The 72,089-nt window shown below is 41.0% G+C and overlaps 1 protein-coding gene across 1 annotated transcript; it reads right to left on the minus strand.

The window, feature by feature from the left end:
* Positions 1-18,923: 18,923 nt before the first annotated feature.
* Positions 18,924-56,687, minus strand: AQP9 (aquaporin 9). The gene is made up of 6 exons (XM_060095281.1): positions 56,589-56,687; positions 33,154-33,280; positions 27,750-27,887; positions 26,238-26,356; positions 24,252-24,469; positions 18,924-19,098 (listed from the first exon to the last, which is right to left on the minus strand). The coding sequence occupies exons 1-6, from the start codon at positions 56,685-56,687 to the stop codon at positions 18,924-18,926; spliced, it is 876 nt and encodes a 291-aa protein (XP_059951264.1).
* Positions 56,688-72,089: the final 15,402 nt, after the last annotated feature.

The raw sequence follows: 72,089 nt of genomic DNA on the forward strand, positions 1-72,089 counted from the left end.
GAGTGAATTGCTTGCTCTTACGGTAAATTCACTTAATTATTGAGGACTGTTCCAAAGCAGCTGCACCATTCCATGTTTCTACCAGCAGTATATGAAGGATCTAACTGCTGCACTTCCTCACCAATACTTGTTATTATCAATCTTTTTTATTACAGCCAACAAAGTATGTGGCTTCGCATTGTGGTTTTGATTTGCATCTCCTAATGACTATTTTGAGCATCTTTCTATGTGCTTATTGGGCATTTATGTATCTTAATTGGAAGGAATGTCTATTTAAATCCTTTGCCCATTTAAAATTGGCTTATTTGTCCATTTATTTAATTGTAATGGTTTTTAAAAAAATACTATGGATAAAAAGTTCCTTATCAGAAATGCTCCCAATTACCATTGCAACAAAAAGAATAAAATACCTAGGAGTAAACCTACCTAAGGAGACAAAAGATTTGTATGCAGAAAACTATAAGACACTGATGAAAGAAATTAAAGATGATACAAACAGATGGAGAGACATACCATGTTCTTGGATTGGAAGAATCAACATGGTGAAAATGACTATACTACACAAAGCAGTCTACAGATTCAATGCAATCCCTATCAAACTACCACTGGCATTTTTCACAGAACTAGAACAAAAAGTTTCACAATTTGTATGGCAACACAAAAGACCCCGAATAGCCAAAGCAAGCTTGAGAATGAAAAACAGAGATGGAGGAATCAGGCTCCCTGACTTCACACTATACTACAAAGTTACAGTAATCAAGACAGTATGGTACTGGCACAAAAACAGAAATATAGATCAATGGAACAGGATAGAAAGCCCAGAGATAAACCCAGGCACTTATGGTCACCTTATCTTTGATAAAGGAGGCAAGAATATACAATGGAGAAAAGACAGCCTCTTCAATAAGTGGTGCTGGGAAAACTGGACAGCTACATGTTAAAGAATGAAATTAGAACACTCCCTAACACCATACACAAAAATAGACTCCAAATGGATTAAAGACCTAAATGGAAGGCCAGACACTATAAAACTCTTAGAGGAAAACATAGGAAGAACACTCTATGACATAAGTCAGCAAGATCCTTTTTGACCCATCTCCTAGAGAAAGGGAAATAAAAACAAAAATAAACAAATAGGGCCTAATGAAACTTCAAAGCTTTTGCACAGCAAAGGAAACCATAAACAAGATGAAAAGACAACCCTCAGAATGGGAGTAAATATTTGCAAACAAAGCAGCTGACAAAGGATTAATCTCCAAAATATACAAGCAGCTCATGCAGCTCAATATCAAAACAAAGAACCCAATCCAAAAATGGGCAAAAGACCGAAATCAACATTTCTCCAAAGAAGATATACAGTTTGCCAACAAACACATGAAAGGATGCTCAACATCACTAATTATTAGAGAAATGCAAATCAAAACTACAATGGGGTATCACCTCACACCAGTCAGAAAAGCCATCATCAAAAAGTCTACAAACAATAAATGCTGGAGAGGGTGTAGACAAAAGGGAACCCTCTTGCACTGTTGGTTGGAATGTAAATTGATACAGCCACTATGGAGAACAGTATGGAGGATCCTTAAAAAACTAAAAATAGAACTACCATACTACCCAGCAGTCCCACCACTGGGCATATACCCTGAGAAAACCATAATTCAAAAAGAGTCATGTACGATGTTCACTGCAGCTCTGTTTACAATAGCCAGGACATGGAAGCAACCTAAGTGTCAACTGACAGATGAATGGGTAAAGAAGATGTAGCACATATATACAATGAATATTACTCAGCCATAAAAAAGAAATGAAATTGAATTATTTGTAGTGAGGTGGATGGACCTAGAGTATGTCATACAGAGTGAAGTAAGACAGAAAGAGAAAAACAAATACTGTATGCTAGCACATATATATGGAATCTAAAAAAAAAAAAAAAGGTTCTGAAGAACCTGGGGGTAGGACAGGAATAAAGTCGCAGACATAGAGAATGGACTTGAGGCCTTGGGGAGGGCAAAGGGTAAGCTGGGATGAAGTGAGAGAGTGGCATGGACATATATACACTACCAAATGTAAAATAGCTAGTTTGAAGCAGCCTCATTGCACAGGGAGATCAGCTGGGTGCTTTGTGACCACCTAGAGGGGTGGGATGGGGGGCTGGGATAGGGAAGGTAGAAGGGAGACTCAAGAGGAAGGGGATATGGGGATATATGTATATGTATAGCTGATTCACTTTGTTATACAGCAGAAACTAACACACCATTGTAAAGCAATTATACTCCAATAAAGATGTTAAAAACAAAAAAAGTTCCTTATCAGATATATGATTGCAAATATTTTTATCCATTCTGTAGATTGTGTCCTTGAAGCACAAAAGTTAAAGTCCGATTTATCTATTATTTTTTGTTGTTGATTATGCTTTTGGTATAAACCACTGTCTAATCCAAAGTCATAAAATTTTATGCCTTTGTTTTCTTCTAAGAGTTTTATAGTTTTAGCTCTTACATTTAGAGACTTTGATCCATTGTGAATTAATTTTTGTACATCTTACAAAGTATTGATCCACATTCATCTTTTGCATGTGGATATACAGATATCCAGTTGTTCCAGCACCATTTGTTGAAAAGACCATTCTTTTCTCCATTGAATTGTCTACGTACCCTTGTTGAAAATCAGTTGACTATGAATGTGAAGATTTATTTCTGGACTCTCAATTCGATTCCATTTTTATACGTCTATCCTTATCCACACTGTCTTGGGTACTGCAGCTTTGTATACTACGTTGTAAAATTGGGAATCATGAGTCCTCCAACTTTGTTCTTTTTCAAGATTGTTTTGGGAGTGTTTGGGCGTGTTAACCATCTGTATTAATTTTCTATGGCTCCTGTTATAAATTAGCACCAACCTAGTGGCTTAAAACAACAGAATTTTGTTATATTACAGTTCCACATGGATTCACCAAAATCACAAATTTCACATGGATTCATCAAAATCAAGGTGTTGGCAGGTTTGTGTTCCTCCCTAGTGGCTCCAGGGGAGAATCTATTTTCTTGTCTTTTCTAGCTTCTAGAGGCCACCCTCGTTCCTTGGCTCCACGATATGCTTTTTGACCTTCAAAGCCAGCGGTGGCAGGCCTAGTCCTTCTCACGCTGCTCTCTCACACATTCTCTCTTTTGAGGGAGGCACACCTCCCTCCCAAAATAATGTTTTGTAGTTTTCAGTATACAAGACTTGCACATCTTTCATTAAATTTATTTGTAAATGTTATTCTTTTTGGTACTATTACAAATGGAATTGTTTCTGTAATTTTGTTTTCAGATGGTTTGTTGCTAGTGTATAGAAATAAAATCTATTTTTGTTTTTTTGATCTACCCTGCAAACTTGCTAAACTCATTTATTATATCCAGTGATTTTTTTGTGTGTGAAATCTTGAGGATTTCCTACAAGGAATGTCATATCATCTCAAAATAGAAGTAGTTTTACTTTGTGTTTTCCAATCTAGCTGTCTTTTGCTTCTTTTTCTTGCCTTATTGCTATGACCTCCAATAAAATGTTGAATAGATGTACCAGAGTGGACAACCTTGTCTTGTTCCTGATCTTTGGGGGAAAGATTTCAGTTTTTCACCATTAAGTTTGATGTTGCTTTGTGTTTTTATGTAGATTCCCTTTATCCCATTAAAGAAGTTCCCTTCTATTACTAATTTTTTATAATAAAAGTGTTTTGAATTTTTGTCAAATGATTTTTCTACATCTGTTAAGATGACAATATATCCTCCCATGTTTTTCTCTAAAAGCTTAATAGTTTTAGCTTTTATTCTGAAGTCTATGATCCATCTTGAATTATTTTTTGTGCATTGGGTTATCCTGAAGTAGGAATCAAGGTTTCCTTTTTTCTAGTTGTTCAGTACCATTTGCTGAAAACAGTTTCCTTTCTCTATAGGATTGCATGGGCTCCTTTACTGAAAATCAATTTACTGCATAAGCATGGGTCAAAGTCTGAATTCTCTGTTCTGTTCCATTTATCTGTTTGTCCCTCCTTATGCCAATAGCATACTGTCTTGATTACCATGGCTTTATAGAAAGTCTTAATATTATATAGTATAAGTCCTCTAACTTTGTTCCTCTTCTTGAAGGTTGTTTTGGCGCTTCTAGCTCCTTTATATTTACACATACATTTTATTTTTTTTAAACATCTTTATTGGGGTATAATTGCTTTACAATGGTGTGTTAGTTTCTGCTGTATAACAAAGTGAATCAGCTATACATATACATATATCCCATATCTCCTCCCTCTTGCATCTCCCTCCCACCCTCCCTATCCCACCCCTCTAGGTGGACACAAAACACCGAGCTGATCTCCCTGTGCTTTGCAACTGCTTCCCACTAGCTATCTATTTTACATTTGGTAGTGTATATAGGTCCACGCCACTCTCTCACTTCGTCCCAGCTTACCCTTCCACCTCCCCATGTCTCAAGTCTATTCCCTATGTCTGTGTCTTTATTCCTGTCCTGCTCCTATGTTCTTCAGAACCATTTTTATTTTTTTTAGATTCCATATATATGTGTTAGCATACGGTATTTGTTTTTCTCTTTTTGACTTACTTCACTATGTATGAGTCTGTGTCCATCCACCTCACTACAAATAACTCAATTTCGTTTCTTTTTTTTTTTTTTTTCTTTTTGCGGTATGCGGGCCTCTCACTGTTGTGGCCTCTCCCGTTGCGGAGCACAGGCTCCGGATGCGCAGGCCCAGCGGCCATGGCTCACGGGCCCAGCCGCTCCGCGGCATATGGGATCCTCCCAGACCGGGGCACGAACCCGTATCCCCTGCATCGGCAGGCGGACTCTTAACCACTGCGCCACCAGGGAGGCCCTCAATTTCGTTTCTTTTTATGGCTGAGCAATATTCCATTGTATATATGTGCCACATCTTCTTTATCCATTCATCTGTCGATGGACACTTAGGTTGCTTCATGTCCTGGCTATTATAAATAGAGCTACAGTGAGCATCGTGGTACATGACTCTTTTTGAATTATGGTTTTCTCAGGATATACCCCCAGTAGTGGGATTGCTGGGTAGTATGGTAGTTCTATTTTTAGTTTTTTGAGGAACCTCTATAGTGGCTGTATCAGTTTACATTCCCACCAACAGTTCAAGAGGGTTCCCTTTTCTCCACACCCTCTCCAGCATTTATTGTTTGTAGACTTTTTGATGATGGCTTTTCTGACTGGTGTGAGGTGATACCCCATTGTAGTTTTGATTTGCATTTCTCTAATAATTAGTGATGTTGAGCATCCTTTCATGTGTTTGTTGGCAAACTGTATATCTTCTTTGGAGAAATGTTGATTTCGGTCTTTTGCCCATTTTTGGATTGGGTTCTTTGTTTTGATATTGAGCTGCATGAGCTGCTTGTATATTTTGGAGATTAATCCTTTGTCAGCTGCTTTGTTTGCAAATATTTACTCCCATTCTGAGGGTTGTCTTTTCATCTTGTTTATGGTTTCCTTTGCTGTGCAAAAGCTTTGAAGTTTCATTAGGCCCTATTTGTTTATTTTTGTTTTTATTTCCCTTTCTCTAGGAGATGGGTCAAAAAGGATCTTGCTGTGATTTATGTCATAGAGTGTTCTGCCTATGTTTTCCTCTAAGAGTTTTATAGTGTCTGGCCTTCCATTTAGGTCTTTAATCCATTTGGAGTCTATTTTTGTGTATGGTGTTAGGGAGTGTTCTAATTTCATTCTTTAACATGTAGCTGTCCAGTTTTCCCAGCACCACTTATTGAAGAGGCTGTCTTTTCTCCATTGTATATTCTTGCCTCCTTTATCAAAGATAAGGTGACCATAAGTGCCTGGGTTTATCTCTGGGCTTTCTATCCTGTTCCATTGATCTATATTTCTGTTTTTGTGCCAGTACCATACTGTCTTGATTACTGTAACTTTGTAGTATAGTGTGAAGTCAGGGAGCCTGATTCCTCCATCTCTGTTTTTCATTCTCAAGCTTGCTTTGGCTATTCGGGGTCTTTTGTGTTGCCATACAAATTGTGAAACTTTTTGTTCTAGTTCTGTGAAAAATGCCAGTGGTAGTTTGATAGGGATTGCATTGAATCTGTAGACTGCTTTGTGTAGTATAGTCATTTTCACCATGTTGATTCTTCCAATCCAAGAACATGGTATGTCTCTCCATCTGTTTGTATCATCTTTAATTTCTTTCATCAGTGTCTTATAGTTTTCTGCATACAAATCTTTTGTCTCCTTAGGTAGGTTTATTCCTAGGTATTTTATTCTTCTCGTTGCAGTGGTAAATGGGACTGTTTCCTTAATTTCCCTTTCAGATTTTTCATCATTAGTGTATAGGAATGCAAGAGATTTCTGTGCATTAATTTTGTATCCTGCTACTTTACCCAATTCATTGATTAGCTCTAGTAGTTTTCTGGTAGCATCTTTAGGATTCTCCGTGTATAGTATCATGTCATCTGCAAACAGTGACAGTTTTACTTCTTTTCTGATTTGGATTCCTTTTGTTTTTGTCTTCTCTGATTGCTGTGGCTAAAACTTCCAAAACTCTGTTGAATAATAGTGGTGAGAGTGGGCAACCTTGTCTTGTTCCTGATCTTAGTGGAAATGATGTCAGTTTTTCACCATTGAGGATGATGTTGGCTGTGGGTTTGTCATATATGGCCTTTATTATGTTGAGGTAAGTTCCCTCTATGCCTACTTTCTGGAGGGTTTTTTATTATAAACGGTGTTGAATTTTATCAAAAGCTTTTTCTGCATCTATTGAGATGATCCTATGGTTTTTCCTCTTCAGTTTGTTAGTATGATGTATCACATTGATTGATTTGCGTATATTGAGGAATCCTTGCATTCCTGGGATAAACCCCACTTGATCATGGTGTATGATCCTTTGAATGTGCTGTTGGATTCTGTTTGCTGGTATTTTGTTGAGGATTTTTGCATCTATGTTCATCTGTGATATTGGCCTGTAGTTTTCTTTTTTGTGGCATTTTGTCTGGTTTTGGTATCAGGGTGATGGTGGCCTTATAGAATGAGTTTGGGAGTGTTCCTCCTTCTGTTATATTTTGGAAGAGTTTGAGAAGGATAGGAGTTAGCTCTTCTCTAGATGTTTGATAGAATTTGCCAGTGAAGCCATCTTGTCCTGGGCTTTTGTTTGTTGGAAGATTTTTAATCACCGTCTCAATTTCAGTGCTTGTGATTGGTCTGTTTATATTTTCTGTTTCTTCTTGGTTCAGTCTTGGAAGGTTGTGCTTTTCTAAGAACTTGTCCATTTCTTTCAGGTTGTCCATTTTATTGGCATATAGTTGCTTGTAGTAATCTCTCATGATCCTTTGTATTTCTGCAGTGTCAGTTTTTACTTCTCCTTTTTCATTTCTAATTTTATTGATTTGAGTCCTCTCCCTTTTTTTCTTGATGAGTCTGGCTAATGCTTAATCAATTTTTTTTATCTTCTCAAAGAACCAGCTTTTAGGGCTTCCCTGGTGGCGCAGTGGTTGAGAGTACGCCTGCCGATGCAGGGGATGTGGGTTCGTGCCCCGTTCTGGGAGGATCCCGCGTGCCATGGAGCGCCTGGGCCCGTGAGCCATGGCTGCTGGGCCTGCGCGTTTGGAGCCTGTGCTCCACAATGGGAGAGACCACAACGGTGAGAGCCCTGTGTACTGCAAAAAAAAAAAAAAAAAAAAAGAACCACCTTTTAGTTTTTTTGATTTGCAATTGTTTCCTTCATTTCTTTTTCATTTATTTCTGATCTGATGTTGATGATTTCTTTCCTTCTGCTAACTTTGGGGGTTTTTTTGTTCTTCTTTCTCTAATTCCCGTAGGTGTAAGGTTAGGTTGTTTACTTGAGGTGTTTCTTGTTTTTTGAGGAAGGATTGTCTTGCTATAAACTTCCTTCTTAGAACTGCTTTTGCTGCATCCCATACGTTTTGGGTCATCGTGTTTTCATTGTCAATTGTTTCTAGGTATTTTTTGATTTCCTCTTTGATTTCTTCAGTGATCTCTTTGTTATTTAGTAGTGTATTGTTTAGCCTCTATGTGTTTGCATTTTTTACAGTTTTTTCCCTCTAATTGATATCTAGTCTCATAGCATTGTGGTTGGAAGACATACTTGATACGATTTCAGTTTTCTTAAATTTGCCAAGGCTTGATTTGTGACCCTAGATATAATCTATCCTGGAGAATGTTCTATGAGCACTTGAGAATAAAGTGTAATCTGCTGTTTTTTGGATGGAATGTCCTATAAATATCAATGAAGTCCTTCTTGTTTAATGTATCATTTAAAGCTTGTGTTTCCTTATTTATTTTCATTATGGAAGACCTGTCCATTGGTGAAAGTGGGGTGTTAAAGTCCCCTACTATGATTGTGTTGCTGTTGATTTCCCCTTTTATGGCTGTTAACATTTACCTTATGTACTGAGGTGCTCCTGTGTTGGGTGCATAAATATTTACAATTGTTATATCTTCTTCTTGGATTGATCCCTTTGCCATTATGTAGTGTCCTTCTTTGTCTCTTGTAATATTCTTTATTATTTTTAATTAATTAATTAATTAATTTTTGCGGTACGCGGGCCTCTCACCGCTGCGGCCTCTCCCGCTATGGAGCACAGGCTCCGGACGTGCAGGCCCAGCAGCCATGGCTCACGGGCCTAGCCGCTCTGCGGCATGCGGGATCCCCCCGGACCGGGGCACGAACCCGCGCCCCCTGCATCGGCAGGCAGACTCCCAACTACCGCGCCACCAGGGAAGCCCCAATAGTCTTTCTTTTAAAGTCTGTCTTGTCTGATATGAGAATTGCTAATCCAGATTTCTTTTGATTTCAATTTACGTGGAATATCTTTTTCCATCTCCTCACTTTCAGTCTGTATGTGTCCCTAGGTCTGAAGTGGTTCTCTTGTAGACGGCATATGAACGGGTCTTGTTTTTGTATCCATTCAGCCAGTTTATGTCTTTTGGTTGGAGGATTTAATTTATTTACATTTAAGGTAGTTATCAGTATGTATGTTTCTATTACCATTTTCTTAATTGTTTTGGGTTTCTTATTTTAAGCCTTTTCCTTCTCTTGTGTTTCCTGCCTAGAGAAGTTCCTTTAGCATTTGTTGTAAAGCTGGTTTGGTGGTGCTGAATTCTCTTAGCTTTTGCTTGTCTGTAAAGGTTTTAATTTATCTGACGAATCTGAATGAGATCCTTGCTGGGTAGAGTAATCTTGGTTGTAGTTTTCTCCCTTTCATCACTTTAAATATGTCCTGCCACTCCCTTCTGGCTTGCAGAGTTTCTGCTGAAAGATTAGCTGTTAACCTTTTGGGGGTTCCCTTGTATGTTAATTGCTGCTTTTCCCTTGCTGCTTTTAACATTTTGTCTTTGTATTTAATTTTTAATACTTTGGTTAATATGTGTCTTGGTGTGTTTCTCCTTGGATTTATCCTGTATGAGACTCTCTGCGCTTCCTGGACTTGGTTGACTATGTCCTTACCCATATTAGGGAAGTTTTCAAGCATAATGTCTTCAGATATTTTCTCGGTTCCTTTTTTATTTCTCTTCTTCTTCTGGGTCCCCTATAATTCAAATGTTGGTGCATTTAATGTTGTCCCAGAGGTCTCTGAGATTGTCCTCAATTCTTTTCTTTCTTTTTTCTTTATTGTGCTCTGTGGTAGTTGTTTCCATTATTCTATCTTCCAGGTCACTTATCCGTTCTTCTGCCTCAGTTTTTCTGCTATTGATTCCTTCTAGAGAATTTTAAATTTCATTTATTGTGTTGTTCATCATTGTTTGTTTGCTCTCTAGTTCTTCCAGATCCTTGTTACACGTTTCTTGTATTTTCTCCATTCTATTTCTGAGATTTTGGAGCATCTTATAAATCTTTTTTTTTTTTCTTTTTGCGGTAAGTGGGCCTCTCACTGTTGTGGCCTCTCCCGTTGTGGAGCACAGGCTCCGGACGCGCAGGCCCAGCGGCCATGGCTCACGGGCCCAGCCGCTCCGCGGCATGTGGGATCTTCCCAGACTGGGGCACGAACCCGTTTCCCCTGCATCGGCAGGCGGACTCTCAACCACTGCGCCACCAGGGAAGCCCTGGAGCATCTTTACTATCATTACTCTGAATTCTTTTTCAGGTAGACTGCCTAGTTCCTCTTCATTTGTTAGGTCTGGTGGGTTTTTACCTTGCTCCTTCATCTGCTGTGTATTTCTCTGTCTTCTCATTTTGCTTAACTTACTGTGTTTGAGGTTTACAGGCTGCAGGTTCGTAGTTCCCGTTGGTTTTGGTGTCTGCTCCCAGTGGATAAAGTTGGTTCAGTGGGTTGTGTAGGCTTCCTGTTGGAAGGGGCTGCTGCCTGTGTTCTGGTGGATAAGGCTGGATCTTGTCTTTCTGGTGGGCAGGACCATGTCTGGTGGTGTGTTTTGGGGTGTCTGTGAACTTATGATTTTATGCAGCCTCTATGCTAATGAGTGAGTTTGTGCTCCTGTCTTGCTAGTTGTTTGTCATAGGGTGTCCAACACTGTAGCTTGCTGGTTGTTGAGTGGAGCTGGGTCTTAGCGTTGAGATGGAGATATCTGGGAGAGCTTTTGCTGTTTGATGTTACATGGGGCCAAGAGGTGGCTGGTGGACCAATGTTCTGAACTTGGCTCTGCCACCTCAGAGGCTCAGGCCTGACACCTGGCCATAGTACCAAGACACTGTCAGCCACAAGGCTCAGAAGAAAAGGGAGGGGGGAAAAAAAAGAAGGAAGGAAGGAAGGAAGGCAGAAAGGAAGGAAAAGAAAGTTATTGAAATAGAAAAAAAAATGTTAAAAATAAAAAAGTAATAAAAAAAAAAAGAAAGAAGAGAGCAACCAAACCAAAAAACAAATCCACCAAAATAACAAGCACTAAAAACTATACTAAAAAAAAAAAAAATGTACAGTCAGAACCCTAGGACAAATGGCAAAAACAAAACTATACAGGCAAAATCACACAAAGAAGCATACACACACAAAAAAAAAGAGTAAAAGAAAAAAGAAACATATATATATATATATATATATATATATATGTATATATATATATATATAAATTAAAAAAGGAAGCGAGCAACCAAATCAATAAACAAATCTACCAGTGATAATAAGCTCTCAATACTAAACTAAGATAAACATAAAACCAGAAACAAATTAGGTGCAGAAAGCAAACCCCAAGTCCACAGTTGCTCCCAGTGTCCACTGCCTCAATTTTGGATGATTCGTTGTCTATTCAGGTATTCCATAGATGCGGGGTACATCAAGTTGATTGTGGAGATTTAATCCACTGCTCCTGAGGCTGCTGGGAGAGATTTCCCTTTCTCTTCTTTATTCGCACAGCTCCTGGGGTTCAGCTTTGGATTTGGCCCCACCTCTGCGCGTAGGTCACCTGAGCACATCTGTTCTTCGCTCACACCAGCCTGGGTTAAAGGAGCAGGTGATTAGGGGGCTCTGGCTCACTCAGGCCGGGGGGAGGGAGGGGTACAGAATGCAGGGTGAGCCTGTGGCGACAGAGGCTGGCATGACGTTGCACCAGCCTGAGGCGTGCCTTGTGTTCTCCTGGGAAAGTTGTCCCTGGATCATTGGACCCTGGCAGTGGTAGGCTGCACGGGCTCCCGGGAGGGGAGGTGTAGATAGTGACCTGTGCTTGCACACAGGCTTCTTGCTGGCTGCAGCAGCAGCCTTAGCGTCTCATGCCCGTCTCTGGGGTCCGCGCTGATAGCCGCGGCTCGCATCCGTCTCTGGAGCTCGTTTAGGCGGTGCTCTGAATCCCCTCTCCTTGTGCTCCCTGAAACAATCGTCACTTGCCTCTTAGGCAGCTCCAGACTTTTCTCGGACTCCCTCCCGGCTAGCCATGGTGCACTAGCCCCCTTCAGGCTGTGTTCACGCAGCCAACCCCAGTCCTCTCCCTGGGATCTGACCTCCGAAGCCCGAGCCTCAGCTCCCAGCCTCCACCCGCCTCAGTGGGTGAGCCTCTCATGCTGGTGAGTGATGATTGGCACTGATCCTCTGTGCGGGAATCTCTCCGCTTTGCCCTCTGCATCCCTGTTGCTGCGCAGTCCTCCATGCGCCGAAGCTTCTCCGCCACTATCCCCCATCTCTGCCAGTGAAGGGGCTTCCTAGTGTGTGGAAACTTTTCCTCCTTCACGGCTCCCTCCCAGAGATGCAGGTCCCGTCCCTATTCTTTTGTCCCTGTTTTTTCTTTTTCCTTTTGCCCTACCCAGGTACATGGGGAGTTTCTTGCCTTTTGGGAAGTCTGAGGTCTTCTGCCAGCGTTCAGTAGGTGTCCTGTAGGAGTTGTTCCACATGTAGATGTATTTCTGATATATTTGTAGGGAGGAAGGTGATCTCTATGTCTTATTCCTCCACCATCTTGAAGGTGCCCCCTTGCACATACATTTTAGAACGAGCTTGTAAATTTCTACAAAAAAAGCATGCTGAAACTTTGATGGGAATTGCATTAAATATGTAAATCATTTTTATTTTTGATAGATTTTTGGATAAATTTGGTAGCTCTATTAGGCAATTAAGTAGTTTGGTTAGCTTCTTTATTGAAGCTAGACTCTGTAATTCATGAACTAAGCATGGCCCTGTGCAAGTTCTTTGCACCTGAGTATATGAAGAAAACTGTCAAATCTAAGTCAGTCACATGACTTGGATTATTTAAGTGTCAGCAAATTTACTCTCCTGGAGATTTTTCTTCAGCGTTTTTTTATGTTAGCAAAGCAGATATACAGCTGAATTTGTAAATGTGAAATACTAATAGAATCAGCTGACACTTATGAAGAGGAAAGTAAATTCCAGGCTCTGTGTTAAATGTTTCACAGGCATTTTCTAAATACTTTCAACGACACATAGAAAGCAAGTGCTAGTATCATTCCCATTTTATGGATAAAGAGGGTGAGGTTTAGAGGGTCACACAGCTATTCAGCGGTGGATCAGAATTCAGTCTGGTTGTCTGTAACGCCTGACCTCTTGAGGACTAGCCACTCAGCCACCAGCCTGTGATTGCACAGACTCCTTCCATGGTCTTGTTCCAGAGGTCTGTGATTCAGTAACAAAACATCTATTCCCTGCCCTTGGCCCCAGGCTAAGAGCAGGCTCCTGCATCATCCTCTTCCGTGCATGGTCCTCTTTGCTCCTTGATCCACAGAGGTCTTTCTGGCTATAAATATATCATCTATTGAATTAGAATCTAATTCTCTGTATATCAGCAGATGAGATCTGCCAGCTGAGGACCATCAGAACCTCCTTTGGTAGAGGTAATTTCTTTCATGCAAAAGTTGGGAAGTATTGTGCCACTTTTTATTAGCTTTTATTTCTATAGGTCTGAAGTCATTGGGAAAAAAGTGTAAACAAAAACAAACAATAAACAGGAAGTATCAAATAAATACCACAACTCCAGGTAGAGAAGCTTAGGAATTTTTAGGTTTTCACTTCCCTTAATCAGTCACTGTGACTCTCTTGCATAGGACTGCATGGATGTTAAATATTTGGATTTCTTTCCACAGTTCGTTTTACCTTTTAAAGTATAAGCATTTTATGGAGTGTGCATTTTTTGGTGTCACAAAAGTCACTAAAGACCTTTTCTGCAATTCAGGTAAATTCAAGACTTCCTCTCTTTCTAAAAATAATTTCTTTCACTCCTGGCAGATGGCTACTTTTAGTAATAGTAGACAAACACATTTTCCTTTTGGTATAAAAATGAAAATATTTTGCAAAAATCTTACAGAAGACTCTGATACAAGGGTACAGAACTGAGGTAAACTTGTGCCCCATGTTCTCCTGAACAATTAGACATCAGAGTAAATCCCCTGTTTTCAGTTTTCACAGATTCCACGTTATTAACTGGGGTTGAAGGACAGTCTCACTAGAAATGTGAACTGTGACTAGATATTTGATGATATTAAGAAATTATTGATAATTATTTTTATGTATGATAATGGTATTTTGTTTTTGTTTCTGTTTTTAAAAAGAATCCTTATCTTTTAGATATACATATTAAATATCCATGAATACAATTATATCATGTCTGGGATTTGCTTCAAAAAATAATCCTAGGGAGAGTAGTGAGAAACAGAGAGGGGGTATTGATGAAAGCATGTTGACTATGTGTTGGCAACTGTTGAAGCTGGTGGGGAGTCTGTTATACTATTGTACTAGCATGATACTATTTCCTACTATATTTAAAAAATCTTCCATAATAAAAAAAAATGAAGGCAATCCCACTGACTTCTGTTAAAGAGTGGAAAATAAAACTGGATCGTTAAGTATTTGAAAGACAGTTTCTGGAAGATACATGTAACTGAGAATTATTAAACTATGGAGAGTAAGAGAAGAGCTTGTGACCAAATTCTGATTTCCTCACTCTATGTCATCAAACTACAGCACATTAGAATGCCATTAATAATAGTAACAATAGCTGCTGCTACAGCAGCAACAGTTCATATTCATTGAATACATACCTTGAACCTGGGAACTGTTTTGAGAACTTGGCATTGATTATCTCACTATTTTTAGCCCCACTTAATAGATGACTAAACTGAGGCTAAGTAACTCGGCTACTGTCCTAGTAGTAAAATCCTGAGAAACCGGTATTTGAACCCAAAGAATCTCACTCTACAATCCATTCTTTCATTCATTCTCCAAACACCTATTGAGCAGCTACCATGTTCCAGGCACTGGAGCAGCAGTGGTGAATAAAAGAGCACAAATTCCTGCAAGCATGGAGCTTCTATTCCAGTGGAAAGAGCAGACAAAACCCAACATGCTTAATAAGGAATATGTGTGTTTTACTTATTTATTTATGTTTTTTAAATATATATTTTTAAATTATTTATTTATTTATTTTTGGGCTGTGTTGGGTCTTTGTTGCTGTGTGCAGGCTTTCTTTAGTTGTGACGAGCGGGGGCTACTCTTCATTGTGGTGTGCGGGCTTCTCATTGCAGTGGCTTCTCTTGTTGTGGAGTGTGGGCTCTAGGTGCACAGGCTTCAGCAGTTGTGGCACGTGGGCTCAGTAGTTGTGGCTCACCGGCTTAGTTGCTCCGCAGCATGTGAGATCTTCCCAGACCAGGGATCGAACCCATGTCCCCTGCATTGGCAGGTGGATTCTTAACCACTGCTCCACCAGGGAAGTCCAGGAATATGTGTGTTTTAGAGATGGTAGTAAGTGCTGTGGAAAAAGATTAGGAAGGGAAGAGGATAGGGAGTGACAGGTTGTCAGAAAGACCTGAAAAATGTGGTGACATTTGAGAAGACCTGAACAACTGGTAAAGGGAATTTCAGGCAAGAGAAACATCAAGTGCAAAGGTCCTGTGGCAGGAGCTTGTGTGGTGGGTTCAAGGATCAGCACAGAGGCTTGTATGGCTGCAGCTGAGGATAGACAAGGAGTACAATAAAGGCAAGACAAGGGAGACCCACATATTACAGGGTCTCTGGAGCTTATGGCGCCCCAGGACCTCCCTGGTTCCTTCTCAGAAGGTCAAGAAGGCCCTTTCCTGCACAGTGCTTGAGAAGGAGAGAGAAGGGCCAAGATGTGGATGGTCCCCATGGTCTCAGGCCTCAGACCTGGCCTCCAGAGTATCCTCACAACTTCTAGGACTTTCAAGGCTCTCCTCTGTTTCCATCTTTCCTCTGCCCTTGGCCGTGTTTCCTGAGACCCCACAGGCAGGGTGTTGAGGGCCACAAGGAGGAAGAGGCTGCAGTATGACTGAGCTGTGGGACACCAGGGGGCGCGCTAGAGCCCAAGATGTTTTTAGCAGACCAGGAAAATGTTTTAGTGTCTTCTGACATGATATAAAACATAATAATATAGTCTAGCTTGCCACCAGTGCAGTCATAAAACATAATTTAAGCAATAAAATTTTCTATGAGGAAAGGGGCCCATGAGGGCAAACATGCCTAAAGTCTACAAAAGACATAATGTAGTCCTGGAGAGAAGATAGAGTCAAACTATGCTTGGACAATATGTCCATCCTCACATAGTTCCGTGGATTCTCTCAGCTAACTCAGTTCACTTATTCATGTTCAGTTTTATGAGGGCCTTCCTTTATTAATCTTGAGACTACGTTTCTTGATAGAGCTACTCCATTTCCAGCAAGAAAAAAGAAGTTGGGGCTTGGTGGATCAGTCTATCTACCTGTCTATCTATCTATCTATCTATCTATCTATCTAAATAATCATTTATATATCTATATTTATCTATCATCAACTATGTACCTATTTATTTTTACAGAGACTTAGAGAGTCAGTAAACCTGACCAGGTCTATCACTGTTTCACTCCATATACTGTGATAAGTAAACATGTTGTCTCAGAGAACTTAAATTCTCAGTTTGAGAATTGATAAACAACTTGATATAAAAAATTTCTTTGTGGGTGATATTTGGTAGGTTGAGTAATTCTGTTTAACTTATCTAAATACACTTAACGAAGAAGTCTTTGACAAATTACCTGAGATTGAACTAACATCGCTTTTTGTAGGTTCTACACTTGAAACTTTTATAAAAATTTTTAGCAACAACTTGTCCCAAATTCTTTATCAATGGTTTTCAATTGGTGTCCCCCACCACACACACAGAGCTTCTCTTCAGAGACCCTTCAGTGGCTGCATTGGGGGTGGTGTGTGAGATGATATCACAGGCAGGATGAAACTCACATCCTCTTCCCTGCCCTCTTTCTATTTATAGCAGCTCTGGTTTACTTGTGGATACCATATAAGATTTTATTTGAACAATAGGTTCTGTGGCTAAACAAAACTTGTAAACCATTCTCTATAACTGGAAGTTGTAATTCTTTTTCCATGATGACATTTTTGAACACTGACATACCTTTAAATAAGGCAAGTGTGTGTGTGTGTGTGTGTGTGTGTGTAAGCAATTTAAAGGAAATAATAATTTATATCTTAAGGACTGGATTTTTAAATGTGACATTTTTACCCCACATGTTCTGGTCAACAGTTGAGTGTTAACTTTGGCTCTTAAAGGTTAGAAAAGTCCTACAACCTTTGGCATGCTCTGAGATCTCAACTTCTTGGGGAATCATAGAGAAATTCCATCTTTGGCATTAAAATAAATGCTTCTATTACGTTTTGTGATTGACAAGGAAGAGAGGAGGGAAGATGTCGCAATTCTACCTCCTAAAGAATCTGTTTTTTAAAGGTAGGTATTTGGCTCTAACTGACTTCTGACACATGTCATTCAACCCTATAGAAATTCTCTTGGATAAGAAGCTGACCCAGGCAAACCCACTTGTAAACTGGGAAAGGGGGAGGATTTGAGTGTAAGCACCTTGAACCAGAGGACATTTTTTTTCCATTTAGAAAAACCTTCCTGAGGCTGATTTCCATAAGTGTACTTTTCCTCTTCATAATTATAGTCATTAATCACCAAGTAGTGTTTAAGAGCACCTGTGTGGATCACAGATTCCACAATCCAACCTGAAAACTCGAACTTGGGATTACTTCTTGCTCTGAGAAGTATAATCCATTCCCAGGGTCTGCCCCTGACGCATCTGGCATCTCTGTTTTTGAAAGAACTTGGATCAGGGCACAGGATTTCATTGTCTTCTCTTACTCCTCTTTCCTTGAATCCAGGGTCTCTTAACCTCCGCACTATAGACATTTGGGGATGGATACTTCTTTACTGCAGGGGAGGGCTGTCCTGTGCATGGTAGGATGGTTAGCAGCATCTCTGACTTCTACCCCACTAGGTGCTAGAAATGCTCCTACCCCAGTTGTGACAACCAAAAATGTCCCCAGACATAGCCAAATGTCCCCTTGCAGAGGTAGTAGGTAGGACTGTGAAGGAGCAAACTGTTCCCTACTGAGAACCACTGCTCTCTAATCCCTGAGGATCCCCAAACTGAGAATCCTACCAGGAGTTACCCGGTCACCACTAGACATGGTTCTCAAGGATACCCATGTACTTTAACCAAGTCAGTGTTCTCAACACTGGCTGCACATTAGAATCACCTGAGATGTTTACCAATGACCAACTGAGCATTAGTGTTTTTTTAAAAGCTCCCTAGAGATCTCAATTTGTAGACAGGCCAGACAACCTCTGAACTAAGTGTACTTAACAATCGTAATACTTATTAAAACTCCAAAAAAAAACCTCACCCCAAATTTATTTCAAATAGGAAATGCCAAGTAGTTTCAGAGAAATAAAAAATTCCATGTATCAATCTGTTACAGTCTATTATAGGCCCCTGGAGATACTCACATGTGCTTTTTGTTGTTTTGTTATCATCACAAAGCAGTTGAGAAACTGGATAACTCTGGGAATTCTGAGCTTTATAACAGTTTGACTGAAGGTGCATCACTTGATGTAGAGCAGTTTCTCTGGTGCTTGTAATTCACAGACTTTTTTGACCAAAGTGACAGGGAGGAGCCTGACCAAGAGGAAATTCCTGGAATGTACAATGTTGGAATTGGCAGGGAAGGAAGATCAAGACTTAGCAAGACTAAGTATGGCCTAGAAAGGGAGGCCTCTGATAATGTTCTTCAGCAGATGAAAAATATGATCTAATGGCTGCCTCTTTCCTTTGTTAGTGCTTCAGTAACAGTGGGAATAAAACCAGACAATGGCGGTCTTCGTAACTTAGGATCCAAAAGAATGATGCCCAGAAGGTGTATATGTTCTGGCAGCTGCCAGTCCCACTTCTGGCCGGCCAGGAGGGGCTGGCCAAGGTTTTCATCCAGTTATTAATCTTCTGAAAGGTATAGGATGCATTCAGTGATGTTCAACTTTCCATGTGACCTTAGGCAACTCAACTTCCCTGAGATTTTGTTTCCTTATTTGAAAGATGAGCAGCGTGATATTTACCCCAGACAGTGACTCTAAGGATTAAGTTAGATAATATGTGTGAAAGTGCTTTGTGAAGTGTAAAGCCCAGTAGGTAGCCAATTGTAAACCCAGAGCTGAGTGTGCTATTACATTAGCACATTAAGTTCATGTTTCTCTGGTTTGTCCTCTGGCTGTTCTTCCTCACAGTCTGGGTTAGGATCCGGGTGGTGGATTTCAATGACAAGAACATAGATGAGGCCTCCAGCCATAGCACCAACAAAAGGGCCCACTACAGGAATCCACCAGAAGTTATTTCCAGCTCTGAAATCAAACAAAGAAGTTAGTGATACACCACTTGGCCTTCTTCCTGGTATTACTGCTAGTTATTCACTAACCAGCTAGTCATTTCTCATGCTCATGACTCCCTTTTAAATCAGCAAGAGCTAAGTATAAGGGCACTCACTGTAGCTTGGCAACCATCATCCTAGATTTTGCAGTATACCTGATTTCAGATGATCTACTCCATTGTCCTGTTAGTACTTGTGAGAGAAAGTCCCATTTATTTTCCTTTCAGAAAATATAGTCCCCGAACCCATGGCTACAATTGAGGGTATTTAGGGAAAGTTCAGGTTGATTATTCAGGAGTTGCCTTCCCCTCATCCTGAAATAATGAGTCCTGGGGATTACGAATGGTTGGGAGATGTGGAGAGATTCCTGGACATGATTGGTGTATGAGGGCAATTACAGAATAAACAATCAGGAAACATTTGCCAATAAGTGAATTAAAAAAAATCAAAGGTAGAGATTTGAATTACCTACTAAATATAATTTAATTCAGTACTTATATTTTGAGGTCACAGCTTACTTAAACTTACTCTCTGATAAGGACTTTCTGCCATGTTTCCCTCTCCCCTCCAGAAATCCTCAATGTCAGCACATTGTATTGGAGGTGTAGTTCTGAGAGAAAGCAGGTGCCTTTGTGAATTGTCACCATCTCTTTTGGAGATAGAAAATCCATTTAAGTAATTCCGTAGAAATTCTGACCACCATGAGTGGTCAGAAGCAAGTAAAACTATGCAATATGTTGTATAAGGATATGTACATCTGAGATAAAACTTTTTAAAATCAGGATAATTATGAACAAAAAATTCAGAGTAATGCAGAGGGGGCAGAGGAAACGAGGAACACAACTATGCATGGGAACTTCACAGTGTTCTATCTGGGGAAGGGTTCATGGCTGCTGTGTTTATTTTTATTCCTAACAACTATACATATTTCCATGGGACCTTCTGTTTGTATCAGTTTTTTATTAGAAAGGATAATAAAAGAAATAAGCACAAAACAGGGGGCCTGTCCTAGAATTCATGAGATTTAGTTCTAATCTCAGGAGGGTCCAGAAGGTCTTTGGGCAAAGTCTCCTCATCTCTGAGCTTCATTCTTCCATCTGAACAGTGGTCCCTTCCACCTGTATCATCCAAGCACTCTCTTAGATCCTGAATCTCAGATCATCAGTGCAGGCTCACAATAAGATAAGTCTTAGACCATAAACGCAGGCTCCGGGGAAGAGCACCGTGATTAAGCACGGTGGCCAGCAGATGTCACTCTTACCGCACTGGAAAGAGGTCACTGCATTCAGCTGTTCTCATAGCGCCCTTTCCCACACCTCCAAATCCAGGCGGAATTTTCTATGAGAGGCACCTGGGCTTTAAAGAACTAGGAGGCTTCTCTTCAGGTAAGCACATGAAGCAAGTTTAAGCCACCTTATTTGGTCCATCACTTCCTTTCTTCCATCATGTGCCTGTGGCACATCTTTTACTGTCATTTAACAGATTAGGGTCCAAGATATCTGCCAGCACACATGTCCTCCTTTCACTGGCTGGACCCTCTTGAGCTGGATGTGTTGCACCAGGGTCACAGGGCTTAAATGGAGGAACTCTGATGCGGTTCCCTGCCTGGCCTCACAGGTAAACACTGTGATTTGGGAGATGCCAGCAATATGTCTGTGTTAATTGCTTACGGTACCGTCATGAGGGATTCATTCCTTTGGTTAAACTATTTTTAAAATTAACAATGCCCCTGAGATCCTTCATCCACTGAGTTATCAACACTTTAAAGTGAATTAGTGAAGACCACTTGCTTACATCCTAATACTTAAGGGAAAAGCAAGGGTCAGCCAGGGTCTGTCTTGCCCTTATCAGACCTGCTGGAGCCCCACTCCCACTGTCATCCTCACTCCGTGCCGTACAGGGGCAAGTGAGGATCCAAGGCAGTCTCGGTTTTATCTGAGACCTTGGGTGTGGATCCAAACTAGAAAGTCCCCTGAGATGCTTAGCTTGGATGTAGAACCCTGAAAGGATGGGACACTTTAGGGACACTTTGGAGTCCTGTTATCCCTCAGCGGTTTCCTTGGGAACTTTTTGGTTGAGGATTATCAGTCCGTCTAGCTATTTCCTAACTGGTTTCTGCCCCCTCTACTCATTTTTAATCTGTTCTATATAATAATGTCGGATCAATTTTGCTAAATTGAAGTTCTAAACATGTCAAACTTCTGCCCTAAATCCTTTGTTGCTGCCTATAACCTACAGAAGAGGGAGCAGCAAAAACCCCAAAGTCTCATTCTGGGAATCTAGGTCCTCTAATGGTCTGAAACAATTGCCCTTCCAAGCTTCTTCACGCACCCTTCCAACTAAACTAGATCATGTGTTATTTTAACATTCTGTCTTGGGATACAGAATCCTCTCTGCCTGAAATATCCTCTCTGTCCCCTGTTTAAGCCTGTCCAAATACTACAAAATGCCCCTACTTCCACCCCCGTAATTCTCAAATTTGGAGCTACAAACCTTCTCTCAACTCTTGGAGTTAATTAGTCGAATCTCTTTAATGGCACTTGACAGCTTCAACCTGTGTAAGGGCCTATGCTCACTACTCTGAAATAGAACGTAAATAAAGCAGTGACGGGCAACAACGGTGAAGGGCATCTTTAGCACAGGGCCTTGAATAAGAAATCAGGTAGCTGCATGGATGAATGAATGCATGAATGAGGGGAAAAGACCCTGACGCTAACAAGGGACATGGTGCTCAGAGTTCGGCATTATGATTTCAACATTCTCCCACAGACATGGTCTCCTGCCATATACTCAACAAAGCAAAGAAAACAGGCAAGATCTCTACCTCTTTAGAACCACCATCACTCTTAGAACTTTGGGTGAATCACCAAGCAGGGCTCAAATAGAGGTCACATCACTGTGGGGCACCTTTGTGCTTGGGGTCTGTGTGAAACTCACAGAGGTGTCTTGCTGGTGGGGGCAGTGGTCTCCTGGAGTCAACCTCAGGAAATTGGGATTAAAGGAAACTCATGGGCCAATTCTGGGCTTCGGAAATAAGGAGATCTTTAACGTATGCTTTTGACAGTCCATTGGAAGAATACAAATGATCCTTCCTAGTTGGCATTTTGTTCAACCTTTTCACGTTCTAGTATGATCATTCTGGAAGAGAGCTCCTCAACTGTGGCACTCTTAACATTTTTGGCTGAATAATTCTTAGTTGTGGCGATCTGTCCTGGATACTGTAAGATGCTTAGCAGTATCCCTCTACTGGCCTCTACCCACTAGGTGCTGGTGACAACATCTGCCCCCACCCTCCCCAGTTATGACAACCCAAAGTGTCTCTAGGCATTGCCAGATGTCCCTGAGGGCAGTATCACCTCTGGCTGAGAACCACTGCTCTATAAATTCACTGCATTGTTTGTTTCTTAAAGATAGGGAATGTGGGGCTTCCCTGGTGGCGCAGTGGTTGAGAGTCCGCCTGCCGATGCAGGGGACGCGGGTTCGTGCCCCGGTCCGGGAGGATCCCACATGCTGTGGAGCGGCTGGGCCCGTGAGCCATGGCCGCTGAGCCTGCACGTCCGGAGCCTGTGCTCCGCAAAGGGAGAGGCCACAACAGTGAGAGGCCCGCGTACCGCAAAAAAAAAAAAAAAAAAAAGGAATGTTTCTTGAATCTTTTTTATCCCTCATCTCCTAGGACATGTGTGTCACATAGCATTTATCCATACTGTTATTCAATAGCTTTTATTGAGGCTTTCTATGCGCCAGGCCACATCCTATTCACAGCGGACACAGCAGTGAAAACATGGTCAAGGTCTCTGTCTTCATGATGCTTATGCTATAGCAGCTCTAATGCTGTCTGTGGTGGTGGTCAGAATGGTGTCAGTGATTTCAGTAGCTTGTGTTTCATGATGGTGAAGGCAACCCAAACTCTTAAATAAATTCATCACTGTGTACAGCTATATACAGGTCAGCCTTAGGGACACTCAAGTGTATTGTTCTCACAGCAGACATTAAACTAAAATTTGCTCACACGTGTTTTCCCTGCTTCTCTTTCTCCATGTTAGAGCCCTGTTTCCTGGGGAACAAAGGTGGGTGCCTTTCCCAGAGAGAGATGTGATGAGTGGTTGGGGACTGGCCACCATGAGTTTAGGTGGGGGGACAGTGGGAAGGAATTAACGGGCAAAGTTTGTCCTGGGAGCTTGGTACCAACAGTTGGCATATTTCATCGGCACATTCTGAGATGTAAGGCATGGGGTCTTGCCACTTCCTGTGCACAGGCTCTCTTTGATGCCTGTTCCGCTAGGAATTTCTTATGCTTCAAGAATTCAAGAACCAGTGATTAGGACTCCGTGCTTTCACTGCCGAGGGCAAGGGTTCGATCTCTGATTGGGGAACTAAGACCCCGCAAGCCACATGGCATAGCCAAAAAAAAGAAAAAAGAATAAGCTCAGCACTCACTTCTTCTGTGGTGCCTCCCCCAACTTCCCCGGGTAGAGCTCGTCACTCCCTCATCTGTGTTCCCTTAGCACTTTGTTTCAGGGGTTACCAGAGCACTTCTTACATTGCTCAAGGCCAGTGTCTTATCTGATTTTGAAATTTCCTTGCCTAGCACAGTGACCACAGCATAGGTGGTGATTAAGGTAGATCTGTTGAATGAATGAATGAAGCGAAGCTAACTTGGTCTTCTAGAAAGAGCCCTATATTAGTATTAGAAGATAGAAATTCTACCCCTTTGTCACAAAGTGAATACATAGACAAGTTCTACATCTAAAATAGTCACATAAAGCCATATACCAATTGAGAAATCATTATCATTATTATATAGGACAAACCTATCTCTTTGAATCTATCTAGAGCCTCTCTATCTTTCTCTGTCTCTTTGTCTCTCTCTCTGTCTCTTATTATGTCTCTGTGTCTATCTCTTTGTTTCCCTCCCCCTTCTCTCCCTCTCTCTCCCTCTCTTTCCTACACACACACACACACACCCCGTATCATAAATCACCAGTGATACGTTTCACACTTATGATGAGGATGCACTTAACCTCATCCTCCCATTTGCACTCTCTTGGATCTCCAGGTCAAAGCACAGCCCTCCCCATTGAGGCACATGTGAACCTTCCTCCTTCCTCCCTGACTGTTGTTACTTACGTGAAGACCTCAAACCCCCAACCTGCCAAGGCAGTGAAAAGTCTGGGACTCAGGTCTCGAGCTGGGTTCATGGCACAGCCACTGTTCATTCCCAGAGAGGAAGAAATGACAACAATCAGGAAGCCAATGACAATGGGCTGTAGGCCTTTGGAGACTCCCAAGTTTCTTGAGTCAAAAACGGCAAAGATGACAATGAGGAGGAGCATGGTGGCCACTACCTGGGGAGGGAGAAAATATACAAGGGATTTAGCTTATATTCTTCCCCCTTGCCCACCTCAAAATTCACCCACTCTCATTAAAAACAAACCTAGTAATAAGTAACATACGCTGGGTGAGCACTCTGTGCCAGACCCTTATTGCAGCAATCCTAGACATGGGTGCTGATATCATTCTCCTTTACAGATTAGTTACCTGCCCAAGGTGACACAGTTAGTGACAGTCAGGTGTGGATACAGAGAGTTAGCTCTAGAGACCGTTATCTTTCCTACACTATCCTGCTGAGCTGCTACCAGCTAAATGGAGAGCAAGCTACAGGCTGGAAAAATGAACAAAGGGGCTCAAATTGGTGAGAAAAACAATGTGAGACATCAATAGATGAATGGGCAAAGGAAATGAAAAGAAAATTCATAAAAGAAAAATAGATTTAAGAAACAAGAGGGAAAAACTGATTCACAATAAAAAAAGTACAAACAATACCAAGTGTTAGGGAACTGATACCACTTCTCTCAGGCTTTCCTAATTAAATTAAGCGCATACTACACTTTTGAAAGGCAATTCATTAGTACTTTAGCAACATGCATTAAAAAAAATCCATAAGATTATGTACTGAATTTGACCCAGTTGGATATGTTGAGAACCACATCATGGAAGTAATCTAAAATACGGAAACATCATAAAGCAAATATGCAAATAAATAATTAAACATCATTTATAGTATTGAAAAACTGGAGTCCACATCAATAGGGAAAGGGCTAACTATATTATGAAGTGTCCATTCTATAGTCTATCATACAGCCATTAAAAACAAATATAAGAGCTATCTGGTAACATTTTAAAATGCTTATGATATTAAGAAAAATATATGCATTATATTTTATACTTGAAAACAGCATAAAAACAAGTGGTAAGAGATTATACAAACAATGACAGCAGGTATTCTGAAGTGGTGTGGTGCAGTGGGTATTTTCCCCACTCTCTAGTTTCTAAAACTTCCAAACTATTATTTTACTTTAACAGCTAAACGATAGCTTCTATTTACCAGACACTTATTATGTGCCAGGTACTTCATATGCTTTTTCTCATTAGAACGTCACACCAATCGGTGAGATAAATCCTATTTTTTCACAGTTTACAGATGAGGAAATGTAGATAGAAGGAGGTTAAGAAACTTGCCCAAGGGCACACAGCTCATAAGCAGAAGAATCAGGATGAGAACCAGACAAGTGATTTTAGACCAGAATAGTTGTGCTATTGGCTACACAACAGATGCTTGGATGCAGCTAGTTTAAATGTCATTAAGGCAGAGACACTTCTGGTTGCCTAGAGAGTCTGGATAAACCTATGCACGTGGGGAGACACAGAAGACCTGTGATACTCTAAGCCCAACTACTACACTTCACAGTCCTTGAACTGAGATCACAATGTCTTTTCTTGAGGCCTCTACGTTTAGATCATGTGCACAAAAGAGTTAGGTGGAACAAACCCCATTTGCCCCTACAGGGGTTGAAATGTCCAGTCATGCACTTTTCTCTGAAACTTGACTGATGTGGAACAAGTGTATGTATTAAAGAGGAGGCGGGAAACCCTTAGTGGTATGAACTTCGGCAAGGGCAGAAATTTGTCAACAAAGCTTGGGTTATGTGTAGGGACCTCTGACTTTGGAAACACAGCCTTTCCTTTCTGATTGGCCTATAATGTTCCTATGCACCCCCCTTATTAGATTATGTCTTTTCACCAAAGTTAGGTCTTTGTTGAATGTACACTTACTTGGTCTGCAAGTGCGTTCACCAGAGACAGATATGGAGCTGGGTATGTTGCGAAAATGTGTGCTGTTGCGTTTTCTCCCACGACGAGCAGTTTTCCACCAGCAAAAGACAGAAATGCATCTATGGAAGACAGAGCTCTGGCATGTTAGTGTCCTCTGGGCAGGGGGGAGGTAGGCCTATGCCAGGTCTTGTGCTGAACAAGTACAGGCGAACCCTCAGGTTTAGCTAGGCAGATCCGTATCATTTGCCTCTTTTCACTTCACAGTATGGTAGCTTTAGAGGTACCCAGAGAACTCCCAGGATAGCACGTCAGAGAGAGAAAGCCCTGGCTGCCCTTGATGGTTCACTCCACGTTTGTGCCAAATCCTTATCCAGTGGGTCATGGGAACCATTTTTCTTTGAGGGGAATTCTTAGAATTTTCAAGATTGACTAAAAGGGAAAGTGAAGCTTGGACTTGCTCTGTGTAGAGCTCATGATTCCCAGAGGGTTCTCAGTAACCCCTAATAGCAGTCCAGAATTTGAGGGCATCAAGGTACAGCGAAGATGCCCTTAGAACAAGAAACACAGAAGTCCCGGACACAGCCAGCACCACCCACAGGCCTCCCTGGCCACGGCAGCTGGTTCTCTAGGTTTCCGGTCTGGTCTTGAGTAATTCTTTAGTCTTCTTACACTCTAATTCTTAGGATACTCTGTGGGAAGAGGTCCCTTTCCACAGTGTACCTCTCAGGCTTGGCTCATAATTCTAGTTCCTAAGGGCTTCAGTTTGAGAGTCATAAAGTATTAAGACTTACCTTGGGTTAGATAGAAGGAACTACTTTAACACTTGATTTTATGGAACCCCAAGGTTTTTTAGTTTGAAGGGCCTAAGAAGTCACCTACTAGTTCAATTCCTTTATTTTCCAGCAGAGGAAACTGAGACCAATAAGGTCAGATGACTTACTGAAGTCACACAGCTACGTACTTAGTTCACATGGAACTAAAGTCTGGGTCTTTGATCGTCAGTACTGTGGTTCCCCCAGGACTGTTGCAGAATGGATGCCCTGGCTATTGGATGGAAGGGAGAAGAGGTTCCCCATCCAGCCCATTTCTATGCTATGCCTCTTCCTTCAAAGACTTTGTTCCAGATTCCTTCTTTAAGTACTTACTCATCATTCTCCTTGCCACAAGTCAACGGCTCCCTTCCCAGCCAAATCAGAGAAAGCCATGGAGAAGCCAGTGGCCTATTGCTTACTTTGGCATTGTTCACAGTGTAGTGCTGGTTGGGTCTAAAAATATACTTCCTTTAAGTTCTGCCCTCTGTTTAAGTTGTGACCATTTTCATTAAGAGGCTTCCTGAACGTGCCCTGATGATAATGTTGGCCCCATTGTTTAGAACTTAAGACTCTTAGAACTACGTGTCAAGTGGAGAACGTTTCCTGTTCTTACCTCATCTCACCTCTTCCTACCAAGTAATTCTGACTTTCAACTTATAGACAGCTCTCCCTAATCTCTGGACTCAGGGGCCCTACTCACCATAATAAATGCCGAAGAGGGTTGCAGCCCCTACAAAGGCTCCCAAGAGCTGGGCCCCCACATAAAAGGGGAATTTGAACCACTTCGTCCGTCCAAAAAGACACATTGCAAAAGTCACAGCTGGGTTGATGTGGCCACCTGCAAGGAAGATTAGGAAAGTCAGAGGGCAGACCAGGGAGAATTATTGTGAAGGAAACCTTATCTAGGGACTGCAGGCAGAATTCAGTCTTCTAGGTGAGGAACTGTATGTGAGGAGACAGAGGGGTGTGTGTGTTTGTGTGTGTGTGTGTGTGTGTGTGTGTGTGTGAGTGGAGAGGAAAAGAGGACTAATAATCCTCATGGCATCATTAGAGACTGTTTAGGAAGTTTAGCTTTCTCAAAAGAAAGTCAAATATATAAAGAAACTTGTACTCAAGTGGCTCATTTTCTCTCTCTCTCTCTCTCATCTCTCTCTCTCTCTCTCTCTCTCTCTCTCTCTCTCTCTCTCTCTCTCTCTCTATCTATCTATCTATCTATATCATCTATCTACTGGGTTTTGCCTAACTATAAAGCAATAACCCCAAAGAGATTGATATAAACTGTTAACTTCAGTATATTTGTAAGTCAATATACTTATATACTTGTAAGATTTAAATCTATATCTAGTCATTTCTAAGTCCATGTCCAGAGGATATAGAAACAATCTTAGGACTGAAAAGAGATATCTCTTTAAGGGGAAATGGCCCTTCCTTTGTGGGCTGTGCCTCTCACTGAGGTAAGGGGCTCAGTTTATTTTGAGGTGGTCACAGTGTCTGAGTGGATTTTCTGTAGTTTCTCTGCATAAACGATGTATATCTCACACACACAAGTGGAGCAACACTTCCTCCACTCCAGCCTAAACTCTGACTAGAGAAATCAGCCTCTTTGATTCTAACCCAGTTGCAAGGTCAGGTAGAGGGCTTGCTCTGGGGTAGGTTACTGATATCCCCAGCTGGCTTTGCTAGTAACAACAGTAACAACAATGCATATTGAACACTTGCCAGATGCTGTCATAGGGGTATTACATGCACTTGATCCTCCTAAGAACCCAGTGAGGTGGGTACTAGTCCAGTTAACTGCTGAGGAAACTGAGGCACAGAAGTAAAGTAACATTTTAAGGTCACATGGCTAATAAGTGGTAGGTCTAGGATTCAAATTCAGGTTTATTTGAACTCTTGGGCCTATGTTCTTTTCTAGACCTTCTTTACCAAGTTTATAAAGGTTTCTCTGCCTTAGAAGGCAGGGAAGAATTTTTCAAAGATCATCTTTGAGCATATGGGCTTGATTCCTAGGGATGAAGGACACTCATATGAAGAGTGCCAATGACATTTAGTGTGGAGGGGGAATTAGAGTAACTGTCAATGTGACCACACTGAAATGTGGACCTCTGGGTTGTGGAAATAGTTGTAAACAAAGGAGTGATTATGATAATGATGATGATGATGACGACACTTTGCCATTTGGCCCCCCACAGAACATATTGGTGAGCTTGTTTTGGGAAGCCTTCCCCCCTCTCCCCAGTCGGTGAAGAAAGCTATGCTTTTCCTGAGTCTCTAAGTCAAAGTGGGCTTGCAGTGGGGAGGGGTTCTGACTGCTGACTACACCGTGAGGGTCCTTTCTTCACCTGCCTCTGCCACTCCGGGGCTAATATGAACAAGAAAATGCCAATATATCAAAGCACAGGTGACTTCCTGAAGACTTACACACACATCACCTGTTTTGTTTTACTTTTAAATCTAAGAGAGTCATAATTCTGGAGGCTAGCAGGAGTACAGCTTCCTAGGGAAGCTGGAAACAGGGGTTAGAAGAGGGGAGCGCCCAGGGCAGTGGAAAGTTCCTGGAGCCAGCCCTGTTCCTCTTCTCCCAGAGCTGGTTGGAGGGTAGCCGCCACCCAGCCAGCCTGGAGGAACCCATTGTGAAAGGACAAGGGGATGTAAGAAATCACCTCCAATCAAAAATGTCTCCCCTCAGATGAGTCCACCAATGGGAGAGTTACTGTTTAGCAAGCTCCTCTTCCAAAACAAGACTTGCTGTAGGTAGGTTTATGCTTTTAACCCCTCAAAAACACCCTGAGGCAGGAACTATTGTTCACCTTGACCTTGACACGCTGCAAGGCACTTAGTAGGTTTTCAAGATATGAAAGTTGATATATGTGGGATCTAAAATATGGCACAAATGAACCTATCTACAAAGCAGAAACAGACTCATAGACACAGAGAACAGACTGGTGGTTTCCAAGGGGGAGGTGGGGAGGGAGAGGGAAGGACTGGGAGTTTGGGGTTGGTAGATGCAAACAATTACATTTAGAATGGCTAAACAACAAATCCTAATGTATAGCACGGGGAACTATATCCAATCTCCTGAGATAAACCATAATGGAAAAGAATATAAAAAAAGAATGTCTCTATGTGTATAACTGAGTCACTTTGCTGTGCAGCAGAGACTGGCACAACATTGTAAATCGACTCTACTTCAATTTAAAAAATTGAAGAAAAAAAAGATACGAAAGTTGAAGAAATAGTCAGAGGTCTTTATTCAGATAGCTCAGACTACAAAGATCTACAGAGGGAAAGTTGTTTGGGAGTCAGAGAGGGTGTGCCCAGGAGGGTGCTTTGCAAAGCAACGAGGAGAGTTTCTCCTTGCAGAGATGCGTGATCACTTGGCTTACCCGAAGGACAAAGCAGAGCAGTGTAGTGGAAAGAACATGAGTGCTAGAGTCAGAGAACGCCACACTCACATCTTGGCCCTGCCAAGGTGGTTGTGATGATCAGATTATTCACATAAAGAGCCCAGGGGGATAGCTGGATTCCCCGAGGCCTGAGATGAAAGTCTTACATGAGCAAGGTGAACTCTTTCAAGGTTCTGTCCTAGACGAGTCTCCTCCCCACCACCCACAGACAACTCTGTGATAGAGATCATCTTAATATTTTATTTGTCATTAAGCAAAGCTATTTTGATTTTTCAGTGAATTTTTATTGCTTATAAAAAAAACTACATCAAAAACAACCGCCATAGTCTAGGTACAAGCTGGCAGTGTAAACACTTCGTGGGGGGTGGTGCATAATTAGGGCATTATGAGTTCTGATTGGCCAGATTGGATTGCCAGACTACTGGCAAGTTCACAAGGGAGAGGGCGCGGTAACTGCCATGCAGTAAGGAAATGCTTTATGTTCCACAACCAGATGTCAGCTGCCCTTACCAGTCTGGACCACAGAGTGGGATCCCATTTATGTTTATGCCTCATATACATTGGTTATTTTTGGAATTCCCAGAGAGGACCTCACATATGCCCACAAACCAGCATGTTAGCTGCAGCCACTGTGAGAAAGTCACCTCCCCTACATAGTCTTCCTCTCCTATTCCTGGGCTGCTGAAGCCAATACTGAGTCTGCAGTGATGTCATCAGTGAGCCAGTGTGTTGTCTGTGCATGTTCCCCCCAGTTCTCAGGGAGCCTGAATATCATTTCCAAACAGAGATGGGGAGATAAGCTCCTTTTCCAACTCAGTGCTACCTTATATCAGCCGGGCTCAGAAACTGCTCGCCTTGCATTTTGAGATCTCACAGTCTCTCATAAACAATTTGGACAGCTCCCAAGCCTCAGACCCAGAAGCAGCCTCTAGTGAAAGCAGTCCCATCAGTTCTGGCCCTTACTCTGAGCGCAGGGGCTTAGTCCCAGTCTAAAGGCCAGATGGGAAGACTCTACACCATCCTTTACCCCCTCTTCCCCTTCCTGTTGGTCCCTGTCCCTTCTCCTCCTCTCGTGACTCCAAGTATATCAGTGGATGCAAACAGACATTGACAGCGCTGGTGGTAAAGGGTGTTAGCTACATTAGTAGGGTCTGGGACCAACTTATCCTAAGTAAATATTTGATGAAGTTTAATTCAGGGTGTTATGCAGGTGAAATACTGCAAAACCACATCTCCACCTTAAAAAAAATCGCTGAAAATATGCCTACATTTATATTGCATGGTTTGTGGAAACAACATCTGTGTGAATGTAGTTGGGAGCGTGAGGGGAGGCAGTGGAGCATCCTGCATGCTTATTTGAAGCCAGGAGTGTGTTCTGTGTCTGGTGTCAAGGCCTACAACTGTAATTAAGCCTTGGCACGTTCAGGGTGTTCCCCTGGTTATTCTTGTGTCTTAGGTAGGTAGTACAGTGCTGGGATCGCAGCAAAGGCTCGGCAAGAGTTTGAACAGAAACACTGCTCATGCCAAACAAACCACATGTATGGGAATCTGTAACCTGGTCTGCCCCAGGATCTGAGTCCGCCTGTGATATGGAAAGGCTGACAGCTAGCAAATGCCTGTTCCAAGTGCCCAGCCCATGGATGCCCTGTGGGGGTCTGGGCAATCATTCTTTGGCGCTCCAGTGGCAGCACTTGTCACCAGTCCAGCCAGCTCAACTGCAGGATCCTCCAGCTGGATCATACTGCCCATAGGCCCTGCCTGTACTGTCCTTCCCATAGTAGACCACTGGAAATGTTGTATAATAATGGGGACCTGTGCTTTGCTGTCGTATAGACCTGGGTCAAATCTTTGATCTGTCTCTTTGCCAGCTGTGGGACTTCTGGCAATTTACTCAATCCCTTGGAGCTCCAGTTTTCTCTGTAGAATGGACAATAATACCGGCCTCAGAGTGCTGCTATAGAAGTGAGAGGAGATAAAGTATGTACAGTACCCAGTACAGTGCCCAGCAGGCAGGGGGTCCCTTCTTCCGTTATCACCAACAGTCTTGCCTTAGTCCTCTGAGCCCCCAGACGAGGCTGCTGAGGATTCTGCAAGCGTTTGGGAAGTGGATCATTTCCACAGTTCCTTCCTGAGGTCCCAGGCTGTATTAAATATCATATCATTTTGCTTCTCAGAACCTTGAGAACGGCTTCTAATTAGCCTACCACTCAGGACAGAATTGGACCAAGACCTTCTGACTAGCCCTGCACCTCCATGAACACACTAGCTATTTTGCAAATGACCTAGACTCTCTCTGATTGCTGTGGATAAAGGTCCACGGAATTGCCTCTGTTGGAGTGATATTCACTGGGCTATTCACAGCATACCTGGGAAGTGGTTTCCAAGCGTGGGGTAGAGTTAGTAAAAGATTCTATTGATAGGTGAAGAATACTATTCAGTAGCCAGATTTAGGAATCAGTCAGTTCTGAGTTCCAACCCTCATCTCTGTCTTTTGCTAAATGTTGCCTTTGTGCCAGTCACTTACCATTTGCTGGCCATTTAAATTTTGTCATCTATAAAAATAGAATCAAATACATATTCTTGCAGGACTGTTGAGGTCTAAAAAAATTAAGGTCTGTAAAGTACCCAGACCTGCGCTAGTACATTGGAATGGTTGAGTTAATAGCAGCTGTTATTATTATTATTTCTATTACTTACCAGAGACACCTCCAGCAACATAAATGGCCATTACTATTGCCAATGAAAATCCAGTATGGATAGTGATGATTCCTCCATGACGTCCTCGACTGAGGACAACTTGGGCGACAGAGCCACATCCAAGGACCTGGAATGAAAGGGATCTCAACAAGTAAGTGAAGATGGCCACTGTCAAAGACAATGGAAAGTCAGAGTAACAAGAAGAATTATTCAAGCACACTCATGGCTTGGACTGCCATAGGCCTCGTGCAAATCAAATTATAATCTTCCAGCTGTGCACAGGTAGCAAACGATGGTCCCAAGGCTGCATCTGGCTTATGGATGAGTTTTGTTAAGACTGCACAGTGTTAAAATTTTGTATGAATTTATAAACCAAGTAATTTGGTAATCATTTCATAATATATATAAAAATCAAATCATTATGTTGTAAAACTGAAACTAATATAATGGTGTATGTCAATTATACCTCAAAAGGAAGGAAGGAAGGAAGGAAGGAAGGAAGGGGGGAAGAAAGGAACATTTGGTGAGGGAGGGTTATTGGGAAAGATGAAACAGTCATACAGGTTTGGTAGGAAAACAACAGGACAACGAATGACCATCAGCCTTTGTCACTCTGGTTTAAAGAGCCAGTGTGGTCCTGGAGGAATAAGTTCTGGGCTGCAGGATCATTAGATCATTGCTCTTAGATGTCAAGTAGCCACAACTTTTTGTAGAATACAGGTTCTGTTTTGGGTTTTATAACTAAAGAAGAGCAACCAACTGGAGGGAGGGCTCAGCATCAAGTAATGGATATTATTTAAGGGCATATGAAGAAAGGTTTCAGAAACAAACGTATTTAAGGAACAAGAGATTAAGAATGTGAAGACTTCTTATCAGGGACATAATAACCAGCTCTTGTGTCCCTTCACAAAAGAATGAGAAAGGAAGTCTGAACCTGGAATATGAGAAGTTGCACATAAACCATTTCCTGATAGTGATGAATTAATTCTAAATAGCTCCCTTGGGACCCATTTGTGGAGTCCTTCAGATAAATACAATTTACAAACAATGGATATTTAATACAAATAGAATGATTTTGGTTTACTCCTCCCTGAAGGCAGAGAAATTACCTAGATGATCTTTTAATATCCACTCCAGTCCCTGATTCTAAGATATATTGATTTAGCTCTACCTGCTAGACAGTAGGGAGAAGTAGGACTTGACATCTCAAGGGGAGCACAGGGGCTGCATATCACACGCACAGGGCTGTCTTTGACGTTAATCACAGACTCCAGACCCTGTACTGAGAGCTAAATAAAGTTGCAGCAGGAACATGTTCCCTTTTCCCTTTCCAAAAAGAAAAAAATCCCCTGGGTTCATTTCACAGCCTACCAATTTCACCTAGGCTTGACATTATTTTTTTCTAGGGTCCCTGTCTGTTACAATAACTGTCAGAATTAAAACTACACTGCTGTCTTCCTTTTTAATTTATAGCCAATTAAATGCACCTGGCACAACTTCCAAGCTAACTGGCATTTTGGTAGCATCTTCTGAAAAAAGGAAAAAAACATTCCTGACAGCTGAGATGACCTGATTTAGACAGCCGGGGGTAAGAAGAGACACATCCAGACACTGGCCAGTCCTGAGCTATTACTACTTTCCACATAATCTTCTTCCCTCTTTTATGGTCTGATGTTCACGCACTTGTGGTAGTCTACAGGGGGCATAAGAGCTTTAAATGGCGTGAGTGGACCTGGGGAGGCTTCTGTCCTGTCAAACTTCGTTGTGATTAATACTCTCCTCTTCTACCCTAGATGTTGAAATTGCTTTTTTGTTCTTTTCTAGAGAGGATAACTGATGCTGTGCACGGCAAGAAAGGAGCAGAAGGAGAAATGAACAAGGTAAGGACTTAAGTTACCCTAGTCAGAAATTGTTACTCAGAAGATTTCAGCCCAACTTGACATCACTGCTTCTTAATTTTTAAACACATTCATACAGCCTGAAAATCAATGAGGAAGACAGGTAATTGCCTGCTAGTATCTTTCCTTGCCTGCTTCATCCCACCTGCATTCACAGCACCAGGGAAGCAGATCTGGGATATTCTAATGTTATCATGGTCTGATTGCTAGGGAATTGGTCACCCACTCTGGTTTCCTTCTTCTGTGTGCCCACTGTAATTTTTTTTCCTTAAAAAAAATGAGAGAGCTGTTGTTTATGGTATTATGATAGATTTCCAGCATGATTCCGTGCTCTAACCTTTAAGAACTGCCATACTTTCCCCCTTCTTAGACACAGAAAGAACCAACCTATCTCAATTTTTCTGGTCTCCCTATCTAGAAATCTTTTTTTGGACCCATCACCCTTTCATATTCTTCTCACTAAACCTAACCTCTTTTCTCTGAAATTCACTTGTACTGTCTGTACTGAACAATTAATACTTAGTTGTTTTCCAGATGCCTGATCTTGATTTCCTTATCTAGAAAACAATCTCTAAGATTCCTTTACATACCAACAGGCAACAATATGCTAGTCTATCCTGTTTCCTTGGGTGTTGTGTTTCCCAAGTCCACCACCCATATGCATGCCATCCACAGACCTCCAAGGTCTCTTCCACCTTCTTGTCAGGATCCAGCACCTACCTTCTCCAGGTAGGTAAAAAAAATCACAAAACCATGTAGGGGAGGGAGGGTATTACAAAGCCATGGATCTAGTCTTCACTGTGCCCTGAAAAGTCTTCGTTCATTTCTCATTCATATTCTCCCAGTAGTTTCATCAAGCCTTCTCTTCTCTCATTAGCCCAAGGCACCTGAGCCCCTTTCTGCAAATAATATCTCCTTCTACTTGACTCAGTACCTGTAGGTGGCTTTGAAGATCAATGGGAATTCAGAAGATCACATAAACATTGTGTTCTGATTATTCAGTGCTACGAAACTAACTACTCCCAAACTTAGTGGTTTAAAATGGTAACATTTATTTTGCTTGTGAATCTATCATTTGGGTAAGGTTTGGTAGAGCATCTTACGTCTGCTCCATTTGGTATCAAATGTGATGGTTCAAAACTTGAAAGACTGGAATTATCTGAAGGCTCACACAGTCACATGTCTAGTGGTTGATGTCAGCTGTCAGCTGATGCCTCAGCTGGTGGGTTGGCCAACACACCTACAAATGGTCTCTGTGTGGGTTGGCTGAGTTCCAGGGGTGAGCACTGTACAGCCTTCAGAGCCTGCGTTCTTAAACCCTGCATCATGCTACCTCTCAGCCATAGCACTACTTTGGTTCTGAACTCAATAGCACACAAATTACAACATCCTTAATAGGCATTAACTTGGCCCATGTTGGTTACCTTTAGGAACAGGGAGCTCATTACCACATCAGGTAGCTTGTTCTAAATATTTTTGGTGTTCCAGTAGTTGGGGAGTCCTTCCTTATATGAAGTTGGAGTCCTTTTTTCCTGTAACTTCTGTTCATGAGCTCCTGGCTTACTCTTGGGACCTCAGAGAAGAAGCCTCTTTTATACACCAGGCACTCCATTAAGTAGAGGGAGCAAAAAGTCCTCCCTGAGTTCTTTTCTGCTGGATGTTTGTCCCTTCACCTTTGATCCCTAGGGCTCCTCGGATTCCCAGGGAGTCTCACCTGGATAAGCTCTAGGTTGTTAGCACCCCTTTTAAGCACGGAGCCCAGGAATGGACACAATCCTCCCTTATTTTTTTTAAGCTTTTAAAAATGTTTATTATTTAAGACGAAAAATCCTGTGCAGGCTCCTTATAGAGAATATGAGGAATATATAAAAATATAAAGGAAAAAACCCAATCACAATGCCTTTACCTATGAACAGACATTATAAACATTTTGGCTTATTTCTCCCCAGTAATTTTTTAAATATTTATTTATTTATTAAAGTATAATTGACCTAAAACACGATTCACTGTTTTCATACATTACAAAATGATCACCACAAGTCTAGCTACCATCTGTCACCATACAAACTTATTACAGTATTACTATGTTCCCCATGCTGTACTTTTCATTCCTGTGACTCATTTTGTAACTGGAAGTTTGTACCTCTTAATTTCCCTCACCTATTTCACTCATCCCACCACCGCCCTCCCCTTTGGCAACCACCTGTTTGTTCTCTATATCTATGAGTCTGTTTCTGTTTGTTATATTTGTTTATGTATTTTGATTTTAGATTCTCTGACTTATTTTACCTAGCATAGTACCCTCGAGGTCCATCCATATTGTCACAAATGGCAAGATTTCATTCTTTTTATGGTTGAGTAGTATTCCATTGTATATACATACCACATCTTCTTTATCCATTACTCTATTGATGGACTCTTAGGTTGCTTCCATATCTTGGCTATTGTAAATAATGCCGCAGTGAACATAGGGATACATGTAACTTTTCAAATTAGTGTTTTTATTTTCTTCGGCTAAATACCCAGGAATGGAATTGCTGGATCATGTGGTAGTTTTATTTTTAATTTTGGGGGAAACCTCCATCCTGTTTTCTATAGTGGCTGCACCAATTTACATTCCCACCAACAGTGCATGAAAGTTCCCTTTTCTCCACATCCTTGCCAACACTTGTTATTTGTTGTCTTTTTGATGATAGCCATTCTAACAGGTGTGCAGTGACACCTCATTGTGGTTTTGATTTGCATTTCTTTGATGATTAGTGTTGTTGAGCATCTTTTCATGTGCCTGCTGACCATCTGTATGTCTTCTTTGGAAAAATGTCTGTTCAGGTCCTATACACATTTGTTTCTTTGATGTTGAGTTATATGAGTTCTTTGCATATTTGGGATATTAACCCCTTATCAGATATATCGTTTGCAAATGTCTTCTATTTTGTAGGCAGTCCTCCCTTATTTGTGCATCACATTATGACATGGTAATTAATCATGTACCTTCTGCTCCTTGCTTCTATTGCTATCTAGTGGAGCACTTAACCACAGGATGTAATTCAACTGTTCACATATTAATGCCTGGTTTTCCCAATTTTGTAAGATGCTTAAGATTGTGTAATAAACTTCTTTGCCTTTTAACAGCATCTAGTATATTGGACATAATTAAATAACCAGATCCTACATGTTATTTCCAGTTATGACACTTGGTGTCTGTGTCAATGAACATGTTACTTCTCAGCCTCAGCTTGCTCATTTATTAAAAAATAATACCGGCCAGACTTGTTTCATAGGATTGTTCAGTAAAGGTTCAAATGGGATAACCTTAATGAAGGCACTATTTAAACAACAAAGGACAATAATAGGTGCAGGATATTATTGCCTTTGGTATAAACTCAAAAGGAAAACCCCAATTCAGGGTGAATAAATTAAAACAAAGGGACTCATGAACTTAACCACTAATGCACTGCCTGGCAATAAAAATGGGGTGAAAACACATCTATGACAGATATTAGAAATAGCTACTATTTCATTCCAAACATGAGATCAAAATTTTGGGGGAGAGGGGAAGTGAGAAACTGACAAGAACTTCAAGGTGTTTTGCGTATTTGTGATTACTCTTGAAAGATAGGTCTTTGCATAGATGGCAAGATTTTAGTGCTTTTGGTAGTAAAGCAACACTAGAAAAGAGGAGGGGGTAAATACCGTTGTTATCAGGTTCCTTGCATGGCAGGAGTGGGAGAAAGAATTTCAGTGCAAAAGGAAGAAAGCCATTTGAAAGGCAGAACTCCTATAAAAGATTGATTGGTGAGTGAGGTACCCCCAGTCATTCCCAGTCACCCAGGCCATACATTCTGGAATCTTTTGGTATTCCTTCCTCTTCTCTCTCTTGGCTACCCATAGTCAATCATTCCCAAATCTTCGGAGTCTTCTTCTGTGGCCTCTGACCAGTGTCCCCACTTCCAGTGTCTCCCTACTCAGTGACCATGCCAGATGAAGCACAACATACATACTCTCCCACCCCTGTTGCTCAGGAATTGCCAGCATAACGAATTGCCTCTTAACCTGGTACTCAGGGCCTTGCCTCACAATCCCCAGCTACTTTCTGCCCAGGGTTCTTCAGCATAAGTCTGCATCAGCCAGTCACTTTGAGTCCTTTGAGCTCATGACACTCATTTCCACCTCTGCACACCTGCTCATGCTATACCTTCCAGCAGAATATCTTTTCTGCACTTTTCCCCATCAAAACCGATCTATTCTTAACACTGAGCTAAAATGCTACCTTTTCCCTAGGGCTTCCTCTGGCAACTGAAGCCCTCAAAGTTCTCTTCTGCTTATTTTGCCATGTCTTTACAATGTCATTTCATTTTATTTCACCTTGCCTTGTGGCACCCCACCAAGGCTGTAATGTTCAGGGCACTCATGCTTCTTTGTATTCCATGCTCAAACAATACTTATGAAAAAAATTAAAATACCTAAACAAGCAGGAAAAAATCCTGCGTAAAATGCCTTTTCAAGAGAAGAAGTTAATTTGAGGGTAAGATGTAAAAAGTGGCAGGTGTAATTTCTAAGACGTACCACTTGAGACTGCTGGGAAGTTCCCAACTGAGCCGTGAACCCTATGACAGGCTGATTAATGGACACAATGAAATGCTGGAGATGAGGAGAGAGGATAATGAGTCCACAGATATTATTTCATTTGAGCCTTCTCAAATCCCCTTTGCATATACTACCTCCTTTAAAGTGAAAGCCAAGATGTTCTGAGCACAGAACAGAGTGCAAAACAAGCACTCAAAACATTTGTTCAGTGAGTATGTAAAAACTGAGCCCTTTCAGAAAAGCAGTTAGCGAAGGTTAGGGATTACTTAGCAAAATGTTGGCAAATGCATGCACCCTGGAGCCAGGGATCACCTGGGAACCTTCTAATTATCGCAAGAGGTCTGTGATTCCCTGTGCACATCAGCGTTATCCAAAGAAGGAAAAAATTAACATGTCTTGTATCTACCTTTCTGTTTCAGTATTTTCAGAATTAATGGATACTAAAAGAACAGTTTCTATCCTATAAAGCTCCTGAAAAAATTTTAAAGTTGAAAAGAGCTCCTTGGGAAATGTTGTCATAGACTTTGGAATAAAGGCTGTATGAAATGTTAACTATCTTTACTCATCTGTTTAGGGTAATGTGAGTAAAGGTATACAAATACCAGCTACCATCTATTTGGTGTGTGCTTTGTGCCAACTTCCATGCTAAGTGCTTTACCTGTATTACTTCATCATTATCCCATTAACTTATGATCACCCTGAAGGGGAAGTATTATTATCTCCATTTTATGGATGAGGATATTGAGGCTGGGAAAGGCCAAGCCATTTTCCCAATGTTACATAGTAAAAATAAAGGAGACAGAACCAGGATTTGATCCCAGGTCTTAGTCAGAGGACCGTGCTCCTAACCATGACATATTGGACAGAACAAGAGGTCATCAGAACCAACCAATGCCCCCAAGAATTCATGGAAGTTTTCAGGGAGGACACTGGGTTTTCCACAGGAAGTGAGATGGGGCACCATTTTTCCTATCTGCGTACTGAGAGTAAAGGCTGTCTGGGAATGTTGAAGGATTTGGAGAGCCCAGGCAGCAACCATCTGTTACCATCCACCCAGTATAAAAGCCCTCCCTGCAGACCAGATAAAGTCTGAGGGAAAAAGGCTGAGGTTAAAGCTCATTTGGAAGCTTCCTTGTAGACCCTGCTCTTTGTGCCAGGACAAGTGGCTTTTCTGCTGACAACATATGTGATCACTCTAGCTCAGAAAAGTACCCAACACTTGTACTTTTTCTCTAAAGCTTCCCATGACCTAGAGAAAAATTCTTTTCAGCCCCGTTTCCCTTCCTTTCTCAGAGATCAAAGAGACATGTTGGTGATGAAGTGCAGCTTTTTAGTTTATGCAAAACTTTTTTTATGGATTTCTGTTTGCTTGATTTCTAGCTCCCTTTGCAGAGACAACATCCACTAGATGACCAAGTGCTCACCAGGGAAAACTAGACCTGAAGGCAGAGTTAAACCTTTTCCTCTCTTGTTCTCTTTTGCTCGTTTTCTTTCCTCATAGTGTCTCCCAATTTTGTAGTCATCAGCAGAAATCACACTCCTCACCCTACTGCTGACAAAACCTGCCGACTCCTGGGAGTCAGTGGGCTGAGAGAATGGTGGGGTAGGCCTTTTCTACACTTAGAAACCACACCCATGAGCCATGTGGATTTCTTGTGGAGCTGGCCCAAATTTAGGGCACTTATTTAGCATTCAACCTATTCACAACACCAAGACTCAAGAAGTCAACCAATTCCACCTCTCCCTCTCTGCCCCAAATGCCCCGTTAGTACATTTTACTGAAAAAGAGCCAAAGAACTAACCCAGGTGGCCATTCTAAACTGCTCCAGTGTCTCCAAAGCACACCTGGCTAGTGTTTATTTACTATTGTTCTTTTAAAAATGTATCTAGGAAGCCAATATCCTCCTTTAATCCAGTAATGTCAGTTTGGGTCATGTTTGCTATGTGCCATGTGGGCAGCAACAATGTGACCCAAGACATGAACCATGTATGACTATTTACCTTATGTTGCTGCAGGTCTTCTTGGAAATAGGTAAGGAATATATTTTGAATGAAAAGTATTCTTCAGTAGATAATTTGTCATTAAATGATACAAATATTCATAAAACAGAAGTCAGCTTTAAAAGGGCATATCTGTGGCAACACATATTTTAAATAAACTGAGTTGTATTATGTGTAGGTGGATGAGTGTATATGTATACACACACCCACCCACCCACATATATATATAGATATAGATATGTTATAAATAATCTCATTTAGTCCCAATAATAACCTAAGGGGGAGGAAAACTCTGCTGTTTTCATCTAAAGAAAACTTAGGTCAAAGAAATTAAGTAATTTGCCTGAGGACTATAGCTAGTGAGATCTTTTTGAACCTAAAATTAACATTTCCGTCCAAAGTTCATGTTCCTTCACTTACATAAACAGCCCTCAAGTGTACCTGAGCCAAATAAGTCATTTGTCCAGATTTGTACTTCAGAAGCCTGTCTTTCAAAAAATCAAATTGTGGGAAATGAAGATCTCCAAATCTACAAATAACTCTCACTGGGAATTGGCATTCACTTTTCTTCATCCATTCCTCCCTGTTCATGTACATTCAAAAATTCTAAGTGCCATGCACAGTGCCTGGTGTCATAGGGATGCAAAAAAACAGACACAGAGCCTCCAAAGTTCACAGACCAGTAGGAGAGGTAGGAGCTGGGAACTGGTAAGAATCACAAGAACAGTATGAAGTGATTCCCTGTTGTTTTATGATATAATCCTGTTATTTGTGAATGGTTTAAGTATTTATGCCTAGGGAAAGTGTGCATGGGGATGTGGTTTTATAATTCAGCCTTACTAACTAGGTGATGGAAATTTTGACATTTAAGTCTCCCCAAATTCTTGAATTACTTGATTAATACCCCAAATTATTGAGCCACCTGACAATACAATTAAGTCCAAGATATATATATATATGTGTGTATATATATATATATATATTTGTGTGTGTGTGTGTGTGTGTGTGTGTGTGTGGTACGCGGACCTCTCACTGTTGTGGCCTCTCCCGTTGCGGAGCACAGGCTCTGGACACGCAGGCTCAGCGGCCATGGCTCACGGGCCCAGCTGCTCCACGGCATGTGGGATCCTCTCGGACCGGGGCACGAACCCGTGTCCCCTGCATCGGCAGGCGGACTCTCAACCACTGCGCCACCAGGGAAGCCCCCAAGATATATTAATATATCACGAGTGTATAACAGATTGGCCTCATGAGGAACTTGACTACAATAATATAAGATCATGATTTATCTTCTGATATTGCCAGAAATAAAATTGTTTTCACCCTATTGCCTCAACCAGTTTTACCAGGGGGTAGGATGGGAAAAGGAAAGGACCACAATATTGCATGTAGGACTTAGATTTCTAATAGCCAGGCCTCCTGTAAACAGACGATATTGGACAGTAGCCCTCACAATCTCTCCATTTGCGCTTTTCTGGTGAGAATATTTTCTTTGTAGAAAGTGGTTAAGAACACCTTCAGGGCAGAGTCACAAACTGGTGGTCCATGGCTAAAGACAGCCTATGAGTAGGATTGACTCAAAGATGTGTTTTGTTTGGCCCACATGGTGATTTTTTATAATTTTAGAAATTGTTACCAGTATTTAAAAATAGAAAAATTGGGCTTCCTTGGTGGCGCAGTGGTTAAGAATCTGCCTGCCAATGCAGGGGACACAGGTTCGAGCCCTAGCCCAGGAAGATCCCACATGCCATGGAGCAACTAAGCCCCTGCGCCACAACTACTGAGCCTGTGCTCTAGAGCCCACGAGTCACAACTACTGAAGCCCGCGCACCTAGAGCCGATGCTCCACAACAAGAGAAGCCGCTGCAATGAGAAGCCCGCGCACTGCAGCGAAGAGGTAGCCCCTGCTCGCCACAATTAGAGAAAGCCCGCGCGCAGCAGCAAAGACCCAACACAGCCAAAAATAAATAAATAAATTTACTAAAAAAATAGAAAAATTACAGATAGAACTTTGGATTACTGACCATTCTTGAAAAACTGGAATATCTGATAAAGCCTTATCCCATTCCTGCTTAGCCACAGTGGAGACGGTCTGGGTGGCAGATGCCCCCCCCCCCGAGACATGGCATACACTGTCCACTTCCTCCCTAACTCCACCATGCCCATGTCACTCAGATATCTTACCTGACTGGTGTCAATAAGCTTTGGGGCTATTGAGTACCATCTTAAGTCCTAGAAAGAGAAACCCATTGAGATTTTGGGGCCAGTGACTTCCTGGCCCCACAGATACCATGGAGATAACCTACCTGGGCTGAGATGCAGGACAGCCTCCCAGTTCCTGGAGGAAGGATTGTTGGCTACCTTCAAATGAAGGAATAACTATGGGCAAAGCTTTATCTAGGGAGGTAGTAACAGGGAGACCGAAAACACAGTCCTATTCTTGAGAAGAAAGTCATTTTGGGGCCTGCCACGGGCTCTCCTCTCCCTGTAAGTGTTGTGTCTTTTGTAACTGGAGAGGAAGAACAAATCCCAACCTGTCAGTACACTGGTCTCTGCAAACCTTGTCCCTCCGGCCCGTGCTGTAGGTATGTGTTACCAGAAGTCCCACCTCCTACTCCATCTGTCTATATATACCAATTTAGTTTATGTAACTGTGTCCATTGGAACATGTAATGATAATAGTAACAACAAGAAAAACAATAACAAATACTACTTATTGAGTATAATAGCATACATTAGCCCATTAATCTCACAAAGACCCTATGAGTCAGGTACTCTTAACTGTCTCCACTTTACATATTCAGGAAACAAAGCTTAGAGAGGTTAAGAGGTCAAGAGAATTTCTCACATACACACAGGCAGTAAGTGATAAAGCCCAGGTTTGATTGCACATAATTTTGGCTGCTGGGTGGATGAATGAACAAACATCTACAGCATGTATACCGTATACCGCCAAGCATGCTCACTTCTATTACTTCCGTTATTCCTCCCAACACTTAATCCTCATTTAAAAAGTGAAAGACTGGATGGCTTAACAAAAAATCCTATAGCTAATAAGTGGCAGAATCTGAGTCGGGAGCCAGGTTCTCTGAGTCCCAGTCCTGTGTTTCTCCTGAAACAACTTCTGCTACCTTGGTGGGGCTACTTGGTCCGTTTATTAGGACAGAATGCCTCTTCAGGCACGGCTTTCCAGTCAGTTAGTTTTCCAACTGGAAAATAAAACTTTCTCAGTCATAACAAAAATGGTCACAAAGAACCAAGACTGAAATCTGGACATTCCAGTTAAAAATAAAGTATTGGGTGGCACATAGCCTGAGATAATATCAGAATGAGATCAGTCACCTCTCAAGAACCAGCTGTACTTCAAAAGAGATGATATTAAGGCAGGTTCATCAAAAGAGAGGAATCTGAGATTTGAGAAACAGGTGAATGGGCAAATGGCCAATTTTATAGGTCTCCAAATAGAAAAGAGTACCAAGAACCAACACAGACCTCAGAAATGAGAGATGACTAAACTCCACTATTTCCACTAGGCTGAAAAGAATAGTGCTCTCCTTTTCTGATCTACACCAGGCATTCACTCCTCCCTCAGCTCATCCCAGATAATGCTAGCTTGGACGAGAGCTTGATCTTGATCCCAGGGCCAGAATAAGAAACTAATTATTGATTAAGGTGTGTGTGTTCATATCAGGATAACCATGGGGCTGAGTGTGCTGGGTGTGGATAGGGGGTTGCTGAGGACAATTCTCTCTTTATTCAGAGTGGCCCAACAAAGTCAAGTATACCTCGGGTCACTCTCAATCTGGAAGATCACTGAAGATGGAGGAGTTTGGGGCACTGATTTGTTTCTTAAGTTCATTCCAGGGCTTGCAGTTCCCAAAGTGTGTTCCACAGTTTATCAGTTCTGTGAGGTGCTCCTCAAAAAAAGTGGTTTGTGGTCAAGTAAGTCTGGGGACAACTGTATATTCTAGTCCCCTCTTAGAAATTTACAGTGAAGATTAAAGGCTCTGATAACTCCTACAGTTAAGAAAACTACTTAGCTTGGTTTAACCCAGTGTTTGCAAAGCATATCTGGGAAGGACAGCATATTTTCTTTCATGTAGTTCTTGTTTGCATTTCACAGCACTAGTGTTCTTCAGAACACAGTTTGAGCATCTCCCTAAATCACTTGGAAGGGATAAATTCTGCTGAGTGAGCTCTTTTGTGGGGAGCAGAGAGGTGAAGAAAATATACATGAACATTAAAAATTTTTCAATTACAAAGGGTATATGATAAAATATAAGAATTCATGGGACTTCCCTGGTGGTCCAGTGGGTAAGACTCCATGCTCCCAATGCAGGGCACCCCAGTTTGATCCCTGGTCCGGGAACTAGATCCCACATGCATGCTGCAACTAAAAGTTCACATGCTGCAACTAAGAGTACACATGCCAAAACTAAAAATCCCACATGCCGCAACTAAAGATCCTGCATGCTGCAAAGATCCCACGTGCCACAACTAAGACACAGCACAGCCAAAATAAATAAGTAAGTAAATATAAAAAAACAAGAATCCGTGTCCTTCCCAGCTCAGATTTCATATTTTATCCTCTATAGGTAACTAATATCAATACTTTCTGGTGTATTCTGTTAAACGTATGTGTATATGTGTGTGTGTTTATACAAATGGGAGTTTTTATACATACCATTTTCTGCCTGCTTTTTCACTTTAAAAGCTTAGGGAGTCTTTCTATATCAGCATTTAAAGGTTGGCCCCATTATCTTTAATGGCTGCATAAGAGTCCATTGCAGCAATGCACCCCAATTTCTTTAACCAATTACCTGTTGATAGAGGCATAGCTTTTTTGTTGTTTTTTTTTTTGTTTTTTCGGTATGCGGGCCTCTCACTGTTGTGGCCTCTCCCGTTGCGGAGCACAGGCTCCAGATGCGCAGGTTCAGCGGCCATGGCTCATGGGCCCAGCCGTTCTGTGGCATGTGGGATCTTCCCGGACCGAGGCATGAACTCGTGTCCCCTGCATCGGCAGGCGGACTCTCAACCACTGTGCCACCAGGGAAGCCCGAGGCATAGGTTTTGAGGGGAGATTTCCTGCTAAGAAAGTTTTACACAGAGTCTAAGCCATGTGGGCCAATTCTAGGATGAGAGGGACTAAGCCCTTGGGTCCTTTTTGGTCTTTGCTGACCATCCCAGACCTGTACCTTAGAGCATATCAGCCAATCTATTAAGATGGCTGAGGGGGGGGGCAGTGCATATTTTGCTGGCATATTTTCTTTTAAAGCATTTCCTTTGCTTTCCAGGGTCAGTGAACGTAGCAGTTCTACCTCAGATGTGAAATAAGGTGCCCACTAGATGCATGGAGTCACTGCTGGGCTCTTTCAGCATCTTGATATGTTGTATAGGTTGTCTCACTTCTGTGAGGCTTCCCTTCCTCAAAAGGCCTCACTTTATGCCATATCTACATCACAAGGCTGATGAGTAAGGAGGAGCCAGCTTCTGCTCTCATCCCATGTTCTCCTTTCTTGTCAAGTAATGAGAACATGTTGCAGAGAACTTTGTCATTAAAGAAAAACTAAGCAACTCCACTTCTGGAAAGTAAAAAACAAAAATACTTCCCCTTTGAAAGTAATGAAAATAGCAAGTTGTCTGGGTCAAAATTGAAACTCAGGAATCACAAACACAGTTTTGTTTGGCAGAATCAAATTTGGCTTTATGAGTCTACAGCCCTTAGATCAGCGACTCAGAACAGACTTTTCTCCCCCTGTTCTTTGGAACTCTGAAATTTCCCAAGTTAGTCTGGCCCTTCATGTTCACTGATGATAAGGGGAAGCCGGCAGGAAAATCCTTCTTCAGCTGATACTGACTCAGGGTCTCAGGCCTTGAAGAGGATCAGCCTCATTTAGAGAAAGCATGGGGTTTCCTAGTCACTCACGGTCACACATCCCATGTGGGAGAAAGGGAGCAGAGAGCTGTTCTGTAGAGTGACTGCCCCTCACCACCACACCCACATTCATCAGTCTTCTGTTTTGTCAGTTTTCCACCTCACAGTAATCATTTCTGGTTGGTGATGTACCTGGACACCCTAGCAAAAGCAAATGCAAACCTGTTCTGGAAGAGCAACTCCACAGTTGAGGCCGTACAGATTTCCCACACTGAATAATAAACCTTCCTGAAGAGCTTACAATACAAATTTACAAAACACTAAAGGAAATGATCCTTTGTGAATGAGACAGTGGATAAAATAAGCAAGATGATTAGCAACTCCAAAACTTGAGATGATGGAAGTAAAATATCATAAAATACTGTAAATATGTTAGGCTTTAGTAAGTTAAACAGATTAAAAATAAACACATAAGGAGGCAAAAGAAAAGCAATTAAGTAAAAGAACCAAATAGAACTTCTGGAAATGAAAACATATTAATGAAACTGAAGACTTAATGAATGTATTAAACAGAAGACAAGATATAACTGAATAGGAAATTAGTGAATCAGAAGACAGATTTGAGAACACTACAGAAAATTCATCATAGAGAGGTTGAGATAGATTTATGAAAGAATGGTTAAGAGACATATAAAAAAGTGAGAGGGTCAAGCATATATACAAATATAATAGGAATTCTAAAAGGAGAAAATAGTGTGGAGGAGAGGAAAGGTGATAAGCTGAGAATTTTCTAGAATTGGTGAAAATTGCAAATCTTTACATTGAAGATGAACAATGAGTCCTGAGCACTACAAAGATTCATTCCTAGTCATATTATAGTGAAGTTTCAGGAAAAAAAAGAAGCTTGTAATAGTAGGCAGAGAAATGCAGGTTATTGAGGACAAAAATTAGACCAGTAACAAACTTGTCAATAGCAATAATAAAGACATTGGGATGACACCTGCAAAATGATAAACAAAACCAATCATCAACCTAAAATTTATCAACTAATTTATCATTGAACCTTGAGAATGAAATAAAACATAGGCAAACAAAGACTGAGAAAGTTTATCCCTAACACACCCTTCCTGAAAAATTTCCTTAAGAAAGTTTATTTTATTGCACAAAGAAAATTGCACCTGAAAGAAAGTAATTAATGGATGCAGTAATGATTAGCAAGTAAACTGGTAAATGATAGTAAATTTAAATAAGTATTCACTCTTAAAAACACTAATATTAAGAATAATGAGAGTAGAATATTAGATAACAATGGCATAAGATGGAGTGGTTGATTACAATGAGGCTTTTAAAAAGTTTTTGTGTTGTTCAGAAGGAAAGAGATATTAATTCACTTTAAAGTTTGTGAATGCAATAATATTTTTTTAAATGTAAGGATAAGTACTTAAAGAATAGAAAGGTGTAAGCAGAGGAGAAAAGGGAGAAACAAAGAAATCTGATCAACTCAGTGGGAGAATATAAGAAAGGTCAAAGCAGGGCCTCCCTGGTGGCGCAAGTGGTTGAGAGTCCGCCTGCCGATGCAGGGGATACGGGTTCGTGCCCCAGTCTGGGAGGATCCCATATGCCGCGGAGCGGCTGGGCCCGTGAGCCATGGCCGCTGAGCCTGCGCGTCCGGAGCCTGTGCTCCGCAACGGGGGAGGCCACAGCAGTGAGAGGCCCGCATACCGCAAAAAAAAAAAAAAAAAAAAAAAAGAAAGGTCAAAGCAGAAACTACTAAGTGGAAAACAAAGAAACCACATTAAAAATTAAAGAAAGGGCATCACCACAGGTACAGAAGAGATTTTTAAAAGCTGTAAGCAAATACTATGAAAAATCATCTCAAAATTACTGCTTTCACTATATTAATTTTGAAAGTATTAACAATTTTGAAAAACTACATTTGAAAACAGAAATGAAGCACAGTTCCCTAGGAAAAAAATAAATTGCCAAAATGGAATTAAGAATAGAAAATCTAAATGAGACATAGCTTTAGAGAAACCTTCTCTCACACATCTCTCTCTCTTTTTCTCTCTCGTTCTCCCTTTTTCAGTTCACATGCTAAGTAATCTTTAAGAAACATAATCCTCATTTTATACAAAATGTTCCAGAAAACATAAAAAGAGAGAAAAATTCCAAAACATTTCATGAAGCTAATATAACCTTGGTAATAAAACTAGACAAGGGCAACATAATAAATGAAATTATAGTCCAGATCCTTAGTAAGACATTGCAAACTAAATGCTGCATGAGTAGGTGGGAATTAATCTCAGGAATGTAATGATGATTTAACCCAAAAATATTTATCAATGTAATTTTCTTTATCAACAGATAAGAAAAGAAGCCCTTGTGCTTATTTTAATAGATATAGTAAGGTATTTTTTTAAAATTCAACAATCTTTCCTAATGAGAATTTTAGTAAATGAGGATCAGACAGGAGTTTCCTTTCTCAAATCAAGAATGTCTACCAGGGCTTCCCAGGTGGTGCAGTGGTTGAGAATCTGCCTGCCAATGCAGGGGACACGAGTTCGAGCCCTGGCCTGGGAAGATCCCACATGCTGCGGAGCAACTGGACCTGTGAGCCACAATTACTGAGCCTGCGCGTCTGGAGCCTGTGCTCTGCAACAAGAGAGGCTGCGATAGTGAGAGGCCCGTGCACTGCGGTGTAGAGTGGCCCCCGCTTGCCACAACTAGAGAAAGCCCTCGTACAGAAACGAAGACCCAACACAGCCATAAATAAATAAATTGGGAGTATCATTCTCTGTTAAAAAAAAAATGTCTACCAAAAACTTACAGAAACTATTATGTTTCATGGTAAAATACCAGAAGCAAATTTTTGAAAGTTGGGAATATAACAAGAATGCTGCAATTATAGCTTCTAATAACATTGAACAAGAGGTTTTAACCACTATAATAAGATAGTAAGAAGAAATTAACAATTTAAGGACTAAAAAGAAAGAAAATAAAAACTCTTATATTCTCAGAAAAAAGTATTATCTGTGTCAGCACAGTCCAATAGAGCATTTTTCAGTGAGAGAAAAGTTCTACATCTGTGTCGTCCAATATGGTAGTCAGTAGTCATATATGGCTCTTGAGCGCGTGAAGTGGAACTAGGAAGACTGAGGAACTAACTTTTTTATTTTATTTAAGATTAATTTTAAGTAGCCACATATGGCTAGTGGCACTCAAATTTGATGGCCTTGATCTATACAGAATAGCCAAGATAATCTATAAACTTATTTGAATTAATAAGAGAATTACCAAGTTTGCTGAATGTAAAATCAATATACAAAAATCAATATTGTTCTTAAACCCTAGTAATAACCAATTAGAAAATATAATTTTTAAAAGGTACTATTCACAATAATGATAACCATAAAGTAGCTAAAAATATATCAAACAAAAATCTATATGACTAATACCAAGTAAATTATAAAACTCTGGAAAGAAATATAAAAGCAGACCTATGAATGAGGACCTATTCATGGTTGAGAAGATTCAATATTTTTAAATGTCAGTTCTATCCAGAATACTATAAATTAAATTCAATTCCAGTCAATTAATCTTTTATTTGAGATTAATTTCCAGAGGAGAAAAATCTTAAGGTTCAGTAAACATGAAAAGATCAACTGCACTAGGAATTCATTAAAACTGCTAGTGAACTTCTATTTCCTACATATCAAATGGGCAAAAATATAAAAGTTGGATCATATCAAGGTGTTGGTGAATGTATGGAGATGGGGACTCTTATGTTGCTGCCTGTAGTATAAATTTGAAACCACTTTGGAGAGCAATGTTACAATGCACATAAAGGTGAAGATAGACATGTCCTAAACCACAAAACTCACTTCCAAGGATGTACTCAAGAGGAACTCATGTACCAGGAGACCTGTACAGGATGTTCATAACAGCAGGGTTGGTAATTGCAGCACATTGCAAACAACATAACAGTTCACAAGGTGAATGGATATATACACCTGCCATACTACACAACAGTTAAAATGAATTACCTGCATCTACATGTCCCCAAGTAGATTAATCTCAAAAAACATCTTTGACATTTGTATACCTTCAAATTGTAGAAGGTATACAAGTTATGAAGCCACGCATATAAGTTTGTAAAACATCTGAAACAGTAGCATAGATTGTCATGGGCGGCAGTAATAAAAGTTCAAAAGCATGCACAAGAATGCAGAGAGACCAGAGAGGTTTGATTCATACTAAGCCTTAATTTCCTCACCTGTAAAATAAGAACAATTTCTTTATCTCACTAGATTTTTTCCGAGATTAAATTGAGTGTTAATGCTCTTCACCATCTTTTGTCCTCATCACATAACCATATTTGGAGTGAGAGAACCTTCCGCTTCAGGCCCCTCTACACTCCATTGAAGGCACTGGGCAAGAACCCACATAAGAGCTCGTGTTTGGGTCTTTCACAGTTCAGATTTAGAACCTTGGACTTCCTTAATGTGACAGAACACCCAGATGCAGAAGTACAGATCCATGAAAGGCAGAGTACTGGACATAAATCATAAGTAAATAAAAGAAGCAGGTAGGGTTGGCCATGGATGTTCTCTCTGATGTCCTGCTGTGGTAGAAAGAGCATTTGACAGAATTCTGTGAGTAAGCGTGAGGGTCTTTGTTTCCTCATCTGAAAGATGCAGGGGCCAGACAACAGAGACTACTTCATCCCAGTGGGTGGGGGCCCGAGGACAGAGCATCCTTCCATGGCTCTGGCAGACAAGCCATCCGAGACCAGCAGAGGCTTCTGGCCTATCACCGGTCAGCAAACCGACAGCTCTAGCTCTGTGGGACTCTCAGTCATGGACATCCCAGGCTTGGAGTGGGGCACGGCTTTGCAAAGCCATAAGCAAGAACCAAGCAGATAGAAGACAGAGGGCAGGGGGCTGTCAAGACAGTAAGCGAGAAGAGTTACCGAGTCTCTTGAGGGCCACTTCCCTTTAGGTCCTTTGCTCTCCTTGGAGATATATATATATATATATATATATATATATCTCCAAGGAGAGTTATAAAAGTAAGCAACAGTCCAGATGAAAAAACACTCTATGCCTCTTAGAGGAAAAAGCACAGTGGAAACCCAAGACCATGTATGTGCATGAGGCATGACAACTGGGCTCCATATTGACTCCTAGGACACATGACTGCACCAGCCCATGCCTCAGCTTCCCCATCAATGAGATGGGCCCAGGACGTTCACCTCACTCTTATCTCATAGGTGTCCTACCAGTCTCTGGGAACTCCAGATAAATAATGTAGTAGACCAGAATTGTCTTGAATTACACCCTGCAAAGCAGACTTATTTTAAGAACTGGCTAATTTTAAGAACTCTAAATGCTAACCATATATTCTTTTCTTTTTCTTTAACATCTTTATTGGAGTATAATTGCTTTACAATGTTGTGTTCCTGCTGTATAACAAAGTGAATCAGCTGTTCGTATACATATATCCCCATATCTCCTCCCTCTTGCGTCTCCCTCCCACCCTCCCTATCCCACCCCTCTAGGTGGTCACAAAGCACCGAGCTGATCTCCCTGTGCTATGTGACTGCTTCCCACTAGCTAGCTGTTTTACATGTGGTAGTGTATATTTGTCAGCGCTACTCTCTCACTTCCTCCCAGCTTACGCTATATTCTTTTGTTTCAAAAGCTCCCTAATATGGAATAGACCTATTCCAAGATCTGAGGACACTTTGTAACAATCATTTTAAAGCCCCAGAATTTCTATAGCCAGCATATATGAAAACCCTTCCAGAAACAGTGACGAACTTGGTGACTCTGTCAAAGAGAGAAGTTTGGTCATAAAGTCATGAAGGCAGGATCAGATATGGGAAACATGGTGGGGTCTGAAATTTCTCCATCCATCTCATTTCCTCCCTCCCTCCTGCAATGCCTACTCCCCTCTGCCCTCCATATCCTGTGTCCCAGGCCTCTGCCCTTTCTATTTCCCTTCAGGGCACAGATCAAAGGTATTACTTTTAGCAAAAGTACTTGTATTATTTCATTCTTAGATATGCCAAAAGATAGGTTGTCTGATGTACAAGCTTGATGGGGTGAGAAAAAAAATGTAGGCTCTTTCGCAATACACAAGTAGATGCTACCCACTCATAAGTGCAGAACTGGAAGGATGCCCTTCCACCACAAGAGGAAATATGGCTGCTTGCTGGGCTGTTCACCTCAGCATCCTCAATAGGATGAGCTCTGTATCAAAGAATCCTGAAATGTTTGGAGAGAGAGGAGGGTACACAAAAAAGCGACGAGTGAACATAGCTCCTTCGAAAAATGATGAGAGATCTTGGGAAGTTCAGCCCCTAAAAGGAATTATTTAATTCAACACACATTGACGGGGTCCCATACATGTATGGGCAGAGTTCCGTAGTCCGTGCTAGGGAAAGGCATGGGCACGATGCCCAGGAGGGGACAAAGCAGCTGTTTTAAAATACTACAAAGACTCTCAAGTAAAAGAGCAGAAGGATCGAGGGGTAAGGGGACTAGCATGTAATGAGCATCCTATGTCAGGAATTTTACACGTAGCGGATATTTAATGTGCAACTTGAAACCCACACACCATGGGCCCACGTGCAGGGGGCTGAGAAGTGTGTTTTCTGCCTTCACCTCAAACCCTTCCACCTGAGTTGAGTAGTCTTTTCTGCTTAGGGGTGCAACTAATGGTCTGGTCTCATCAGGTGCTCATCAATTAAACTCCCATGCCCACAGTACTAACTCAAGGCTCCAATCTATGGAAATATTAAAGCAGAGTCTGATTTACTATCTATCAAGAACATTTGCCAAAGGAATTCCAGCAATGGGTGGAAGTACGTGGAAAGCGTAGCCTCTAGAATTAGAAAGAATCCCAGTTCACTGCTTTCCCGGTTTTGGCCAGTTACCTCATCTCTTTGAGCCCTCACTTCTCCAACTGTTTATGGGTGATAATGAAGTCTTCGTAATGCAGCTACCATAAGGATTAAACAAATGTAGGTAAAGAAGCTAACAAATGGTAGGTACTTAACACATACTCCCTACCTTTTCAGCTCAACGCTTCTAAACCTCTTCTCTGTGATGGGGAAGATGTATTGCAAACTTTCTTCCTGGCACTAGCAAAGGCATAAAGGCCTACCTATCCCAATGTCTAAAAGGCCAAATTAGAGCTAGTTTTTTAGCTTATGACTTAATTATTGTTGTTTTTAGTTGTAGTCTACAGAGAATTTTTCATGGACCTGCTCTTTCCTTAGTGCTACCAGTAGCCCTTATTAGTCATTTATACCACAGTGTGAGTGAGCTTGAGATGCTTCCCTTAAGAGCAGTTTTTGAGAAGAGGGAGGCAAATGGCATCAGACTCCCAGTGTCTGGGGGAAAACTAATTTTACATATGAAAGACCAGTGAGTCCTGCATATACTCTGTCATCTTTTCAGTGCTCCCTTTGTTCCATGCCATATCAACACGCAAAGCTTTTTACTAGAGAAAGTAAGGCAAAATGCACATTTTCTAATAAAGCAGAAGCAATTACTTTGAATAACCTTTGAGAAAAACCATGTAGATTTATTAAAAATTACATTTTTCATTTACATGTATATTAAAAATTGTGTTTTTGCAGAAGTTTCTTGTTTACACATCCCCACAAGCCTCAACAAACTTGAAGATTATACTCACCATGAAAGATTTCATCAGGGTTTGTTTTAGAACAGTATAAATAGAAATCAAACCTTTCAGGAAATTATTGGCTTTAGCCAGAAGATACAAAGTTTAACTTTTCAGCGTACAGTATTAAGATATTATTTCTTTAGCTCCCACCTTGAATAGTAGGGGAAGACACAATACTATTTGCATGAGTAGAATAGTGAATGGCTAAAAGCCACTTTCCTTTACTTAACTCAGACAGGATGGGGTCATGAAATAGGTTCTTGTTAAGAAATAAAGAGGGTTTTAACTTTTTTGGTTACAAAATACGTAGATGTTTAGTTCACTTCCTCTTCTGTAGTACTTGCAGAGCACTTAGAATTATAACTGAATTTGCCTCACTTCTCTGTACCACGGATCACCTTGAGGATGAGGTTAGGCCCGGGGCAGCAACCACTCTCCCCTTTGGGACCAGATTGTCAAGTAACATGACCCCAGGGTTTCTGTCTCCCTGAGGGCGATTTTCCAGTAAAGAGTGACAAGAATCAGAAGAATCTTGGACTTTTATTTTCTCTCTCTTTTCCTTCCAGTGCCCTTCTCCCCCACACTACCCCCGCCTAACAAGTCACCATAGATGAGAGGTGAGGATGGTCAAGAGGGAATGTAGGAAATTGCCCTTAACACCTTGAAAATACTTGAACAAATCAGGTACAAAGAGGTTTTCAGAGACCAGAAAACTTATTGCTCTCTCTTATTTTACACTAGTTCCATTTTTTTTTTAATTTAATTTAATTTTTATTTTTTTTGTGGTACGCGGGCCTCTCACTGTTGTGGCCTCTCCCATTGCAGAGCACAGGCGCTGGACGCGCAGGCTCAGCGGCCATGGCTCACGGGCCCAGCCGCTCCGCGGCATGTGGGATCTTCCCAGACCAGGGCACGAACCCATGTCCCCTGCATCGGCAGGCGGATTCTCAACCACTGCGCCACCAGGGAAGCCCCTAGTTCCATTTTTTGAATTCACATTTGTTTCTCAGTGTTGGCTTAGTCTCCTAAAGTATTATTATGTATTTACCCAATGCAAAGAACTTTTAATTAGGTATAATTAGCATATAACAATTTATTAGTTTCAGGTGTACAACGTACTAATTCAATATTTGTTTATATAATGAAATGAGCACCACAATAAGTCTAGTTAATATCCATCACCATACATAGTTACACATTTTTTTTATCTTGTGATGAGAACTTTTAAGATATACTCTCTTAGCAATTTTCATATATGCAATGTGGTATTATTAACTGTAGTCACCATGCTGTGCCTTACCAAAGAACTTTTAATGTACAAAGTTTATGGACAAAAATAACTTTTTGTTATTTTTTTATAACAGAAATCAGAAAATACTCACAATCATTATAAATGTGCCCAAGAACTCGGAGAGCATTTCTTTAGCTAAGCTGCTCTTCAAGACCAGTCTCTGCTTCAAGCTTTTTTTCTTTTGTTCCATCTCACTTGCGGCTTCTACAAGGACTGCTCTTTTCACCAATACCTGCTTCTTCTGGTCCCTATTTCACTGGCACATGGAAGTTTTAACAACTGCTCACAGATTCCTGGAGATGCCTGATTAGATAATATGGCTGTACAAATCCAGTCCCAATTAGCGCCTTTGGCTTAATCCTCTTCTGGTGAAATTGTCATTCCCTGTTTGCTGCTGTTTATTTGAAATGGCGTATTAGAACCTGAAATCCTGAAAACAGTCCTTTTTGTACCTGATGGATTAATCATTACCTTTATTTTCAAGGTATCTTTTTTTTCTCTGTTGGGTTTTTTTCCAAGAGATGAGAAAAGAGATGTTTTGGTTGCATTGCCAAACCACAGTGATGGGCTCCAGTCCAGGAGAGATTTACATGTTGCACAATTGCAAGCTTCTGATTTTTTTTTTCCTATTCAGAATTGGTTGGTTGAGGTATAGTTTGGAATTGTCAGATCAGGTATATACACATCTAATGTAAACATTCTTTTCTGAAGGAGCTTTCATGCAAATTGGAGAACAAGAAGAAAAATAAGATGTGTTGTTCAACAAGATTAATCACTCTTTTTTTCTTCCAGTAACATTTCAGTGATTTAATTACACCTCCCTGAGGGTGTTAAGAACCACAGCATTCGTTCTGGAGATGAAGAAATTAACGTACAGAGAGACCATTCCAAGTCTCACATGGCAAGTCTGTAGGGCAGGATGGGATCTCCTCCTCGGTTACTGTAGCTGGGGTTCATCTACTGAGGATAACTTGGGATCAAGAATCAGAAAGATGGAGAAGCCAACTTCTTAAGAGGCATTCTCGTTTGAAAACCAAGTTACTCTCCTTCATTTACCATGAAATATTTAGGCAAAATACATACAAATAAACAATAGTAGCTTGAAAGTCTGTACTGCTTGGAGATCACTAAGCCAGAAGGAGATCAATCTGAGTATATGTCACCCTAATTAAACAAGAAAGGGAGTAAAGATGCCTAAACAAGGCTCCTAGATTATATCTTTTAAGTTTGATGAATTAACATTCTTACAGGCAACAAACTGTGTTCAGGACTAGCTTCTCATCATGTCATATATTCATGCCTTGTTTTTCAAAACTAGTTTGTGAGAAGAAGTAGAATCCAGCAGTTGTTTCTGAATACCAAGGCAGTCCCATGGAATTAGTACCCTTGCTGTGTGCTTCCTCCCAGTCCTCCCACAGAAAAGCCTGCTCTGTTTCAGACCCTCCCCTATCTTTGCAGGAGGCCCGCAGTCATTCCCAGTTGAGGAGGCAGGCTGGAAGAGGGGCCTGGAAAAAACAGCTGTAGAGATTTCAAGGACAGAAGACGTACCTAGTCTGTAGGTGAAATCAAGAGTTAAGGCCTAAAGAGGTTATAACTTGCCTGAGGGCATGCCATTGCAGAGCCAAAACAGGAATGAGCATTTTGACTGTAACTCCTGGTTGAGTTATGGATCCCATCCCACTACTAGGTATATACCCTGAGAAAACCATAGTTCAAAAAGAGGCATGTACCATGATGTTCATTGCAGCCCTGTTTACAATAACCAGGACATGGAAGCAACCTAAGTGTCCATCAACAGATGAACGGGTAAAGAAGATGTGGCACATATATACAATGGAATGTTACTCAGCCATAAAAAGAAACGAAATTGAGTTATTTGTAGTGAGGTGGATGGACCTAGAGTCTGTCATACAGAGTGAAGTAAGTCAGAAAGAGAAAAACAAATACCGTCTGCTAACACATATATATGGAATCTAAAAAAAAAAATTGTTCTGAAGAACCTAGGGACAGGACAAGAATAAAGACGCAGATGTAGAGGAATCGACTTGAGGACACAGGGAAGTGGAAGGGGAAGCTGGGACGAGGTGAGAGAGTGGCACGGACATATATACACTACCATATGTAAAATAGATAGCTAGTGGGAAGCAGCTGCATAGCATAGGGAGATCAGCTTGGTGCTTTGTGTCCACCTAGAGGGGTGGGATAGGGAGGGTGGGAGGGAGATGTAAGAGGGGGGGGATATATGTATGCATATAGCTAACTCACTTTGTTATAAGGCAGAAACTAACACACCATTGTAAAGCAGTTATACTCCAAGAGTTATTTATGACCATGCTATTCCCAGGTCCCAGTAGATGGACCAGAGAGACAGGACTTTATTGTGATTACAGCTAATACCACACAAGGGTGTTCTGTGGTCTCTCCATTCCCTCACCTAACAAATATTTATGGCATACTCATTATGTGCCAAACACTGTACTTAACAAAAGCACGTGGGGTTCTTGCCCCTTACAGAGCTTAGAGTCTCATGAGGGAGAGAGACGTGAGTGAACTAATCATAAACACAGAAATATGAAATTACAGAAGAGATGTATGCTCTGAAGATAGAGGACATATTTCTGTAAGCAGATGTAAGAGGGGGATTTCATCTTGCCAGAGATCTCTGATAGCTTTTCCAAGGACATCATGTCTGAGCTGAGATCAGAAACAAGTTTAGTGGGGAATGTCTTGTGGGCTGGGGATGGGAACAGTACGATGCGTATCCAAGAATGAAAGAGAGGCAGCAAAGGAGCACAGTGCGGAATGAACCTGGAGCCGTGGGCAGGGATCGGACCATAGTGAGCCTTGTAAATCAAGTTTAGGGTAACAGCAATAATAAGTCACTGAAGTGGTTTAAGCAGGAGTAGGACACCATCAGATTTGAGTTTTAAAACTCATGTCCATGGCACGTAATGTTTGAATAAACGTATGTTGAGGTAAGGAGTGAGGAGAACCCTCATCCTAGCTGTGAGGTGGAGAGGGGATTGATGGGGGCCTAAGGTGGGCATATGTAGACATTGGGGGATATTCCAGAATTCCAGGACTAGGTGGTGGCTTTCACAATGGAGAGAAATGGAAGGACTCAAGAGTTCTTTATATCTTAAAATTGGAAGGACTTGATGGATTGGATATGAAGGATGAGGAAAAGAAGCTCAAGTTTGATGGCTGTATTCCTGGCTTGTTGGGGAAGGAGGTGCTAAGCCTCCAGAGAGGAAATGCTGGAAGAGGACCAGGACTGCAAGGGAAGGTCATGAATTCTGCTTGTGCAGGTTGAGACCTCTGGGGCTCTCTGGTGCTTCTGAGAGAAGATGTCAAGTAGGAAATGATATGGGTCTGTTTTCAGAGGGAAGGTTCTTGTGCTCATCGAGGTGATAACTGAAGCCATGAATAAAGATGAGGTTACCTAAAATAAAATAAAATTAAATTAAATTTTAAAAAAAGATAAGGTTACCTGAGGGGAGAGTTTGAAGAAAACACAGGTTAAGCTTGTGGTATTGAACATTTTAGGCTTAAGTGGAGGAGATGAAATATTTATCATTTCTTTCAGTCTACCTTCAGAGGACAGTTACACTTTTTACCTGCATCACCATGAATTCATCATCAGACCTAACTCACTCACACCTGCCCTTTGCAAAGCACCCTCATGCCAAAGTTCCTGTTAGAAATATGGGGCTGCTTAGTTTCTTTCATTCATTCAGAAAAACCTTTTATTATTTACCATATGTCAGGCACAGCATTAAGCAGTAGGGATTCAAAAATAAGGAATACAAATCTCTACTTCTAAGGAGTTATATAGTCAAAGTGACAAGTACCTCCAAATAAACCCATCATATGGTAAAATAGAAGCATGTGCAAAGTACTGAACCAAAAGTCCAGCTATCACTGCATGGATATCCTGGAGGTTACCGTGCATTGCCAACATATTGACTCATCCTGAAATTGACATATTGACAACAGTCCTAAAATTGTGCTTACCTAGACACAGTGCCATGCTGAATCGATGGAGCTAGCCTACCCAGCTCTTTTATTTACTTATTTTTTGCCTCAGTTTCCTCGTCTTTTATTTTTTTAAATTTTTATTGGAGTATAGTTGATTTACAATATTGTACCCAGCTCTTTTATTTCTCCCTGACTCTCTCCCTCCCTGACCCCGACATTCTCTTCTCTGCTTTTGCCTTGAGAAGAGAAACCATCTTTGCCTCCATCATGGGATTCAACAAGTCTGTTGTTCGTAAGGATAATCATCTCATACTCTGACCTTTACTCCCCCAACCTCTTCTACTTTGGCCAAATTTATCCCCACTCTAGTTCAGAAGCCCCTTTCATGGCCACTGTTGGAACTGTCACCATCTCCTCTCTCAAAATCTTTCATACCAAGACACATCCCACTGACTAAAACTTCCAGTTCCCGCCTTTCACCCACTCTCTTTCACAAATCTGCTTTACATCCTCTTCACAGATTACAGTTTCTCAGCTCCTCCCTCTTCACCCAGCTCTTACCTCACCGTCACCCAGGTTAATGATGCACTTACCAGCGTCTCTGGTTCCATTGACCCCTTGACTTTCTTCTACACCCGCATTGCCAAAACCCAACTCTGAGTAAATCCAGAGTTCGATTTTTCTCAAATGCTCTCTTCCCACACTGTGAATAATGCTGGAAAAATTATATAAATGTATCCATTGACCCTAGAGATAGTTGCGATCTAGCATCAGCAGTGGCCCCATATCCTTAGTTAACCTTTTATTTCAAAGGTTCCAGACTTTAGGGTGCATTTGGACACCTAACTTCAGAGGGTATGATTTGGTAGATCTGGGATGGAGCTCAGGAATCTCACACATACACCTCATAGTCCAGATACCATGCACTATTTCATTCTCTGCAACAGTAATATAGCTCTTCCATCCCCCCCAGTTCCCTGTCCCAATCCTCCTAATCAGCTGATGACCTTTTCTCCCAATCCACTGGGAAAACAAATGGGTTCATTAGCTATAACACTTTTGTACCTCTTCTCCTCAGAAAGTTGCTCTAATTTTATTTATATTGTCCTTCTTTCCCTTCCTTCTTTCTAAAGTTAGCCCTGATGCTGGTGTACTGTCCCAGCCCCTCTGAGACCTTGGCTGATTAACATTCTCCTCACTCTCTCAATCTCTTTCCTCCATTGGCTTCTTTCCTGGGGCCTAAAAACAAGCTCAAGTCTTGACTATCCTGAAAAAGGTTCCTTCAGAGTTGTTTCACCTCAAATTCCACAGTCTTAGTCAATTTGGGCTACTATCTCAAGACCCGTAAACTAGGTGGCTTAAGCAACAAGCTTCTATTTCTCACAGTTCTGGAGGCTGAAAGTCTGAGAGTAGGATACCAGTAAGGTTGGGAGAGGGTGAGAGCTCCTTTCCTGGGTATAGACAGCCACCTTCTTGTTGCATCCTCACATGGCTGAGAGTTCTAGTCTTTTTATCCTCTTTTTAGGGTACCAGTCCCACCATGGAGACTCTACCTCCATAACTTCATTCAAAACCAGCTTCCCCCAAAGTCCCCCCACTCCAAACACCACCACATTTGGAAATTAGGGCTTCAATGTATGAGGACACGAACATTCAATTCATAGCAACCATTTCATGTTTCATCTGCTTTTTTTCTTTTCTAGTTGGGGTAAAAAATAACCACTTTACCTTGAGCAAAAAATCATACTAAACTGAAAAAAAAATCAAAAGTATTTAAATTAAAAGAAAAATCTCTCATAATCCCAGCCCTCATAGATAACCACTGTTAACAGACTGAAATATATCCCTCCAGAATTTTTTTCAATAGATCTATATAAATATTTTTTTTCTAAAACTGGGATTATATTATACATACTAGATTAATGTGTTTTCTCTTCAGAATTTCTGTCTTCTTTCTATTCCAGTGTGTAACTCATCTTTTTAATGACTGTAATATTCAATTGTACAAATGCGCCATAATTTAAACAACTTCCTTTCAATAGACAATTGGTTGTTGCTATTTTCCCATTAAATCAACATCCTAGTGTATATAATTATCTATCTATCTCTTAGCACAATGGCCTAGAAGTTGAATTACTGGTCAAAGAATATGCATATATTCTGGGTTTTAAAAGTACCTATTTCTCCGGGACTGCCCTGGCGGTCCAGTGGTTAAGACTCTCTGCTTCCACCGCAGGGGGCACAGGTTTGATCCAATTCTGCATGCCATGTGGTGTGGCCAAGGGGGGAAAAAGTACCGATTTCTCCCATTCTCTTTAATATTGGTTAATGTAAATTCTAATTCTTTTGCGACTATAGCAGTTAAAAAATTACATTGTTTTAGTAGACATTTCTTTGGTTAACAGTGAGGTTGGGCATCTTTCATGTGTTAGCTATTTGTGTTTATTCTTTTACACATTTTAGAATTATATGTGTTTATTCTTCTATACATTTTAAATTTATGTCCTCTACCCCTTTTTCATCCATTTTTTATTTATTAATTTTTGTCACTCTTTATAAGAATATAAATCTTTTTTTTTTTTTTTCCGTATGCGGGCCTCTCACTGTTGTGGCCTCTCCCGTTGCGGAGCACAGGCTCCGGATGTGCAGGCTCAGTGGCCATGGCTCACGGGCCAAGCCGCTCCGCGGCATATGGGATCTTCCTGAACCGGGGCACAAACCCGTGTCTCCTGCATCGGCAGGCAGATTCTCAACCACTGCGCCACCAGGGAAGCCCAAGAATATAAATTTTTTATCTGTTATATGTGGCAAATCATTTTCCACTTAATCTTTTATCTTTAATTTATAAAGATGATATGTGCCTGTCATAGAGAAGTTTATAAAATTTGTGTACTCAACTCAATAAATATTTCTCTGTATGGTTACCAAATTTGGTATTTATGCTAAAAAGACCTACTCTATCCACAAATTACAAAAATATTAAACTTTGTCTTATGTTTTATTCCAATATTTTCATGATTTTACGTTTCACACATAAGTTTTTAATTTTTTTAGAATATATTACAATGTACAGTATAAGGTAGAATTCTAATATATTTCCAAAATATTTTGACAAGTTTTGCAACACTGTTTGGTTTGAAATTCCATCTACACTATATAAAAAAATTCCGGGAAGTAGAATTGTAATTTTTTTAACATCTTTATTGGAGTATAATTGCTTTACAATGGTGTGTTAGTTTCTGCTTTATAACAAAGTGAATCAGTTATACATATACATATGTTCCCATATCTCTTTCTCTTGCATCACCCTCCCTCCTACCCTCCCTATCCCACCCCTCTAGGTGGTCACAAAGCACCGAGCAGATCTCCCTGTGCTTTGCAGCTGCTTCCCACTAGCTATCTGTTTTACGTGTGGTAGTGTATATATGTCCATGCCACTCTCTCACTTTGTCACAGCTTACCCTTCCCCCTCCCCATATCCTCAAGTCCATTCTCTAGTAGGTCTGTGTCTTTATTCCTGTGTTCCCCTATGTTCTTCATTACCTTTTCTTTTTTCTTTCCTTTCTTTAACATTCCATATATATGTGTTAGTATACAGTATTTGTTTTTCTCTTTCTGACTTACTTCACTCTGTATGACAGGCTCTAGGTCCATCCAGCTGACTACAAATAACTCAATTTCGTTTCTTTTTATGGCTGAGTAATATTCCATTGTATATATGTGCCACATCTTCTTTACCCGTTCATCTGTTGATGGACACTTAGGTTGCTTCCATGTCCTGGCTATTTTAAATAGAGCTGCAATGAATGTATTGGTACATGACTCTTTTTAAATTACGGTTTTCTCAGGGTATATGCCCATTAGTGGGATTGCTGGGTCATATGGTAGTTCTACTTTTAGTTTTTTAAGGAACCTCCATACTGTTCTCCATAGTGGCTGTATCAATTTACATTCCTACCAACAGTGCAAGAGGGCACCCTTTTCTCCAAACCCTCTCCAGCATTTATTGTTTGTAGATTTTTTGATGATAGCCATTCTGACCGGTGTGAGATGATATCTCATTGTACTTTTGATTTGCATTTCCCTAATGATTAATGATGTTGAGCATTCTTTCATGTGTTTGTTGGTAATCTGTATATCTTCTTTGGAGAAATGTCTATTTAGGTCTTCTGCCCATTTTTGGATTGGGTTGTGTTTTTTTGATGTTGAACTGCATGAGCTGCTTGTAAATTTTGGAGATTAATCCTTTGTCAGTTGCTTCATTTGCAAATATTTTCCCCCATTCTGAGGGTTGTCTATCCACCTTCTTTATGGTTTCCTTTGCTGTGCAAAAGCTTTTAAGTTTCATTAGGTCCCATTTGTTAATTTTTCCATTTGTTTCCCTTTCTCTAGGAGGTGGGTCAAAAAGGATCTTGCTGTGATTGATGTCATAGAGTGTTCTGCCTATGTTTTCCTCTAAGAGTTTGATAGTGTCTGGCCTTACATTTGGGTCTTTAATCCATTTTGAGTTTATTTTTGTGTATGGTGTTAGGGAGTGTTCTAATTTCATACTTTTACATGTACCTGTCCAGTTTTCCCAGCACCACTTATTGAAGGGGCTGTCTTTTCTCCACTGTATATTCCTGCCTCCTTTATCAAAGATAAGGTGACCATATGTGCGTGGGTTTATCTCTGGGTTTTCTATTCAGTTCCATTGATCTATATTTCTGTTTTTGTGCCAGTACCATACTGTCTTGATTACTGTAGCTTTGTAGTATAGTCTGAAGTCAGGGAGCCTGATTCCTCCAGCTCCATTTTTCATTCTCAAGATTGCTTTGGCTATTGGGGTCTTTTGTGTTTCCATACAAATTGTGAAATTTTTTGTTCTCTAGTTCTGTGAAAAATGCCAGTGGTAGTTTGATAGGGATTGCATTGAATCTGTAGATTGCTTTGGGTAGTAGAGTCATTTTCACAATGTTGATTCTTCCAATCCAAGAACATGGTATATCTCTCCAACTATTTCTATCATCTTTAATTTCTTTCATCAGTGTCTTATAATTTTCTGCATACAGGCATTTTGTCTCCTTTGGTAGGTTTATTCCTAGATATTTTATTCTTTTTGTTGCAATGGTAAATAGGAGTGTTTTCTTAATTTCACTTTCAGATTTTTCATCATTAGTGTATAGGAATGCTAGAGATTTATGTGCATTAATTTTGTATCCTGCTACTTTACCGAATTCATTGATTAGCTCTAGTAGTTTTCTGGTAGCATCTTTAGGATTCTCTATGTATAGCATCATGTCATCTGCAAACAGTAACAGCTTTACTTCTTTTCCAATTTGGATTCCTTGTATTTCTTTTTCTTCTTTGATTGCTGTGGCTAAAACTTCCAAAAGTATGTTGAATAATAGTGGTGAGAGTGAGCAACCTTGTCTTGTTCCCGATCTTAGTGTAAATGTTTTCAGTTTTTCACCATTGAGGATGATGTTGGCTGTGGGTTTGTCATATATGGCCTTTATTATGTTGAGGAAAGTTCCCTCTATTCCTACTTTCTGGAGGGTTTTTATCATAAATGGTGTTGAATTTTGTCAAAAGCTTTTTCTGCATCTATTGAGATGATCCTATGGTTTTTCTCCTTCAATTTGTTAATATGGTGTATCACATTGATTGATTTGTTTATATTGAAGAATCCTTGCATTCCTGGGATCAACCCCACTTGATCATGGTGTATGATCCTTTTAATGTGCTGTTGGATTCTGTTTGCTAGTATTTTGTTGAGGATTTTTGCATCTGTGTTCGTCAGTGACATTGGCCTGTAGTTTCCTTTCTTTGTGACATCTTTGTCTGGTTTTGGTATCAGGGTGATGGTGGCCTCATAGAATGAGTTTGGGAGTGTTCCTCCCTCGGCTATATTTTGGAAGAGTTTGAGAAGGATAGGTGTTAGCTCTTCTCTAAATGTTTGATAGAATTCGCCTGTGAAGCCATCTGGTCCTGGGCTTTTGTTTGTTGGAAGATTTTTAACCACAGTTTCAATTTCAGTGCTTGTGACTGGTCTGTTCATATTTTCTATTTCTTCCTGCTTCAGTCTTGGAAGGTTGTGCATTTCTAAGAATTTGTCCATTTCTTCCAGGTTGTCCCTTTTATTGGCATAGAGTTGCTTGTAGTAATCTCTCATGATCCTTTGTATTTCTGCAGTGTCAGTTGTTACTTATCCTTTTTCGATTCTAATTGTATTGATTTGAGTCTTCTCCCTTTTTTTCTTGATGAGACTAGCTAATGGTTTATCAATTTTGTTTATCTTCTCAAGGAACCAGCTTTTAGTTTTATTGATCTTTGCTATCATTTCCTTCATTTCGTTTTCATTTATTTCTGCTCCGATCTTTATGATTTCTTTCCTTCTGCTAACTTTGGGTTTTTTTTGTTCTTCTTTCTCAAATTGCTTTAGGTGTAAGGTTAGGTTGTTTATTTGAGACGTTTCTTGTTTCTTAAGGTAGGGTTGTATTGCTGTAAAGTTCCCTCTTAGAACTGCTTTTGCTGCATCCCATAGGTTTTGGGTCATTGTGTTTTCATTGTCATTTGTTTCTGGGTATTTTTTGATTTCCTCTTGATTTCTTCAGTGATCTCTTGGTTATTAAGTAGTGTATTGTTTAGCCTCCATGTGTTTGTATTTTTTACAGATTTTTTCCTGTAATTGATATCTAGTCTCATAGCGTTGTGGTCAGAAAAGATACTTGATACAATTTCCATTCTCTTAAATTTACCAAGGCTTGATTTGTGACCCAAGATATAATCTCTCCTGGAGAAAGTTCCATGAGCACTTGAGAGGAATGTGTATTTCATTGTTTTTGGATGGAATGTCCTATAAATATCAACTAAGTCCATCTTGTTTAATGTATCATTTAAAGCTTGTGTTTCCTTATTTATTTTCACTTTGGATGATCTGCCCATTGGTGAAAGTGGGGTGTTAAAGTCTCCCACTATGATTGTGTTACTGTCGATTTCCCCTTTTATGACTGTTAATATTTGCCTTATGCATTGAGGTTCTCCTATTTTGGGTGCATACATATTTACAATTGTTACATCTTCTTCTTGGATTGATCCCTTGATCATTATGCAGTGTCCTTCTTTGTCTCTTGTAATCTTTATTTTAAAATCTATTTTGTCTGATATGAGAATTGCTACTCCAGCTTTCTTTTGATTTGCATTTGCATGGAATATCTTTTTCCATCCCCTCACTTTCAGTCTGTATGTGTCCCTAGGTCTGAAGTGGGTCTCTTGTAGGCAGCATATATACGGGTCTTGTTTTAATATCCATTCAGCCAGTCTGTGTCTTTTGGTTGGAGCATTTAATCCAATTTCATTTAAGGTAATTATTGATATGTATGTTCCTATTACCATTTTCTTAATTGTTTGGGGTTAGTTATTGTAGGTCTTTTCCTTCTCTTGTGTTTCCTGCCTAGAGAAGTTCCTTTAGCATGTGTTGTAAAGCTGGTTTGGTGGTGCTGAATTCTCTTATCTTTTGCTTGTCTGTAAAGGTTTTAATTTCTCCATCAAATCTGGATGAGATCCTTGCTGGGTAGAGTAATCTTGGTTGTAGGTTTTTTTCCTTCATCACTTTAGATATGTCCTGCCTCTCCCTTCTGGCTTGCAGAGTTTCTACTGAAAGATCAGCTGTTAACCTTATGGGGATTCCCTTGTGTGTTATTTGTTGTTTTTCCCTTGCTGCTTTTAATATGTTTTCTTTGTATTTAATTTTTGATAGTTTGATTAATATGTGTCTTGGCGTGTTTCTCCTTGGATTTATCCTGTATGGGACTCTCTTTGCTTCCTGGACTTGATTAAGTATTTCCTTTCCCATATTAGGGAAGTTTTCAACTGTAATCTCTTTAAATATTTTCTCAGTCCCTTTCTTTTTCTCTTCTTCTGGGGCCCCTATAATTTGAATGTTGGTGCATTTAATGTTGTCCCAGAGGTCTCTGAGACTGTCCTCAATTCTTTTGATTCTTTTTTCTTTCTTCTGCTCTGCAGTAGTTATTTCCACTATTTTATCTTCCAGGTCACTTATCCATTCTTCTGCCTCCGTTATTCTGCTATTGATCGCTTGTAGAGAATTTTCAATTTCATTTATTGTTTTGTTCATCACTGTTTGTTTGCTCTTTAGTTCTTCTAGTTCCTTGTTAAATGTTTCTTGTATTTTCTCTATTCTGTTTCCAAGATTTTAGATCATCTTTACTATCATTATTCTGAATTCTTTTTCAGGTAGGCTGCCTATTTCCTCTTCATTTGTTCGGTGTGGTGGGGTTTTGCCTTGCTCCTTCATCTGCTTTGTGTTTTTCTGTCTTCTCATTTTGCTTAACTTACTGTGTTTGGAAGGTCTCCTTTTTGCAGGCTGCAGGTTCGTAGTTCCCGTTGTTTTTGGTGTCTGTCCCCTGTGGCTAAGGTTGGTTCAGTAGGTTGTGTAGGCTTCCTGATGGAGGGGACTAGTGCCTGTGTTCTGGTGGATGAGGCTGGATCTTTTCTTTCTGTTGGGCAGGTCCATGTCTGGTGGTGTGTTTTGGGGTGTCTGTGGCCTTATTATGATTTTAGGCAGCCTCTCTGCTAATGGGTGGGGTTATGTTCCTGTCTTGCTAGTTGTTTGGCATAGGGTGTCCAGCACTGTAGCTTGCTGGTCTTTGAGTGAAGCTGGCTGTTGGTGTTGAGATGGAGATCTCTGGGAGGTTTTCACCATTTGATATTATGTGTAGCTGGGAGGTCTCTTGTGGACCAGTGTCCTGAAGTTGGCTGTCCCACCTCAGTGGCACAGCCCTGACGCCTGGCTGGAGTGCCTAGCACCTTTCATCCATATGGCTCAGAATAAAAGGGAGAAGAGAGAGAGAGAGAGAGAGAGAGAGAGAGAGAGAGAGAGAGAGAGAGAGAATAAAATAAAGTAAAATAAAATAAAGTTATTAAAATAAAAACTAATTATTAAGATTTTTTTTGTGTGTGTGTGGTACGTGGGCCTCTCACTGTTGTGGCCTCTCCCGTTGCGGAGCACAGGCTCCGGACGCGCAAGCTCAGTGGCCATGGCTCACGGGCCCAGCCACTCCACAGCATGTGGGATCCTCCCAGACCAGGGCACGAACCCGTGTCCCCTGCATCAGCAGGTGGACTCTCAACCACTGCGCCACCGGGGAAGCCCAAGAAAAAAATTTTTTAAGTTAAAAAAAAAAAAAAAAACAGAACCCTGGGACAAATGGTAAAAGCAAAGCTATACTGACAAAATCACACATAGAAGCATGCAGGTACACACTCACACAAAGAGAAAAAGGGAAAAATATATATATATCTTTGCTCCCAAAGTCCACCGCCTCAATTTGGGATGATTCATTGTCTATTCAGGTGTTCCACAGATGCAGGGTACATCTAGTTGATTGTGGAGATTTAAACCACTGCTCCTGAGGTTGCTGGGAGAAATTTCCCTTCTCTTCTTTGTTCACATATCTCCTGGGGTTCCACTTTGGATTTGTTGCTGCGCCTCTGCGTGTAGGTCACCTGAGGGCATCTGTTCTTTGCTCAGATAGGACGGGGTGAAAGGAGCAGCTGATTCGGGGGCTCTGGCTCATTCAGGCCGGGGGCAGAGAGGGATACGGAGTGTGGGGCGAGCCTGCGGCGGCAGAGGCCGACATGACGTTGCAATAGCCTGAGGCGCGCCGTGCGTTCTCCCCGGAAAGTTGTCGCTGGATCATGGGACCCTGGCAGTGGCAGGCTGCACAGGCTCCTGGGAGGGTAGGTGTGGATAGTGACCTGTGCTTGCAGACAGGCTTTTTGGCGGCTGCAGCAGCAGCCTTAGCGTCCCATGCCCGTCTCTGGAGCTCCTTTAAGCAGCGCTATTAATCTCTCCTCGCGCACCAGGAAACAAAGAGGGAAGAAAAAGTCTCTTGCCTCTTCGGCAGCTCCAGACTTTTTTCCGGACTTCCTCCTGGCTGGCTGTGGTGCACTAGCCCCTTCAGGCTGTGTTCACGCCGCCAGTCCTCTCCCTGGGATCAGACCAAAGCCCGAGCCTCAGCTCCCAGCCCAGCCCGCCCTGGCGGGTGAGCAGACAAGCCTCTCGGGCTGGTGAGTGCTGGTCGGCACTGATCCTCTGTGCAGGAGTCTCTCCACTTTGCCCCCCGCACCCCTGTTGCTGCGCTCTCCTCTGTGGCTCCGAAGCTTTCCCCCCTCCGCCACCCACAGTCTCTGCCTGTGAAGGGGCTTCCTAGTGTGTGGAAACCTTTCCTCCTTCACGGCTCCCTCCCACTGCTGCAGGTCCCATCCCTATTCTTTTGTCTCTGTTTTTTCTTTTTTCTTTTGCCCTACCCTGGTACGTGGGGAGTTTCTTGCCTTTTGGGAAGTCTGACGTCTTCTGCCAGCGTTCAGTAGGTGTTCTGTAGGAACTGTTGCACATGTAGATGTATTTCTGATGTATTTGGGGAGAGGAAGGTGATCTCCGCGTCTTACTCTTCCACCATCTTGAAGCTCCTCCTCTGTAATTTTAATTACTCTAGTCTTGCTATACTTTTTGATGTGTTTTTGGTAGTGTAGGACCCTCCTAATTACTGTTTTCAAATGTTTATTATGTAGATGAACTTTAAAATCATTTTTAAACTTTCATATTCTCCCAATTCTAATTAATGAAAAAGCATTAACTTCATGGATAAAGTTATAATATTGAATTTTCCCTTCAAAAATATAATTCTTATCTCTCCATTTATTCAAGCCTTTTTTATGTTCTCAAGTAAGGTTACATTGTTTTCTCCACTGGGTCTTGCAAATTCTTAAATTTATTTCTAGGCATTTGATATTTAGTTGTCTTTATTTTTGGAGTTAGGATGAGATCCCTGTTTAATTCTGTTTTCTGACTGACCATTAATTATAAGCAAATTTCTGCATGTATATCTTTTATCTGCCCATCCTAATGAACTTTCTTATAGTTTTAAATAGGTTTCTAGTTGACATTGTAGTGAACAGCATTCGTTGCCTGCTTGGAATCTCTTAAGCCCCCTTTCTAATAGGACCAGATTTTTATTTGGATATCCACCTTTTTTTCTAGGCTACTATAGACTTTGGGTGGAACACTGAGTAAGGGTAAATACAGGTTTAAGGTTTAAGGGTAAAAACAGATTAGTCTAACCTATGAGAACCATTTTTCACCCTTGAAACAATGCCTGGTTCAGAAATAACAATGTGGTTTAATTTGGGCCAATGAAATTTGAGAAGAAACTTTCTGAGGCTTTAGAAAGGAATTCCTCAACTCTCTGAAAGCTATAAGATCCCAATTCTCTGTTATCCCCTGGACATGAACAAGGAAGCTTATAGCCCCAACTACTATAGACACCCATCCTATAACTTTAAGGGAAACTAGCCTTTCAGTTAAGTTGACACAGGGACCAGGACATGAAGGCAGAATGCAGCTGAGTCCTTGATGATATCACTGAATTACTGGATCAATCAACCCTGAGGCCCATGCCATTTCTGAGCTTTCAGTTATGTAAACCAATAACGTTTAATATTTTCAAAACCAGTTTGAACAGGATTTCTGTTAACTTCAATGTTAAAGAGCCCTAACTTCTTTGGTATCTTAAATTTTTAAGATAGAATATAATATGAACTATAAATA

The sequence above is a fragment of the Mesoplodon densirostris genome, chromosome 4, assembly GCF_025265405.1.
Source record: "Mesoplodon densirostris isolate mMesDen1 chromosome 4, mMesDen1 primary haplotype, whole genome shotgun sequence".
NCBI lineage: Eukaryota > Metazoa > Chordata > Mammalia > Artiodactyla > Ziphiidae > Mesoplodon > Mesoplodon densirostris.

What these genes read in the sequence shown, in the direction of transcription:
- AQP9 (XM_060095281.1), bottom strand. Translation starts at nt 56,687, where the DNA reads ATGGAACAAAAGAAAAAAAGCTTGAAGCAGAGACTGGTCTTGAAGAGC. An exon ending in TGTTGCTGGAGGTGTCTCTG is followed by an intron (nt 27,888 to 33,153) that starts GTAAGTAATAGA and finishes TCTTCCTTGCAG; the next exon opens with GTGGCCACATCAACCCAGCT. An exon ending in TGAACGCACTTGCAGACCAA is followed by an intron (nt 24,470 to 26,237) that starts GTAAGTGTACAT and finishes CTCCCTCCCCAG; the next exon opens with GTAGTGGCCACCATGCTCCT.